The sequence below is a fragment of the Oryza sativa genome, chromosome 3 (genome assembly GCF_034140825.1).
Source record: "Oryza sativa Japonica Group chromosome 3, ASM3414082v1".
NCBI lineage: Eukaryota > Viridiplantae > Streptophyta > Magnoliopsida > Poales > Poaceae > Oryza > Oryza sativa.
The window spans coordinates 21,145,758-21,217,846 of record NC_089037.1 but is presented as its reverse complement, the minus strand read 5'-3'; the positions used below and the strand labels follow the sequence as shown (position 1 = coordinate 21,217,846).

General features: G+C 46.2%; 2 protein-coding genes across 2 annotated transcripts; one reads left to right on the top strand and one right to left on the bottom strand.

The window, feature by feature from the left end:
- The first annotated feature begins 34,499 nt into the window (after positions 1-34,499).
- On the top strand, positions 34,500-35,683 carry LOC4333264 (antimicrobial ginkbilobin-2-like protein). The gene has a single exon (XM_015774252.3). The coding sequence runs from the start codon at positions 34,753-34,755 to the stop codon at positions 35,500-35,502; it is 750 nt and encodes a 249-aa protein (XP_015629738.1). The 5' UTR covers positions 34,500-34,752; the 3' UTR covers positions 35,503-35,683.
- Positions 35,684-42,328: 6,645 nt separating this feature from the next.
- Positions 42,329-47,203, bottom strand: LOC4333263 (uncharacterized). The gene is made up of 3 exons (XM_015773511.3): positions 46,970-47,203; positions 44,394-44,465; positions 42,329-42,739 (listed from the first exon to the last, which is right to left on the bottom strand). Exons 1-3 carry the CDS (start codon positions 47,144-47,146, stop codon positions 42,557-42,559), a joined length of 432 nt encoding a protein of 143 aa, XP_015628997.1. The 5' UTR covers positions 47,147-47,203; the 3' UTR covers positions 42,329-42,556.
- Positions 47,204-72,089: the final 24,886 nt, after the last annotated feature.

Sequence of the window (72,089 nt, the reverse complement as noted above, 5' to 3'; positions counted from 1 at the left end):
CGCCAGATCGCAAAGAGGCTATCCAAGAAGAGCTCAATAAACTTTTCAAAGTAGGCTTCATCAGAGAAATCCTCCATCCAGAGTGGCTTGCCAACCCAATCATGGTACGCAAATCCAACGATAAGTGGAGGATGTGGGTACACTTCACAAATCTCAACAAGGCATGCCCAAGGACTATTTTCCCCTTCCACGGATTGACCAACCGATAGATTCTATCGCAGGGTGTGAGCTGTTGAGTTTCCTTGACACCTACTCCGGGTACCATTAAATCAGCATGGCCAAGGAAGACGAGGAAAGGGCAACCTTCATCACCACTTCGGTGTATTCTGCTACGTCAAGACGCCTTTTGGCCTGATTAGTGCTAGATCAACTTATCAGCGCCAAATCCAAGGGGCTTTCCAATCCCAACTCAGCAATAACGTGGAGGCCTACATTGACGACATCATCGTCAAGAAAAAAAAAATCGAGATCGTCTGATCGATGACCTAAGGGAAACATTCAACATTCTTCGGAGACATCGGCTCAAGCTATATCCAGAGTAGTGTATGTTCAGAGTACTATTGGGCAAACTGCTCGGATTCCTAGTCTTTGGACGAGGTAGCGAAGCAAACCCCAACAAAATCAAGGCCATCGAGGAAATGAAATCACCGATGAGGCTCGAGGAAGTCCAGAAGCTTGCCAGATGTATGACAATACTTAGTCGATTTGTGGCCAAGATGGGAGAACGAGGACTGCCTTTCTTTAATTTATTGAAGAAACATTGACAGGTTCGAGTGGACATCAGAGGCTGAAGAGGCATTCCTTGTACTCAAGCGATACCTCGCCGATCCACCAGCACTTGTTGCCCCACAACCATAGGTGGAACTCTTCCTCTACATCGCCAAAACGCCGTTCTCCATAGGTACTGTCATTGTTGTCGAGCACGACAAGGTCCAATTCCTAGTCTACTATGTCAGTTAAGTCCTTCATGATGCCAAGACTAGATATCCGAAGATCTAGAAGCTGCTCTTTGCCATGGTCATGACATCCCGAAAGCTGCGTCACTGCTTCCAAACCCACAAGGTCATGGTTGTCTTGTCATACCCCCTTGGTAAAGTTCTTCGCAACAAAGAAGTCATAGGATGCATTGCCAAATGGGTCATCGAGCTTGGCCAATTCAATGTCCACTTCGTCCCACAAACGACTATCAAGTCTCAGGTACCCGCAGATTTCGTCACCGACTGGACCGCCCCAAGGACGGCAAAGTCGATCGTATGGACAACGAGCGATGGACAATGGCCTTTGATGGAGCATTCAACAACCAAGGAGCAAGAGCTGCATTCGTTCTCACGTCACCAACCGGAGATCAATTTCGACACGCTGTCCAATTAGATTTCTGAGCAACCAACAACACTGCAGAGTACGAAGGACTTAGAGCAGCCGCATCACTTGTGGTCAAACGACTAGTTCAGAAAGGCGACTCAGAAATAGTCACCAAACAAGTGCATAAGGATTACAAATGCTCTAATCCTGAATTGTCCAAGTACCTTGTAGAAGTCAGAAAACTGGAGCATAGGTTTGACGGGCCTATAGTACACCATGTCTAAAGCAAAGACAACGCCGACGTCGACAAACTTGCTCGACGAGCTTCTAGTAGAGAGCAAATGGAACCTGGCATGTTCCTAGAAGTATTAATCAGTCCATCTGTTAAGAGTTCGCTGGACGACGACATCAATATCACCACCGACATTGGCTCGGGGGCTAGTTGATCGATCTTGGCGGCCGTCTGTGGAGAAAGAGAAAACCTTTGCCGAAGACAGTTCATGTTCATCTGCGGTCACAAAATACGGATGCACGCGAGCACATGACCACCAGCGAACTGATTGGTCCGACACTCTCTTGCTTGAGGCTTTTGTTGATCCAATGAGCGGTGCCAACCAGGTCATCGCATGTACTCCACAGCCAGCCTAGATAACCTGTTATGGATCTCTTAGGAGCTAGACGAACCACATGCAACTCTTGGCATAGCTGATCAAGCGATGTGCAACAACCTTCAGTATAAGCTTCCATCTGGACTTCTCTTTCCTTGAGAAGCTTCGAGTTCTAGCCTTTCTTGATATTGTCGGTTGCTCGCTCCGGCTCTTTCTTTTCGAACTTAGTTCTCCAGTACTCGGCCCAGCGTTTCATCTCCTCGAGAGAATGTTTAAGATCTAGAATAGACAGCGACACCATTAGCATCCTTTGTTCTGAGTACAGGAGCAATACACTATAATTTCGGGTTTTCGCACCTTGATATTTCTCACGAAGGAGCGTGAGTTGATCATCTTGAGAGGCCAACGTGCCATCAGAAGTGACGACGACCAGAGCACGGTCGCCATCACTCGGGGTTGACGAGGCCTAGGGCGTACTAGGATGTGCAATTAAGCCTGACGAGCGTCCGCCTTGCTGGACGTTCTCATTCTCGACTTCAAAGCATCTACAGAATACAAAAGACAAGATGGAAACCTTAAAAGGATAACAGAAGGGAAGTGTTCTCGGGCAACAGACGAAATACTTGTCCTTAAGGTTGCAATGAAACTAAAATTAGCATATTACTCTTCAAAAAAGGGGATCACAGACTCCTCGACATCCTCCAATTCTGATATCATGTCCTCGCGACGCTTGTTGGCTCCTCCCTTGGTCATCATTTGTTCAATGTTGACCTCCGGGCGTGTGAGTTTGAGGCACATAAGAACGTGGCATGCGTCGGTCTGGATCCTAGACCTCATTCCCTTGTCTACTTGGTCTGCATGGGAGCTCGCGGCGGTCTCCAGCTTGGTTATCAGCGACCCAAGGGACACCAGGACCGTGGTTTCGTCAGGAAACTCGGGATGAGGAACGCTCATCCCCAGGCCCTTTTGCGGCCACATCGAGGCGCCCGTAGTTCTAGTGCAGAGCTTGCCAGAGTGAAGCCAGGTTGTCCTTGGACTTGGTGATTCCTCCGCGCTGGCAATCTCCTCCTGCAGCTTGGCGTTGTCCGCACGCTCTTCCGTTAGATGGGCTTCCAGGGCCACAATGCGGTGTCAACCGAATAGGCGACTTTTGCAAGTTGTCCAAGCTCAGCCACGGCATCTCAGGCACTTGCTTCCAACAATCGATAAGCTTGTAGCAGCTTGTTGGAGGCAGAGGTCGAGCCTGAGATGACAAGGGCGCCGGCCGACGGAGGAAGAAATGTAGGGACAACAGTAGCAGCAGCAGTAGCATGAGGCGACTTGGAGCTCACCTCCTCACAAGCCTTGGCACATTGTCCCGAGGCCGCAGGTGAAGGGCTGCATTCAAAACATCTTGGGTTACAAAAGCTACACGACGTCAAGTGGAAACAAAAAAAGGTCAAGTTGGTACTCATCCGACTTTTTGTTTCATCGGTAGCATTCCCTTCTTGATGGAGGCGGACTTTGTGCTGGAAGTTATTTGCAAACAAGAAAGGTTAAGATCGAGAAGGCTACCATGATTGTCAGACAAACCTGAAATAGAAGCCTCACCTCAGAGCTGCTCGTCCTAACTAGTGTCTCCACCCCAGTAGTCTTCTCGAGAGAGGGCAAACGTTTTCTTTTGGATCCACTGCCCTGGGCACGAGGGTGGCGGCTGCTTGCTCCAACACAGCCAGCTCCTTCAAAGAAGCGAACGCCTAGTGGTTGACAAGCTGGCCGATCACATCCGTTAGAGGCCATGCTAGTATGGGTCAAGATTACTACTTCTATAGCCAAATATATGATAGATATGGAGAATAGTCCGAGATGCTTACGTTCACGATGATGTCCTTCTTGGCCTATGGGAGGTTGCTTATCGGCATCGGGATGTCAGCAGTGGCCGATGGTGGATCGACCACTACCTGCCCTACCCACTTCACCACGGCTGCATCAGAAACAGCTATAACAAAGATAACAGTGAAAGATTAGATGTTAGAGACAGTTCATAGTACTAGGGTTATCAGAAAACTTTGGGTTCTACCAAAGTGCGATATCCACGTCATGTCCTTTGCCCCCATGTACTCGTATGCAGGGTGAGCACGGGCTTGGAGAGACTGGATTAGACGACGAACAAAGTCTTCTCTACAACTTCGTACCCAGTCAGACCGCGTTCTTAGAGATCATGAATTTTGTCATTGAATCCCTTCAGAGCAGGGGTCAGAGAATGTTTGGAGGTCCATGACCCCAGAATATGAGGGATTTTCTTCGGGAATAGCAAGACAAGGAGTGGTATCAGTGACATGAAGATAAAACCAGCTATCCCTCTAGTATTTTCTAGAGGATGGACAGTTAAAGGGGATGTATCTACCCTTCATCTTGTCCCTCAGATGGAGACTACAACATCCAGAGATTCTAAAGGCCTCCATCCATCCAAGCTTATAAAATATCTAAATAGAGCTATGAAAAGCTGTACCCCAAGGTAAGCCTCGCATAAATGAGTGAAGATACTAAGGAATCAAGGGAGTTAGGATTCAGATGGAGAAGGTGCATATCATAGAAATCAAGAAGAAGTGAAAGAAACTCGGAAGGACTCCGGAAGATCCATGGAGAGTCGCTGAGGAGATGAGGGAAGTTTGTGGCTTAGGGTTTTTTTTTTGCTTGTTGGAGCAGTGGGAAGGTGCGCGAAGGGGAAGCAAAATGTTTGTTTAGGAAAACGTAACCCAAATGGATCTCATAAGTGGAATTTATAACCCACGTCCGACGGTTCGAATTTGGAGGAAGACGGAGAAATCACCGTCGGAGTTTTTGTGGATTTGTTTATAGCAGTTTAAAGTTTCTGACTTCAATCCAAATTCAAATTTGAGTTGAAGTCTCGGACAAAGAGAATAGAAGGACCATGTCATGTACTCTAAACTTACTCAGCTGTTCGAGAATGGTTAGGTGAGTTCGACAATGATTTTCTTCAGGATCTTTGCTCTGGAACATTAACCTACTCATTTGCATTAGAGTCGGGTGTTACTGTCAGTGTCAGGGCGTTACTGTCAGTGTCAAGGATAAGACATACCTCCTATACATGGGTTTGTGTAATACGGCAATACCATATACTCGATAGTATATGAGAATGTATCCTTTAATTAAGGAAATACGATTGATAAAGAATGAAATTATCTTCCTGGAATATAAGGTGTCCGAGTCTTAGTTGGGGAAGATAAGGTCTTCTTAGGCCCATATCCTGTTTTATCTCTTCGAATTATATTTGGAGAATAGAATAATCTACGCTATAAATACAAGGCCCCCTTGTCCAGGGAGGGGAATTGAGTTACAAGCCATAGCCAAAGCCACATCAAGAAGCAATCCGGAGGAAGCCAGAGCCATATTCGCTGAGTAGATTTCGTCAGGTCGTTCTCGACAGCTTCTGGTCAGTGGATCAGTCTAGTTGTCCTATTTCCCATTGTAATCTTTGTGGTATTCCCATCCATATATCCATATAAACTTGAGTAGGCTTATTACTCATCCTAAGGGCTCGAACTAGTATCAATCCTTATCCCATGTTTGTATATCCGATCTCGCGTACATCCTGGTTCCAACGATCCCCATACTTTATGAATACCATATAGGGTATAACCTGTTGAACCCTTATCAAGCAAATGCTATGAAATAATCACGACGAAAAAAAAATCACAAAATCAACTTCAAAATTTAAAGAACAAACTATGATAAAAAAACATAAAATCAACTTCAAAAATGAAAATTTTAAATTTATATTATGGCTATAAAATAAACTATGATGAAAAAACCACAAAACCAATCCCAAAATTAAATTTAAAAAGTATCAAATTTTGGCTTAAAAGCGTAAGTGTAAGCGAGATAATAGGATGTAAATCATGTCCAAAAAGTTTGGACTATTTCAAGGCCTCTTTATAGTGCAAAAGCAAATTAAGAAAATTTAAATACAAACTCTTGGTTCATATTTAGGCCCCATTTAGTAGAGCTCCTAATTCAAACTCACAACTCTAAACTTCAACTCCAGTGAGAGCTGGCTCCTTTAGGAGCTGAGGTAGGTAAAAAAGTGTTTGGCTAGATTACTCAGCTCCACGTTACCACATCCCTCATCGCCATTTCGTCCAACACCTTGTAGGCGTTACCCTGGCGTTGCCGCCGCCGGGCAGCCCGCGAGCCGCTGGCACCGGTCAGCCCGCGAGCCACCGCCGCCGGTTGGCCCACGCATCTCCGCCACCGCCCCTGGCCACCGACTGTCGACGCCGCCGCCTCCCCGGCTGCCTCGCGCACGCCGCCACCTAGGCCGCCACCTGTCGACGCTGCCGCCTGCGAGCCGCGGCCGCCGCCCGCGAGCCGACGCCAACACGCCGTGGCCCGCGCTCGCCACCCCCGCATGCTGCCAACGTAGACGCCGCCGCCGCCGCCACAACCAGTTGTGGCCATCGGAGAAGGATGGGGAAGATGATGGAGAGGAGAGAGAACGGGAGGAGAGAGGTAGGAAGGGGTAGTTCAATGGCATTTTTGTGTAAATATAGTAAAAAAATTAAAGGGTAATGGGTCTTTTGGTGTGGAGTTATGGAGCAGCAAAAAACTAGCTCCACCCCCATAGTACAAATTTCTGTAGCAACTCTACTAACTTCGCTCCAAAAAAAAAGGAGAATCGGTACTATTTGGCACAGCTCCAGCTCGAAGTAAGTTGGAGTTGGGAATTGGAGCTGTGCCAAACGGAGCCTTAATGGGCTTGGGTGATGTAAATGGATAGTACTGTGCATGCCCGTCCTTTCCACATCATGATTTGGTAGGTGTAATGGACATCCAGTAATTTTTACCTTTGTATATTTGGGTATGGATAATTCAACTAAATGGATAATTAGGGGGTGTGGCTAATGGGCGATCGATCGCTTGGAGAGATCGATCCCCATGCCCCCCCTGTACACACCTCTCCTCCCTTCCTCCTCCCCTTCTTCTCTTCCTACTACACTACAAATTTAAAAAAAAATAAAAAACAAAGTTGGAAAAATTTATGTATAGAAATACTATATATAAAAAATATTTGAATTCAAATTTAAATTTGAAGAGGGTAATTAAACTTTTGACTTATAAACTTTGGGTCTATAAACTTTAGGTGTATAAACTTTAGATGTATAGAAATACTATATACAAAAAATATTTGAATTCAAATTCAAATTTGAATGGGATATATAATTTTTGATTTATAAACTTTGGGTCTGTAAACTTTAGATGTGTAAACTTGAGGTGTACAAACTTTAGGTGTATAAATTTACTAAAATAGGAAAGTAAAGCGGTGCCTAAAAAGGAAACCACGTGGAGGAGAGGGGGGAGACCCGATCGCCCCTGGCGATCAATCCCCATTAGAGCAACTCCAGCAGAGACCCTAAACTCAGCCCCTAATCAGTTTTTGAGGGTTTAGAGATAAAAACTAGATTCAGCAGGGACCCTACTAGAGCCCCCAAAGTGAGGAGGACCCTAGATTCTCCTCCCAAGCCCCCAGTCCTGGGGGTTCCGAGTACGGCCCCCATCGACTTTTTTTCCTGGCGTGAAAAAAAATCCGCTTCGCGCGATCTCGCCTCGCCCGCGCGGCACTACGACCAGATCTCCTCCGACGGCCGCCATCGACTCCCCCACCCACCTCCGCCAAGATCGCCCCAAAAAAGGTGAGGATTTTTTCCTACCTTTGTTGTCGTCGTCGTCCACAGGGCCTTCGACCTCCGCTTGCACGCCTGGCCTCCGCCTGCATGCCAGCCGTTCAAACGCTCGGCCATCGTCCGCCTGGCCACACGCTGCTTGCCTGCACACTGTGTTAGAGTCCGGATATTCTTTGTACATGTGATAATGCTCCATATAGCTGTCGGACAGAGTTTGTTGTGTTAGTTAGAAGCGATAGAACTTATCCATGTAATCTAGGTTCTCACAACAAACTCTGAACCGAAGCTATATACCTCATTGTAATCCTGGCACCCATTTTGTGGCAATCATCAACACGTAATCTCCTCACCGTAGGAGTTCCTCGCTTCCACATGGTATCAGAGCCTGTTGCTAGATTAGATTAGTTCGTCTTTGTGTTTCTGCAAATGGCGAGCTCTTCCTCAGCAGCGGCGATCTCCAATCCTCTGTTCGGGATTCAAATCTCGGATAAACTCACCAAGAAAAATCACCCCCTCTGGTCTGCGCAAATCCTTACCACCCTATGGGGTGCGCAGCTGGAAGGGCATGTCACCGGCACAGTTGAAGCTCCGGCGGCCGAGTGCGAGAAGGAAGATGGCGACAAGAAAGTCAAGACCACCATCTCCAACCCGGAATACATCAAGTGATTCAGTCAGGATCAACAAGTCCTGGGGTTCCTCTTCTCCTCCCTATCACGGGAGATCCTGCAGCAGGTGGCTGGCGCGCAGACGACAGCCCAAGCATGGAACATGATCAACGACATATTCTCCTGCAAATCCAAGGCGGGCGCCATCAACGTCCTCCTCGCCTTGACGACTACTCAGAAGGGACCCATGTCCATAAGTGAGTACATTGCCAAGATGCGATCCCTTGGCGATGAGATGGCGGCGGCAGGGAAGCTCCTTGACGATGAAGAGCTGATAGCGTACATCATCAACGGCCTCGACTCCGACTTCGACGCAGCGGTTGAAGGATTGATGGCAACGACAAGAATTGCTCCTCTCTTAATCTCTCATGTGTATTCCCAACTTTTGAGCTATGAAAACAGGATCAGTATTCGCCAAACCTACCTCCCTACTTCGGCAAACACTGCAAATCGTGGCGGTCGTGGTGGTCGCGGTGGAAATCGCGGGCGGTGCTCCTCGCGGCGGTCGCAGTGGCGGCCGTGGTGGCGCAGGCGGGGCCAACACTGGGCGAGGGCGCGGTAACGACACCCACCCGGTGTGTCAAGCCTGCCATAAACGAGGTCACATTGCAAGTGACTGCTGGCACCGCTATGATGAGAACTACGTCCCCGACGAGAAGCTAGGCGACGCGGCCACATATGCCTATGGTGTTGACACCAATTGGTATGTGGACACCGGGGCAACAGATCACATCACAGGGCAGCTAGATAAGCTGACTACAAGGGAGAAGTACAAGGGAACAGATCAGATCCACACTGCTAGTGGCGAAGGTATGAATATTAAACATATTGGTCATACCATTGTTCCTACCCCTAGTCGTCCCTTACATCTTAAAAATATACTTCATGTTCCACAAGCATCAAAGAATTTAGTCTCTGTTCATAGACTCATTGCAGATAATTATGCCTTTCTTGAGATTCATGGAAAATATTTTTTGATTAAGGACAAGGCCACGAGGAGGACAATTCTTGAAGGACCATGTCGGCGGGGGTCTCTACCCTCTTCCTGTCGGCACCCCCTTGAGACAAGCCTTTGCTGTTGCGCCATCGTTTGAACGGTGGCATGGTCATCTTGGTCATCCCTCCAAGCCGGTTGTTCTTCGAGTCCTTAGTCAAAATAAGTTGCCATGTCTTAGTAATTCAGTTAATGAGTCTGTGTGTGATACTTGTCAACAAGCAAAATGTCATCAATTACCTTTTCCTAGATCATCTAGTGTGTCGAATAATCCCTTGGAACTTATTCATTCTAATGTTTGGGGACCTTCTTCTACTTCTGTAGGGGTAAAGAAATATTATGTTAGCTTTATTGATTATTACAGTAAATTTGTTTGGATTTATTTCCTCAAACATAAATCTGAGGTTTTCTAGAAATTTCATGAGTTTCAAAAACTTGTTGAAAGACAATTAGATCGAAAAATCCTTGCCATGCAAACCGATTGGGGAGGTGAATATGTCAAGTTGAATACCTTTTTTAATGGGATAGGCATATCCCACCATGTGTCTTGTCCTCATACACACCAACAAAATGGAGCTGTTGAGCACAAGCATCGCCACATAGTTGAGGTCGGTCTAACTCTTCTAGCCCATGCTTCTATGCCACTCAAGTTCTGGGATGAGGCATTTTTAGCAGCTTGCTACCTCATAAATCGCCTCCCAAGTAGAGTTATAAATTTTGATACTCCTCTTGAGCGTTTGTTTAAATAGGCTCCTGATTATAAATCTCTCAGAACCTTTGGTTATGCGTGTTGGCCAAATCTCCGTCCCTATAACTCTCATAAGCTCCAATTTTGATCCAAACAGTGTGTCTTTCTTGGTTTTAGCAATCTTCACAAAGGATTCAAATGCTTAGATGTGTCTACCGGCAAGGTGTATGTTTCTCGTGATGTTACATTTGATGAACAAGTTTTTCCCTTTGCAACCCTTCATCCAAATGCCGGTGCCCGTCTTAGAGCAGAAATATCTTTGCTTCCTTCAAATCTTATGAACACTAGCACATTGGATCAAGGGGGAGAGGAACAAAATGATCAAATGTTTAATATTCACATACCAAATGCTACTAATGATGCCTGTACAGACGCAGGGATAAATGACAGGTGCAGTGCTGAGGACAGTGGTCAAATCAGCAACGAAAATGGTGAATCAGAGAGCTGTGCTGGTACACACAGCCGGGTGCACGGAGCACCGGAAATTTGGCGGGAGAATCCTCCTCGGCAGCAGTGCATGACGAGACGACGGCGGTCTCGGGATCTGGAACTCAGGGGGAGCAGGCAGGCTCCCCTGCACGGCTGCCGCGCTCGCCGGCGAGGGACCAATCGGGAGCCGGCGCGTCATCTCCTGTCGCCAGCTCTCCCCGACAGCACAGCAGTACCAGCACTTCCTCGGCGCCAGGTGTGCAGCAGTCACATCCGTCAGGATCATCTACACAAATGGAGCCAGCACAGCACGGTGTGTCTACTGAGGTAATGAGACCAAAAACTAGGCTACAAAGTGGCATTAGAAAGGAAAAAGTTTACACTGATGAACCTGTTAGATACAGCTGTGTTTCACATATTCTGGAGAGCCACAAACTTTGGATGAGGCCTTAGGAGATAAAAATTGGAAGGCAAATTTTGCTACAGGACATTGCTATTGTGTGGTTTTATCCCTAGGACACTGCCCAAACTCACTTTTGGGGGAAAACACTCCATAAACGTAGTAATTTGCTAGTGGGCACCACGCTGATTAAAATAATAATTTCCGGTTGAAGAGGAGAGAGAAATCGCGTGAAAGTTCTATAATGTCCTTGGGCCCACATGCCATATCTTCCATCTCTCTTCCACCGGGAGCGCCATCGTCCGTAGAGTGGAGCATCGGGAGCGTTGGGAGTTGTGCGGCGGCGGCAGTGGTGGAGTGTAGCGCCGGAGCACTGGGAGTTGTGCGGCGGCGTCAATGGCGGAAGTGGCGGTGGCAGCGGTGGCTGCGACTGTCCCGGTTGTGGGGGCGGCGACGCCGACGACGACCACGACGACACGCGGCGATGGCGGCTGCGGCAAATGCGGCGTGTGGTGTCTACGCCTTCGCCGCGTGGGGTGGCAGTGGCGGAGGATGAGGACGACAACCAGGAGGCTGTGGCGAAGGGTGAGGACGACGACGAGGAGGCGACGGCGGACGGCCCCGAGATCAAGATCCTGGCGCGCGGCGGTGGCAGTGGTGGCGGTGGCGATGGCAGTGGTGGCAGTGGCGCTTAGTTGCAGCGGCAATTGCGACGGCTTTGATGGCGGCGGTGGCGCTGCGTCGGCATGGCGACGGTGAATGTGGCAGCGGCGGCGGCGACGACGACGACGGCACGAAAACGGACAGCGGTGACGGCCGGCCGGAGGAGATCGAGAGAGATCGGAGAGGGTGGTAGGTCGCGATGGGGATCAGGCGGAGATGGAAGAGCTGGCATGTGGGCCCAAGGGCATTTTTGGCATTTCACGCGATTTCAATCTCCTCCTCAACTGGAAATTATTATTTTAGTCGGCGCAATGTCCACCGGCAAAATATCATGTTTATGGAGTGTTTTCCCTCAAAAGTGAGTTTGAGCAGTGTCCTAGGGCTAAAATCACACAATAGAAGTGTCATGTAGCAAAATTTTTCAAATTGGACAGAGGCAATGAATAGTGAATATAATGCACTCATGAAAAATAAAACTTGGCATCTAGTACCTCCTAGCAGAGGATTAAATGTGATAGACTATAAATGGGTTTACAAAATTAAGAGGAAAACTGATGGTAGTCTAGACAGATATAAAGTCAGGCTTGTAGCAAAGGGGTTTAAACAAAGGTATGGCATAGATTATTAGTCCTGTAGTCAAGGTTGCTACTATCAGAACTGTACTGTCTATAGCAGCTTCTAGAGGGTGGATGCTTCGTCAGCTAGATGTATAGAATGCTTTTCTTCATGGAATCCTAGAGGAAGAAGTATACATGAGGCAACCACCAGGATATGAACAAGGTAACTAGGTGTGCAAACTTGATAAGGCTTTGTATGGTTTAAAACAGGCTCCTAGAGCATGGTACTCTAGGCTAAGCACAAAGTTACATGAGCTAGGGTTCAAGTCATCTAAATCAGATACATCCTTGTTCTTTTATAGTAAGGGAGATATTACAATGTTTATGTTAGTGTATGTAGATGACATTATAATAGCTAGCTCCTCAAATAATGCTACTGATGTTCTGCTTAAGAGTCTTAATCAAGAGTTTGCACTAAAGGATCTAGGTGAGTTGCATTACTTTCTAGGGATTGAAGTGAAGAAGGTAAATGATGGTATAGTTTTAACGCAAGAGAAGTATGCTAAGGATGTGTTAAAACGAGTTAATATGAGTGACTGTAAAGCAGTTAATACTCCACTGTCTATCTCAGAAAAGTTGAGTGCTTATGAAGGAACACCTCTTGGACCAGTTGATAGTACATGGTACAGAAGTCTTGTTGGTGCCCTGCATTATTTGACTTTGACTAGACCTGATTTATCCTTCTCAGTAAACAAAGTTTGTCAGTATCTGCATGCTCCAACAACAGAACACTGGGCTGCTGCCAAGAGGATTCTGAGATATCTAAAACATACAGTTAAGCTTGGTTTGAAGATTGGTAAATCTAATTCCTTGCTTGTTAGTGCTTTTTCTGATGCAGATTGGGCAGGATGTCTGGATGACAGGCGTTCAACTGGAGGTTTTGCCGTGTTTATAGGACCCAATCTTGTATCATGGAGTGCACGTAAACAAGCTACTGTGTCTAGATCCAGTACAGAAGCAGAATATAAAGCACTGGAAAATGCTACTGCTGAGATTATGTGGATACAAACTTTGCTTCATGAACTGGGGATTCAGGTGCCTAAAACTGCTAAGGTATGGTGTGACAATATTGGTGCAACTTATATGATAGCTAACCCTGTGTTTTATGCTCGTACAAAGCATATTGAGGTAGACTATCACTTTGTTCGAGAACGAGTTGCGCAGAAGCTGTTGCAGGTTGAATATATATCTACTAATGATCAAGTTGTAGATGGATTTACCAAAACTCTGACTGTCAAACAGGTAGAGATGTTCAGAAATAATCTAAACCTTACAGGATAAGATTGAGGGGGAGTGTTAGAGTCCGGATATTCTTTGTACATGTGATAATGCTCCATATAGCTGCCGGATAGAGTTTGTTGTGTTAGTTAGAAGAGATAGAACTTATACCTGTAATCTAGGTTCTCACAACAAACTCTGAACCGAAGCTATATACCTCATTGTAATCCTGGCGCCCGTTTTGTGGCAATTATCAACACGTAATCTCCTCACCGTAGGAGTTCCTCGCTTCCACACACTGGTCCCCATCCGCACGCCGCTCGCCCCTACACTGGTCGCCCGTCCACGCGCCAGCCAGCCTTCACACCGCCCAGTCACTCACCGATCGATTTTTCTGGAGAACTCAGAAGTAGTTTTGTGGTAGGAATACTAGTTCATCTTTTCTGAAAGCACTTCTTGATCGGAGTACTTGTGGTACTGTGGTTGTCCTGGTGGATCTTTACTTTTTTTTAATACGTTTTGAGAATTGTGCTAGACTTTGTAGACCGTAGAGGAGAACCTGAATTCTGACCTGTATCACTAGGGATGAAAATGGATCGGATACGATCGGAAACTAGCTTTATCATATTCGTTTTCATATTTTTTTTCTCGAAATCGAAATCGGAAACGGAAACCGGGATACGAAAATGGAATCGAATATTATCGAATACAGATACGGAGCGAATACGAATCGAAACGAATACGGTAACGAATATTAATCGGAACATAAAAGCCCATCAAACTGACCTTCACAAATCAACAAAGAAATATAACTTATTGTTTTTTCTAATAGAGAATGTTACATTTCCAAAGATCAACGATTAATAATACCATAACTAGAAACATCCACAAACTTGCAAATAGTGACAAAGTCACACTGTCACACACATTACCGGTTACAAACTTGTACATGCTGACAGTCACACGCATTAACACATAACAGCCACAAACTTGCACACATTTGCATAGTCACACACATTAACACATAAAAGTCACAGTACATAGTTTAGAATTTAGATGTAACATGGACTGATGGACTGTCCATCATGGACGTAGTTCTTACAGAAAATTTAAGTAGTTCTTACAGAAAGTTTAAATGCAACTTGGACGTAGTAGTTCATTACAGACATAGTTTAGATGCAACCTGCAAATTAAATTGACAAACATTTCATTCAAACACTCATTGTCTCATTGGCACTTTGTCGTCGTCATCATCATCAACATAGTCCATCTCAATATTACCATCACCATCTTGGCCGACGGCGCCGACGAAGAGGTGGCTGTTGGCTGACGGCCTGACGCGACGACGCTGACGAACAGGCGGCGGCTGTTGGCCGAGGCGACGACACCGACGAAGAGGCGGCGGCTGTGGTGATGGGACGACGCCGACGAAGGGACGAGACGACGAGGCGGCGGCGGCGAAGGGGCGAGGCGGCGGCGGCGGCTGTGGCGAAGGGGCAAGATGGCGGCGGCGGCAGCGGCGAAGGGGCGCGGCGGCGGTGGGCGGTGGCGGCGGCCGCCGTCATGCGTGGCCGCGTGGGGCGGCTGTTGTGTGAGTGTCGCCTGTTGCTTAGCTAGCTAGGGTTTGTGTTGCCTGTTGCATGTTGGGTTGGGTTGGGCTGATGGGCTCTTTGGGCTGATTATTCTGAATGGTTGATGACAACTCCGGATATCCGGGAAAAAATCCCGGATAGTTTCCGACCGTTTTCCGATTCCGTCGGATATCACCCTTACTGTATTCGTTTTCGTATCCGAGAAAAAATATCCGAATTCGTTTCCGAATCCGAGAGATTCCGAATAGTTCCGACCGAATTTTTCCGAATCCGAAAATTAGTCCGGACGGACGGAAACTATCCGAACCAGTTTCATCCCTATGTATCACTGTACCTATATTAGTAGCACTGCATTGTGTTGGACTGCACTAGTATTGCAATGGATCGATCTGAACCATTGACATATATACTTCATCAAGTTTATCCTAAAATAATTGCTTGTCCTATGCATATATATAATCTTGCACATATATATACTATGTGCTGTGCATATGCTTCTGTAGTTGCATTTATATTCTCTAATTTTGCAATGTTGTGATGGCAGTGATTTTTGTACATGGACTTTTCCGACGATGACGATGATCTCCTTGCTGAATGGTGGGAGCAAGAGGTGTTGTCCGATGATGACAACTACTATATTGCAGCTGCTCTTCTTACGGACATAGAGCATAAGAGAACCAAAAGAAAGTGTTGTGGTTCAGTCCCAGGTCGTGAGATAATTCATAGGGACAGGTTTGACTGTATGCATTGGAGGTGGAAGAATTGCCCAACAGGCTGGAAAGGACAGTACTCAGGGCATGTGGATGGGCCAACCATGATTCTTGAAGCTGTTGCATCTAAAGATTTGTGGATTTGGCATTCCTTCTTTGGATTACCAGGTTCCCTTAATGATATCAATGTCCTACAGAGATCACCGCTCTTTCAAAGGCTTACTCCAGGGACAGCGCCCGAGTTGGAGTTTATGGTGAATGGTAAGAAATACACCATAGGGTACTATCTTGCTGATGGCATATATCCTTCTTGGGCTACTTTTGTGAAGACCATTTCTAATCCACAAGGTAACAAAAAGAATCCATTACGCAAAAGTTCAAGGAGTGAGGAAGGATGTTGAAAGAGCATTTGGTGTTTTATAAGCCCGCTTTGCAATGGTGAGAGGTCCTGCTAGATTTTGGGATACAGAGACCCTATGGTACATAATGATAGCTTGCGTAATCATGCACAACATGATCATCGACAATGAGCGAGATGAAGATGTAGACTTTGACTATGATCAGGGGGACAGTGAGGTGTTGAGGAAGGAGGATTACCAGCGACGCGATAAACATGTGTTGGAGAAGTTTCTAAAGATACATAAAGAAATTGAAGACCAACAAGCACATGAGCAACTTCGAGATGATCTTGTGAAATATTTGTGGGCACTTCATGGTGCTCGGTAGTTTGTTCATTTGCATTTTCTATCAACTATGGGTTATTTTCAATATTTGCTTGTAAGATTTATCATTTTCATGTTAGAAAAATTTGAACTCAAATTTGAATCGTGATGTTTGAAATTGTAAATTCGAATATGGTTAAATTCTATGTGCTAGAATTATTTATGTTTGAATTATTATGGTGTTAAACTATATATAAACATAAATTATATACTAAAATAAAAGAGGAAAAGAAATAGAGGCTAAGATATGAGGGCTACTGCTAGAGTTGATGACATATTTAGGTCCAAAAGAATTGGGGCAGCCCCCATTTGACATTTAGGAGCTCTAAACTAGAGGTTACTGCTACTGGAGATCCTCTCAGGAGTTTCGTAATTAGGGTGGATGTTTGTTATCCATACATGTATTGTCCAAGTGCAAATTATTGTAATATTCCCTTCGAGAACTAGGTAGCTCGTGGAGTATCTGATACGTATGTCAAATTGCCAACTCTTGAATCGTGCGAACACTATATATTGTTTATAAGCTTGTCAAAATTAAACATTTTCATTGGACAGAAACATGCGGAAACTTCTGCTCTAGTACATTAACTAAAACGAGGAGGACGACAAATTAAGCGCAGTATGCGTTGGTCTCCAGAAGCATTGATAATTAATTGCGCATGTTAGCAACGATTAGAGGCATGTTTCAATTCCATCTGGACGAGCAGCTATCCATCTACCCCATGCAAAATCAACCCCCAAATATGCACTTTATTTGTATAACAACAGTACAATGCCGCAACTTGACACGTCTGAATTATGATTAGCCAAGTCTACGGCTGAACGTAGTAGCGACGACTTTCAGAAGGAATTAGGCAGAAATTAAACAGGTACGGCGTAATAAGTGAGTACGTAGCTAGCACACGTTGCCTCGCAAATCGCAAATGTGTTAAGCAATTACACTTGTTAAGCTACAACCTCCGTCCTAAATATAAAGATTTGTAGGATATTTAAGTTTTATATCATAATGTAAGTATTTCTATACTAATTTTCATAATTCCAATCATTGCAATCATTCTAAAGCTAATTAGATTGAAAATCCAAGCAATTAAAAAATTTAAAAATTAACAACTAAACCGACAAAAATGAATCTTTTAATTTAACTACTTCCTCCATAAAAAAAGATAAATCTAAAATTAAATATGACATTGACGGAGCGTGGGGCTCCTCACCGGGAGACCGTGCAGGCCCCCCTTTGCCGGTTCGGCCGGGGGCGCTAAGTGAGGTTCTTCGCTCTCGATCTGAGGAAAGTCAGCGAGAGAGGAAGTGCACAAGACACGGGCGACGTAGACAGGTTCGGGCCGCTGAGAAGCGTAACACCCTACTCCTGTGTTCTGGTGGATCTGTGCGTGAAGGAATACAGAGAGCCGGAGAGCGAGAGAGAGTTCAGGCTCTAGAACCCATTCGCCAGAGTCCCAACCCCTTTCTCTTTTCTCTCCTCCTTTTTTTTTTACTAGGCCTGGGCCTCCTTTTTATCTGGTCAGGGGTCACCACAAGGGCCTCCAGCTACCTAAGAAAGGAAACATGCTTTTTACAATGAGGGCTAGTCTACAGCCGGAGGTGACCTCTGACAAGCAGAGCACACGCCTCCTGCCCCGCTCGCCCGCTTTTCCGGTGGACGCCCATTTCAACATTCATTTAATGGCCAGCGACTTCCTTGCCATACTTGCGCTGAAGCCTGGAATGGATCTGACCGGGACTGACATACTAACTCCAGGAGTTAGCACACCGGCTCCGGCTAGGGACGAGAGCCAGGAAGCTCTCATCATTCCGACGGGACGGGGCGAGGCGTGTGACAGGCCGCCTATTGCCACCTAACCTGCGATCTGACCGGTCTGTGACCGGTCACACACCGCGACCGGTCACGGACCGGATAAGCGTACGCTGCGCCGCATTAAATGCGGCGTGGCGCGCTCGTCCAACCTGCTATAAATGCGGTTAGGTGAGCCCGCTGTGCTCACCTAACCCACATACGTGGCGCCAAAACCACAGGGGGTCGGGGCGCCCCACCCTCGGGGCCGAAACGGGAGCGGCCCGTCCCCTCGGGGAGACAGAGGGAGGGGTGGCCACGTCACCCTCGGGCCCGACCCCCCCGAGGGGGTCAGGCCACGTGGGTGACCGCGGCTACCCAAGCCTCTAGTCACGATACCAACGGCCCCATGTCACCGACAGGAGCCCCCGGCGTTATGCCAGAGCGATCGCCCCCCTCGAGGGAAGCGCTCGGGCGTGACGCCACTCCTTAGGCCCGGTGACAGGTGGGGCCGGTCCCTATAGGCGGGCAGAAACCCAGCGGTCGCAAATCGCGCGCATCGGCAAGGGAAAACCGACCGACAATAATGAGCGGCCTCTTTAAGACTGCTACATTACTCGAGCAGCGCGCGAATCGGGACGAGCCGGTTCGTTTCGCCTGGAGACATGATGATGGCGCTTTTCACGGTTGGCGGGCGTAGTTAATGCGCGCACGATCTGCCCCATCTCAACCGCTACGGCCGCACATCTGCCGCGTGCGCCGCAAACGGGCGAGTGGGGTTAGTGGAGGCGTGGGCGCGAGAAACGAGGGGGCGAGGTAGCGGGCGCGGGAAGCGAGGAGCCGGGCATAGCATTGGCAAGGGTGTAAAGACGCCGAGAAAGGGATTCGTTTCTTTCCTCTCGCCACTCTTCCCCTTGCCTTCGCCACTTGTGCTCTAACTCTTCGTTTCCTGTGCCCTACCCTTGCCGCACTCGCTCGCTCTCAAGCTCCTCCTCCACCGGCGTCATGGCACGGGGCTCCGCACCGCTCGATGGTAGCGTGCTGCCGCCTTCCCGCATCGTGAGCGAGAGGCAGGCCGGGCTGCCGCGCCGATTCATGCCGGAATCTGCCACCGGCCGGGAGGTGGTCGCGCTGGGCGAGGGACGCCCGGCGCCACACTACCCGGGGCGGTCCGTCTTCTTCCTCTCTTTCGCAATGGCGGGGCTGGTCCGGCCATTCTCTATTTTTTTCATGGATATTCTGGAGTTGTATGATCTCCAGATGGCGCACCTCACCCCCAACGCGATAATGACGTTGGCCATCTTCGCGCACCTGTGCGAGATGTTTATCGGGGTGCGCCCATCTCTCCGGCTGTTCCGGTGGTTCTTCACCGTACAGCCGGTGTCGCCGCCGACGGTAGTCGGTGGCTGCTACTTCCAGCCGCGGGGGCAGGTGCTGAACCGCTACATTCCCTGCGTCCTCCGCAAAAAGTGGGACGACTGGAAGAGCGATTGGTTCTACACCCCCCTCGCCGACGAAGCGCGCCTCCGACTTCCGAGCCAGCCCCCGGCGCAGGCCTCCAGCTGGCGGGCGGCGGTAGATCTGGGAGACGGCTACGACGCCGTTCTTGACCGCCTGGCGGGTCTGCGATCCCAGGGGCTCACGGGGGCCATGGTGTTCGGCGACTACCTTCGTCGCCGGATCGCGCCGCTCCAGCGGCGCGCCCGGGGCGCCTGGGAGTACACCGGGCCCGAGGACTACATGAGGACCCACCAGGGGCGCAAATGGGACTGGGACCCTGAGGACTTCAGGATGGTGGTCCAACGGGTGCTGAATCTCAGCTCCGTGGAGGCATCCCTCATCCCCCAAGGGGTCCTCCCCCTCTGCTGCGATCCAGAGCGCGCCAAGATCCTGGTCATCATGCAGGTAGTCGGGGCGTCGGGGGAGCGGGCCCCCCGAGGCCACGATGGCGCGGGCAGGAGCCGCAGGGCGGAACAATCTACCCCGGGAGGGGGTCGTGCTTCTAGGCCCCGCGACGGGGGCCCGGGGGGCAGCCGCCCTACCGACGCCCGGGGGAAGAGGAAGCAGGAGGGTACCCCTCCCCCATCTCCTCCCCGAGGGGGCGGGGCGGTGCGTGCCAGCAGCAGGCGCCCGGAGGGTGCCGTGCCGACGCCGCAGCCCGAGGGGGAGCGAAAGAAGAAACGGCTCCGCAAGATGGGGGGATCGTGCCATGCCGGGGGAACCTCATCTCGCCCCCGAGGTGGTCGTTTAGCCGACCTCCCCGCAGGTTCGTCCCCGCGCCCACCGCGGCCGTATTCATTCTCCCATCTCCCAAGGCGAGTTTTCACTCACCCGTTTCTTTTTGTGTTCTGGCTTTTCTTCTGCCTTAGCGAGATCCCGTCGCGCCCCCCGCCATTCCAAGTCCGGCCGGTCTGAGGCCGAGGAGACGGCGACCGCGGAGGCCCGGAGGCGGGAAGCTGACCGGCGAGAAGCCGCGGACCGCCTCCGGGAAGCCGAGGAGGCTGCCCAGGAGGCCGTCCGGGTTCGCCAGGCTGAGGAGGCCGCTCGGGAGGAGGTCAGACTCCGCTGGGCCGGGGAGTCCGTCCAGGAGGCAGAGGCGGCGCGCGCACGCCAGGCGGCCTGCCAAACCCCCGACCCGACTCCGCCCGAGGCGATGACGACTTCCGAGGCCACCCACGACGAGGCCGCGGGCACGCCGCTCGGGCCCGACCCCTCGGGCGACGCTTGGGACGAGCCAGCTTCGGGGGACGCCCCCGAGTCCGGCACGTCGATCGGCGGGCCGAGCCGCGCGGCACCCACACCGAGGGGGCTCTCCCCTCTGCCTTCCGCTGCCCCACTGAGCGCGGAGCCCCTCCTGCAGGCCTTGGCCGCCGCGAACAGCACGGTGCTGGACGGGTTAAGTGCCCAGATGGAGGCCCTACAGGCGGAGCGGGCGGAGCTCAACGCGGCGTGGGCGTGCGTTGAGGAGGGGCGGCGCTCGGTGGAGGCCATGGTGGAGGCGGGCCACAAGGCACACCGCCGGCACGCCTCACAGCTCGAGGCCCGTCGTAAGGACCTGGCGGAGATCGCCAGGGAGGTGGAGGAGGAGCGGGAGACTGCCCTCATCGCCACCGCCGTGCTCGACGAGGCGCGGGACGACCTCCGCCTCCAATACGGGAGCCGGGCGGTGGAGCTAGAGGAGAAGCTTGACGCCACCTGGGGAGTCCTTGACGCCGCCGCTGCCCGGGAACGGCGGGCGGCGGAGAACGAGGCGGCGTCCCGGCAGCGCGAAGAGGCCCTTGAGGCTCGCGCCACGGCGCTGGAGGAGCGCGCCCGCGCCCTGGACGCGAAGGAGAGAGACCTGGCGGACCGCGAGGCCACCGTCGCCACCCGGGAGGCAACACTGGCGGCGCACGAGGCCGCCTGCGCCGAAGAGGAGTCCGCACTCCGCCTCCGCGAGGACGCGCTCACCGAGCGGGGGCGAGCTCTCGAGGAGGCCGAGGCCGCGGCGCAGCGGCTGGCGGACAGCCTGTTCCTCCGCGAGGCAGCGCGGGAGGAGCAGGCGCGCCGCAATCTGGAAGGCGCCCGCGCCGAGAGGGCCGCACTGGATCAGCGGGCCGCTGAGCTCGAGGCGCGGGCGAAGGAGCTGGACGCGAGAGCGCACAGCGGCGGGGCGGCCACGGGCCACGGCGACCTAGCCGCCCGCCTCGCAGCCGCCGAACACACCATCGCCGAGCTGCAGGGCGCGCTGGACTCGTCCGCCGGGGAGGTCGAGGCCCTCCGCTTGGCGAGCGAGGTAGGGCCCGGCATGCTTCGGGACGCCGTCTCCCGTCTAGACCGCGCCGGGCGGCAGGCGGGCCTCTGGGGCGGGCAATACGCGAAGTACGCCGCCAACCAGGGGGGCCTCGCCCAGCGCCTCTCAAAGATGGCCGGGGCCCTCGAGCGGCTCCCCGAGGAGCTCGAGGAGACGATCAAGTCATCCTCGAGGGACCTCGCCCGGGGGGCGGTGGAGCTCGTACTGGCAAGCTACCAGGACAGGGACCCTGACTTCTCTCCGTGGGCAGCGCTGGAAGAGTTCCCTCCCGGAACCGAGGACGGCGCGCGCGCGCAGGTCCGGGACGCCGCCGACCACATCGTCCACAGCTTCGAGGGTACGGCCCCTCGGCTCGCGTTCGTGCTCGACTCCGACGAGGAGGGCGGTGACGACGGTGCGGACGACAGTGACGACGAGGCCGACGACCCGGGCGCGTCGGAGTGAGCCCCCAGGCCCCCGCCAATCTTAATAACTTTTCCTTCTTCTTCCGAGGCCTTCGGGCCCCCTTCTTGTATAGACTGATTTAATCTGCAATCAAGTAAAGAGGAAATTTCTGCGTCAGTTCTGTTTGTTGTGTGTATGAGACGAGAATGGTCTGTGCCGCGGTCCTTCTGTGTCTTGGCTTGAACAAGGGCTCGTGCCCAGGTCCCAGCCTCAAACGGCGCGGGTCGAGGCTAGTGCCTGGGGAGATCCTCGTGTCGAGACTGGCTAGGCCGGGAGCGCGGTGACCGAGGGTTATGGATGACCCGATTGTGGGCCTTTGCCGATTCCCCCCCGGAGTTCACCACGCCCCGGGGCACGGCTCGGTTCTAGGCCCCGTTTGGCGATTTTAGCCGGCCCGGGCCACCGAGGGCAGGGTCGAGCACGAGCGTGCTAATTCAAGCCAAGATTCTTCAAAAGGAAACGATGGCACAGACACAGTCCTCAGGAAATCGAAAATGCTTTTATTGAAATGCGGAAGAGAAAAAGGGTAAGTATATGCATGTGGTAGCCCCCGGCTAACCCTGCACGCCCGGGGGGGGGGGTGCGGGGTTGGCCCGAGCCCGAGACATGACACCCGACCCCCGCTAGGGGTAGAAGCGACGAAGGTGTTCGATGTTCCACGGGTTAGGCAGCTCTGTGCCGTCGCCCGTGGCCAGCCGAACGGAGCCCGGCCGGGGGACGCCGATCACTCGATACGGACCCTCCCACATTGGTGAGAGCTTGCTCAGTCCAGAACGCGTTTGGACGCGGCGTAGGACGAGGTCGTCGACGCAGAGTGATCGGGCCCGGACGTGGCGCTGATGGTAGCGCCGCAGGCTCTGCTGGTAGCGCGCGGCTCGGAGGGCCGCGCGCCGCCTTCGCTCTTCCAAGTAGTCGAGGTCGTCTCGGCGAAGCTGATCTTGATCAGCCTCGCAATACATGGTGACCCGAGGGGACCTCAGGGTGAGCTCAGATGGGAGGACCGCCTCCGCGCCGTAGACGAGGAAGAAAGGCGTTTCCCCGGTTGCTCGGCTTGGCATGGTTCGGTTCGCCCTGAGCACCGCTGGCAGCTCCTCGATCCACGAGTCGCCGTGCTTCTTGAGGATGTTGAAGGTCTTGGTTTTGAGGCCCTTGAGGATTTCCGCGTTGGTGCGCTCCACTTGGCCATTGCTTCTGGGGTGGGCGGGGGAGGCGAAGCAGAGCTTGATGCCCATGTCTTCGCAGTAGTCACCGAAGAGCTCACTAGTGAACTGGGTGCCGTTATCCGTAATGATACGGTTAGGCACCCCAAACCGAGCAGTGATGCCCCTGATGAATTTAAGCGCGGAGTGCTTATTGATCTTGATGACCGGATAAGCCTCGGGCCACTTAGTGAACTTGTCGACAGCGACATACAGATACTCGAACCCGCCCGGGGCCCGCCTGAACGGACCCAGGATATCGAGCCCCCAGACAGCAAACGGCCACGAAAGAGGTATGGTCTGCAGGGCCTGGGCCGGCTGATGGGTTTGCCTGGCGTGAAACTGGCACGCCCTGCACCGCCGGACCAGGTCGACCGCATCGTTGAGAGCCGTCGGCCAATAGAAACCCTGGCGAAAGGCCTTGCCAACCAAGGTGCGTGAGGCGGAGTGGGCTCCGCACTCGCCTTCATGGACATCGGCGAGAAGCTCGACGCCTTGTTCCCGAGGAATGCACTTCAGGAGGACTCCGTTAGCCGCGCGCCGATAGAGGGTCCTTTCCACCAGCACGTAGCGCTTGGAGATGCGCCGGACGCGTTCATTCCCTTCGCGGTCCTCGGGTAGAGTCTTATCTGCGAGGTACGCCTGGATCTCAGTGATCCAAGCAATCAATCTAGGGGAGCTGGGAGCGCTCCCCTCGGGTCCCGAGGCCTGGACTCCGACGGGCCTCGGGGGCCGTTCAGGCGCGTCCGTCTCCCATAGGGGGTCGGGTCGCGCCGACGGCTGGGCAAGCCTTTCTTCAAAGGCGCCCGGTGGGGTCTGGGCTCGCGAGGAAGCGAGCCTTGAGAGTTCGTCGGCGACCGCGTTATCCCTTCTGGGCACGTGCCGAAGCTCTATCCCGTCGAAATGGCGCTCCATACGCCGCACCTGGCGCACGTAAGCGTCCATCTGCGGGTCAGAGCACTGGTACTCCTTACAGACCTGGTTAACGACCAACTGGGAGTCGCCTAACACCCGGAGGCGGCGGATCCCCAGTCCAGCTGCCACTCTGAGTCCCGCAAGGAGTCCCTCGTACTCCGCCATATTGTTGGTCGCCCGAAAGTCGAGGCGGACCAGGTATCTGAGGACGTCTCCGCTCGGCGAGGTCAACGTGACCCCCGCACCGGCGCCCTGAAGAGACAGGGAGCCGTCGAACTGCATCACCCAGTAGGCGGTGTGAGGCAGCTGCGAGGGGCCCGAGCTGGCCTCGGGGGCGGAGACGGGCTCGGGAGCTGGGGTCCACTCCGCCACAAAGTCGGCGAGGGCCTGGCTCTTGATCGCGTGGCGTGGTTCAAAGCGCAAATCGAATTCAGAGAGTTCGATTGCCCATCTCACCACCCGTCCAGTACCCTCTCGGTTATGCAAGATTTGGCCGAGGGGGTAAGACGTAACCACCGTGACCCGATGCGCTTGGAAATAATGGCGCAACTTCCTCGAAGTCATCAGAATAGCGTAAAGCATCTTCTGGGCCTGAGGGTATCGGGTCTTGGCGTCCCGGAGGGCCTCGCTAACGAAGTAGACGGGCCGCTGCACCTTTCGGCGGGGCCGATCCTCTTCGCCAGGGGCCGCATCTCCAGGGCGCTCTTCGTCCGAGAGGCCACGCGGGGCGCACTCGGCTTCTGTGCCGACGACCTCGGGGTTAGAGGGCGACAGGCGCGGCCTTCCCGCAATGGCCCCGGGGCCATCCTGGGGGTCGGGGGCACCTGGCACCGTCGGACAAGCAGGCGGAGGGCCAGCTCCGGCCGTCGGGGGCCTCGGGCCGCCGTTCGGCTCGGGGGCCTCTCCTCCCTGCTCTCTCCCGGGTCGAGTCGACACAGGGTGGGGATGCGCGGAGTGAGGGTTGTCCTCGTCGCGCTCCACGACCAACGCCGCGCTGACCACCTGCGGGGTTGCCGCCAGGTAGAGTAGCAACGGCTCATCTGGCTCCGGGGCGACCAGGACTGGGGGAGAACTGAGGTACGCCTTCAACTGAGTGAAGGCCCGCTCAGCCTCCTCCGTCTAGGTAAACGGCCCGGAGCGTTTGAGGAGCTTAAATAGGGGTAGCGCCTTCTCTCCCAGCCTCGATATGAACCGACTTAGGGCGGCCATGCAGCCGGTGACGCACTGCACATCCCTAAGCTTGCTGGGGGGGCGCATCCGCTCTATAGCTCGTATCTTCTCGAGGTTGGCCTCGATGCCTCGGGCAGAGACCAAGAACCCGACAAGCTTGCCCGCAGGCACGCCGAACACGCACTTATCGGGGTTCAGCTTTATGCGGGCGGAGCGGAGACTTTCGAAAGTTTCCGCTAGATCCGAGAGTAAGGTCTCTTGGTTGCGCGTCTTCACAACCAAGTCATCAACATAGGCCTCAACATTGCGTCTTATCTGGCTACCCAAAGAAATTCGAGTAGTACGTTGAAAAGTAGGATCTGCATTCTTTAACCCGAAAGGCATTGTCGTATAACAATAAGTTCCTATGGGGGTAATGAATGCAGTTTTTTCCTCATCCTCCCTAGCCATGCGAATCTGATGATAACCAGAGTATGCATCTAGAAAACACAAAAGGTCGCACCCCGCGGTGGAGTCGACAATCTGATCTATGCGTGGCAGGGGGTAAGGGTCCTTAGGACATGCCTTGTTAAGGTCGGTGTAGTCGATGCACATCCGAAGCTTGCCGTTCGCCTTGGGAACGACGACCGGGTTCGCCAGCCACTTCGGATGGATGACCTCACGGATGAATCCGGCCTCCAGAAGTCGCGCCACCTCCTCGCGGATGAAGGCTTGACGTTCCGGGGCCTGCCGCCGCACTTTCTGCCGGACCGGCCTTGCGCCCGGCCGCACGGTGAGACGGTGCTCAATCACCTCCCTGGGGACCACGGGCATGTCCGCCGGTCTCCAGGCGAAGACGTCGGCGTTTGCCCGCAGGAAGGAGACGAGCGCGTCTTCCTATTTGTCGTCCAGAAGACCACCGATTCGTGTGGTCTTGGACGGGCCGTCGCCCAGGGTAACCTCCTTGACCGGGACCTCGTCGCACGTGACCATCTGCTGCCTTGGGGCGGCCGGGATGGAGGTGCTGAGTCTCTCGTCGCCACCCGCGGGCTTGGACGCCGCGGCAAGGTGGTCCGCGCGCTGCTCCATACAAGCAAGCGCGACTTTGAGGTCGCCATGGACGGTGATGGGGCCACCGGGGCCCGGCATCTTCATCTGGAGATAGGCGTAGTGGACCGCCGCCATGAACTTCACCAACGCGGGCCTCCCCAGGACCGCGTTGTAGGGCAGACTGAGGTCCGCCACATCGAAGTCCACCCGCTCCGTGCGGAAGTTGGCGGAACCACCGAAGGTGACCGGGAGGTCGATATGACCCAGCGGCCAGGTGTGCCCCGGCGTCACACCGATGATCGGCTGGGACGGCCGGAGCACCATCCCCGGGACCTTGATGGCGTCAAAGGCTGCGAGGGAAAGGATGTTGAGGGCTGCACCCCCGTCTATGAGGACACGCCCCAACTTCACATTGCAAACGGTGGGGGAAACCACCATCGCGATCTGTCCTCCCCAGGCAACGCACGGCGGGTGGTCGGTTTGGTCGAAGGTGAGGGGCAACCTCCGACCACCGCGCCCGCCGCGTCGCCTCATGGGTAGGGGCCGCGGCCAGAAGCTCTCGCTTCATGGCCTTGAGGCTCCGGCGAGAAGCGTGAGCGCACGCTCCCCCATCGACGGTGGCGACGGTGGCCTCAGGCTCCTGGAACCCCAGGTCATCGTCGCCATCATCGATGTCCTCGGCGGTGGCCTTCTGCTTGGCCTCACCTCGCCGGTTGCCGGCGGGAGCCGCCGGGGTCTTGCCCTCACGGCGCTCCTGCCTCTTCTCCTCCTCCCACTTCCTCGTCCGCTCAGCCAAACTTTTGACCGCGCGGCAGTCCGCGAGGTCGTGGAGGGAGGTGTTGTGCACGGTACACCACTTGCTGGTCGGGCGCTCCCTGCTGGGAGCGCCGGCCTCCTTCTTTTTGTCGCTCGCAGGCCTCCCCTTTCGGGGGGCCCGCGAAGCGCCCTCGACGGCGAGGACATGACCCTCGTCGTCGGAACGGGCCGACCCCTTCTTCCTCCTCCTGTCCCGCCGCCCTGACCGAGCGGCGGACCCGGGGGCGGCCGGAGCTGCCACACCAGAACCGGAGGAGTTCCAGGACCAGGCCTCCTCCTTGCGAGCCACACGGTCCGCGAGCTCAAAAAGCTGCGCTGTGGTCTGGGGCTCCTTGGAGGCGATCTTCTCGAGCATGCGGTTGTGCCGCACGCCCCTCCTGAACGCGTAGATCACCGCGTGTGCGGGGATGCACGGTATGGTGTTGCGGACTTGACAGAACCGCTGAATGTACGAGCGAAGAGACTCGTCGTCCCTTCGCAGCTCTCATCATTCCGACGGGACGGGGCGAGGCGTGTGACAGGCCGCCTGTTGCCACCTAACCCGCGATCTGACCGGTCTGTGACCGGTCACACACCGTGACCGGTCACGGACCGGATAAGCGTGCGCTGCGCCGCATTAAATGCGGCGTGGCGCGCTCGTCCAACCTGCTATAAATGCGGTTAGGTGAGCCCGCTGTGCTCATCTAACCCACATACGTGGCGCCAAAACCACAGGGGGTCGGGGCGCTCCAGCCCTCGGGGCCGAAACGGGAGCGGCCTGACCCCTCGGGGAGACAGAGGGAGGGGTGGCCACGTCACCCTCGGGCCCGACCCCCCCGAGGGGGTCGGGCCACGTGGGTGACCGCGGCTACCCAAGCCTCTAGTCACGATACCCCCGGCCCCATGTCACCGACAGACATATCTGAGTATAATAAATCTAGATAAAACGTTGCATCTAATCTTAATTTTTCTTTTATGGAGGAAGTATCTTATAACGGGCGAGTGGTAGAAGCCTGCATTTGGATAGATGATTGGGTTGATCTCTCTGCACAGTGTATGCGTCCCCAGTTGCAGCCTCTGTTTTAAAAAAAAAAGTTGCAGCCTCTTAGAATAATTGCTGCAGCGACCGGCAGCAGTAGGTGGGGGCGTCACCCTTGCTGATTAGGATCGGGAGTTATCCGGGGAAGTTTCCGAAACAAACATAAAATATATATGTCGAGGTCGATTCTTTTCTCTTTTCCCTTTCTTAATATTTAGGGACTGGTAGCAACCTACTACTTAGGCATATTCTAATCTCCTATGCTAATCACCTAAAAAGAATAATGCCCTATAATAAAGCGACAGTAGTGCACGCACACGCAACTCAATAATAACAGAGAAATATTTTTACTAGCTACCAAATCATTTAGGAAACAAAACTTGGCATTACTAACAAGAAAAGGACACTGCGATCTTTTTGTGAAAAATAAAAAACTGCAATCATGTTTACAAGAGCGTGGCCAACAGAGTGCCTATACTGCCCATGATCCTAATTCCTAGATTATTGAGGTTTTAAGTAAAAATGGGTATTGAATAGTAGCCCTAAACAAACTCTTAAAAAAAAATCTCATCTCATCTCTTAAAAAGTTTGAAGTCGTTGCATACGGGAGCACGGGAGGAGACGACCGATTCGTTTAATTTTTTATGTGGCCCACCTTTCAAAGTTTAATTGTGTTAGAAGGGAGGATATTTTTATCCTTTAAACGGATTTGCTAAATCTCTGGCGCCATAAAATTCCATTGATTACAGTCGGTTTGCATACCTATGCGCTATACCACACAACTGCACAGAGGCCTCCCAACTGTGTTACCGTGAGATTGAAGATTATTTTCTCACATACATCATGATGAGTGATGACTATATATTAATTACATTATATGTAATTTTAGGACTTACATATGTAATTTTCGAACTTACATATGTAATTTTGAGACTTATATTGTAAATACACTAAAATTACATATGTATTTTTGGGATTTACATATGTAAATTTAGGACTTACATTATAAATACACTAAAATTACATATGTAATTTGTAAATTTACAATGTAAATATATACCGACTATTTTTTTTTTTGAAAAATATGGCGTCATAAATGTAGCTACTCCCCCTTTAAATACCATTAGAGATTAAAAAAAGAGGATTGAATTTTGGTAGTATGTTGATGATGCTTTAATTCTATTTCATAAGATACTCTGAGGTGCAAGTTTAATTTTTTCCTATTCTCAGCCGTCCAAGTGGTACGAGCTGGACGGTCATCATACAAATGATAAATTAAGATGATACACAGAAAGTCAAAATGATCGGTCTTGATTTTGAGGACAAGAGGATTACTAATACAAACAAATTTAATATATATTCTCTGTTCTTGATCGAGATGTAGCAACGATCATATATGTTTAGTTCGATCGATAGACGATAATAATTTTATGCTTTTCTTTTTCATACCCTAACGTATATTTAAATTTTATTGATCTAGGTTTTACTGCCAAGGAGGAATCATAAATTGGTTAAGTGAGAGATTATGTACAAACAAAAATATCAATTGCGAGCATTCACGACCAACTTTCTCCGTTCATATTATGAGTCATTTAAATTTTGTTATTAGCAAATTTCTAAAATTTTGACCGGGTTTATAGAAAAATATATCAACATAACATTAAATTAGTTTAACTAAATTCACCATGAAATATATCTTAATATTGTATTGACTTTTTATTGTAGATATTGGTATAATTTTTATAAAAGTAATTAAAATGAGACAAATTTAACTTAGGACAAAACTAAAATCGGAACGGGTAAAGGATAGAACTCGAAAGAAAGTGACTTCTTGGTAAATGATTTTTTTAAGCTTTGAACCAAGATGGCGTGTGACAAGAGATTCTGAAAATGAATGTTAAAAGCATAAACAATGTCCTAGTTCGTTTTCAAACCAAATGACTCCCGCTTCTCGTCGGGTCTAATGATGGCGAAGGAGCAGGTTTTTATTCGGGCATCCACGATGTAATGAAGTAGTGGTTAATAAGTATTGAATGCATCCCTACTACCAGCTATTATACATTGTGGAGGTGGTAAAGAACTACTACCAGGGTATAAGCTTACTACCAGGTATACTTTATGGTGGGTCCCATCTATTTTTTTAATTGTGGCAATTGGCATGACTCATGTTTAAATAACTTTTTAGATGGGTCCCACCGTACTATCCACTCTACACACTATTACCACCTGACATGGGCCCACCTTACTACCTAGTTTTGCAATAAACATTGATGATGCCTTAGTTAATTCATGGCAAAATGTGGCATACAAACCAGATTATAAGGGCATCCTCAATGTATGTGGGACTTACAAAATTAGGTTATAGTTGTTTCTATCTCTCACAATGTGTGAGTAAGATATGGCGCACATGTAAAGCAATGGTTGGATAGAAAAGAGAGAGGGCGAGAGAGGTAATAGTTTAATGTCTTTTATGGCATAGTTGCTATCTCCTCTATTATCCACCTCCACAATGATAAAGTAAAGGGTCTTACAACCCATTTTTCATCCATATTGTGGATGCCCTAAAGGCCATGTTTCGTTAGACAAAATTCCCTCAAATACCAATATCCATCTTTAACGAAACATAAATTTTCTCAAATACCAATATCCATCTTTATACTTTTTTATGCGTATAATAAGAGGCATACACATTAGACAATTAATATGGCAAGAGAAATTTATTATATTACACGAACGAGACTACCGATCGGGCGCTCGATCCAGGCGTGGAAAAATCGGGCGCTGACGTCAGCATATACGCATACGTGCAAAACCACTTTAAACTATTTTTTCTCTTAAATTATTTATCCAAATCATGATCTGGTTCACCATTAAATTCGTTGCAATTAAATCTTCAAAACAAGACCACACATGGATATATTCCGATGAAAATTTTTTTAGCTTATTATTGAATTATTTTAAAATGTTGCACGATGTTCCACCAAGTATATCGGAATTGTTTCATTAAGTAGATTGAAAATGTTTCAATCGTTTAAATCGGTCATTGTTTCACCTTATATAAAAATAATGTTTCAGCAAGTAGCGAAAGAATGTTTCAGTTCACTGCAACATTTGATCCATACATAATGAAACATTATAAATACACTAGGTGAAACATTTTTGGTGGAACAAAAAATAAAATGAATTCCCTTAATAGAGGGTTTCTAAAATATATGGGTGATTTGTTTCAATGGAGTATGTGATGGAGACACATGACAGGTGGGGGCAGCGGCACGTGGGTGAGGCCCCAGGGGGCGCGCACATCGTGGAGGGAGGGAGTGCTCGATTTTCCTCCCTCCCCCCCGAGCGACCGACGGGGAGGATTCTCAATATTACACAGTACCTTATTGTGTCCAAGCCGTCAAAATGTTATGGCTTGCTTCTGTCTGTTCATTCTCTGTAATTCACTAAACAAAAGAAATATATTATATTATTGGCTAAGAGATGTCCTGTTAATTGTTGTAAACCTTGGCAAGGTGGGAATAATTAACTATTTGCTACTCTTACAAGTGGTTCTAAAGGATTTGCCAGTGGACCCACATGTCATAGACAGCGAGTGGCAAATCGTTAATTGCCATATCTTAAAAGTGGCAAATAGTTAAATGTTCCGGCAAGTTGGCATAAGTCGACCTATTCTATTTTGAGCTTTGTTTGAATTAACATGGTGAAAGAGAAAGAAGAAAAGATCAGCGACCTAGGTGGCTGAGATCTAACTAGGTCCGTCGTTACTTTCAATTAGGACAAACATTTTCAATATATTATATTTCTTACTATTTTTTGAGTTGTAATCCTCGACTAAAGTTAAGTTTGCAAAGCACCGGTGATTTGCATGCATATAATTTCAAACCACTACACAAGTTAGTCATATATTTGTAATGGTATTCCAAGGGCTCGAAAAGGTATAATGTTTCAGTAATTTAAAGTTGTACATTGCTAGGACTAAAATTTTAATGATATCTAATATACAATTTTATTTTAGTTAAGCATTAATTTTGTTACCAATGGTTTTACTTTATTTTTATCTAAGTTTAATTACTTGTGCACATATTACTGTCAGTTATTATAAATTTATTTTATTTTTATCTTAGAACAATTCATTGTTGAACCTTTTATCTAAATGAGTTGTATCAAGAAAGTAAATATGTGATATGCATCACACAAGTTAACTCTCCTCGCAGATACCATATACTGCAAACCATATTTTTGAGTGTCTCTGTTTCGTGTCAGGCGGTTGGGAACCCAACTCCCCTGCACGGAAAACAGAGCAGTCTATTAGCACGTGATTAATTAAGTATTTGTTAATTTTTTTTCAAAAATAGATTATTTTGATTTTTTAAACAACTTTCGTATAGAAACTTTTTTAAAAAAACGCACCATTTAGCAATTCGAAAAGCGTGCACGTAGAAGATGAGGAAGAGGAGTTGGGAACCTGCCCAAACGAAATCGTATCCTAAGGTGTGAACCTCTTACTAGGTATATCTCATACTGCTAAATTTTATTCATAACACAACTACCAAAGTCCGAGTTGAGTACGACAAGACAAGTAGAAGTTTTCGTTAGGATCAATACAGAGACATAGTCTATCTATCCCATAAAAAACTAACCTAAGACTGAATGTGACACTTCTAGTATAACAAATCTAGATATACTAGGATTTGTCACATCCATTCGTTATTTTTGTGATGGAGGGGGCTAAGCTCTTTTCACAAAAGCTAATCCATCAGGAGCCCTTGCCACAACCCATCGAGATCACAATCTCAATGTATTAGTTTGCTAGGCTTCCACCATATACTCTTGTACATGTCAACATCTAGTCAACACATAAATATGAGGAAGGCTATTTCGTATGTTTCCATGAGCCCAGACCTATATAAATCTCATATCTTTTATGTGATGTGTTCTTCGTACGTACGTATCTTCATACCAGGTTGCCCTACACACCCACAACTATTGTAATTGTGTTTCAACCATTCGACAAGTTCGAATAGAGAATGAGGGTTGTGGTGAGAGCCTTTAGATTTTTATCCAAAGAATGTGAAGCATAAGCCATTTGAAATGTAGATATTCCATTCACAATTGGCCTTGTTTAACATAATGAAATTTATTTTGGACTTTGCTTCAAGGAAATTACAACTAATCAATACAAAGGAGAAATGACGAGTGACTACGAATTATGAAAACCACTACTTACTTTCATTATTTTATAGTTGGGGAGAATCATCATAACATTGTTTGTTCTCAACGACTTACAAGTTATATGTAGTCCTATTTTCCTTAACTCAAAAGTAAAATCTCAGAATCAATGACTGATTACTGTGTTGATAGAATTTCATATACATTAATTACCACTGACGACTGACATCAAACTAAAACGAAAGATAATATGAGAGAATCATCCGTCTAAACTCTAAATCATGTCATCGTAATTGGCCGGCGGAGGCATAATGAAGAAGCTAAACAAATCTGACTGAAGTATGTACTTTGTGTTGACCAATTTGGCTCTACTTAAATAAAACATAATTAGCGATCAAAATGCACTGGTATAATATTAGCAGTCGTTTTTCTACGACGGGAGGCAGACCGATCGAGTGTGTTAGGAGTTAGGAATAATCCACAGATTAAGACGACGCAGATCCTAAAACACACAACATTTATAATCAAAATCAAAAAACATTCCTCGCGTTCGCGTAAAGCACAGCAAACCGTGTTGCCCCGCTGCGCGCGCGTGTGATTGGCTGGCTTGGTCAGGGTCAACGTTGGTTGCTACTACTACTTGCTACCAACATCAACAAGAAGAAAACCTGCATGATTTGCGGCTCCTCCTCCGTCCATCCAGGCTGCCGGCCTGCCGCTGCCGAGTAGTAGTAGTAAGCGCCGCGAGTACGACCTCGTCCAGTCTCTCCCTCCCTCCCTCCCACCCTGCGCGCCTTCCTCCTTCCATCTTCCAACTACGGTCCAACCCCAACTACTCTACCACCTCCAACTTTTCAGACCGCATAGCATATCCCCCACCCTTTCTACTTCTTCCCTTCCTCCGCTCTCGCCACCCTCATGCTCTTTATAACCCGCACCACCTCATCCGCCGCATCGATCCTCCCTCCCTCAATCGCTCAAACTGCATTCTACAACCTAGCTAGCATTCGGAAATCGTTTCCGTGCTCACCACGTACTCACCAGCGCAGCGCGCCATGATGATTCTTGAGGCGGCAGCATTCCTTCTTCTAACCGCCGCCGCCGCCGCCGGCGGCGCGAGCACCGTGGTGGAGCCTGTCGCGTCGTGCTCCGCCACGGACAGCTTCGCCGCCGACAGCTCCTTCGCCGGTAACCTGGGGCGCCTCGTCTCGCTCCTGGAGGCCAAGGCCCCGGCCATCGGGTTCGACATCGCCACGGTCGGGGTCGGCGGCGATGGGGAGGATCAGCGCGTGCACGGCCTGGCGCTCTGCCGCGGCGACGTCGCAAGGGCAACGTGCGCCGAGTGCATCCGGGCGGCGGGTGCGCTGGCGCGGCGCGTGTGCCCGTCCAAGAAGGACGCCGTCGTCTGGCTCGACGCCTGCATGCTCCGCTACTCCGGCGAGCCATTCTTCGGCGAGGTCGACGCCGAGCACCGCGCCGTCGTCCCGCCGGCCCGCGTCCTGCGGGGCGCGGACAGGTCGGCCGACCTCGACAGGGAGGTGTCCCGGCTGATGAAGCGGCTGACGAGGACGGCCTACCTGTCGCCGCTGCTGTTCGCCGCCGGGGAGGCCGTGGCGGTCGGCGGTGCGCAGAGGCTGCACGGGATGGCACAGTGCACCAAGGACCTCTCCGGCGGCGACTGCAAGATGTGCCTGGAATCCGCCATTGATCAACTGCTGGCGAGGGGTTGCGCCAAGGAGGGAGGCAAAGTGTTGGGTGGAAGCTGCAGCTTGAGATACGACTTCTACTCCTTGTCTGATTCCTAGGCTAATTTGGATTTTGCAATTTTAAACTTGTAATTAAGGTGACCACATTGTGCATAGAGATTCCCATGTAATCACATACTACTACTACTACTAGTACTCCTACAAGAAAGAGCTCTGCTCATAAATAGAGCAGAATATTGTCTTTCAATTTTGACAATTTTCAATTTTCTTTGGACACTAACATCGTGAAATGTGAGCATCATCGATCGTCATGAATATGTGATTTGAATCAAATTTGAATCCTTTGGCCCGGCAGTAATTTGCAAAGAGTTCAAACAGCGACGCGCTACAACGAGGCAACTTGGTAACTTGGCATGGTACAAATTTGATTCGAGATTCATGACTCATAGGATTGAGATTTTACGGGAGTTTGGCAACGCGCAGGACCAAGTACGGATGAACCAAGTGCGATGGGCGACACATTCAACAAGATGAATTCAATGTCCTGCAATAAGCACGGCTGACCTTTTGGATAACTAAATACTTTTGCTGTTTTCAAGTCAAAACTCTTGACAAGATCCTAAGGACAACATGACTTCCCGCGTGTTTTCTTGTCATGTTGGAACGAATTCTATCTCCAGTCACAGAATATGTGATGTTTTGGACAACGGCGTGATCACTATGACACTAGCTCAATAAATTGTACTACATCGGGTATAAACCGCATCGTGTTTCGTTTTGCACTAGGTTTAGCATATACTTTCACTTTACACCAGGTTATCTTGAAATAAGTTTCACTTAAGTTCTTAACACCAGGATACATCATCAAACCTATAAAACTATCATGAAATTTCACAGAATCTGAAATAAACATTGTGAAACATGGTATACATTCAAGAAGTTTCATATATTTTTCTTCAGTTATAGCTTAGTGAACATAGATGTTCTAACCCAACAAATCACATACACATGCATTATATTCCCTACGTGTTCTAGAGTACGATAACATCGACTTTTAAATATACATTTAACCATTTATCTTGTTAAAAAAAATATGTTATTGCCATTTATTTTGTTCTGATTTTTTTAATCATTAAATAATTTAAGCATGACTTATGCTTTTAATATTTGCAAAAAAATATGAGACAAATGGTAGTTCAAAAATTAACGACATTATCCGTCAAAAACCAGAGGGATTATACTAAATACAAAGATATTTAGACAGCATTTTGGTGTACATGTTTACGCCATGACCGTGTGAGTCTAGTGTTTCGTGGGTTTTATGCATCCCATTATACTTTTAAAATGTAATACCATTTTATTTTTATTCTCCATAATTTCCTGACCGAGAGAAAGAGAGAAGAAAAAAAATGTGTTGTTTAGATGTCTGCACAATATACCACTATACTACATAAATGATCTTTTCATGCCGACAAAAACTAATTTTCACAGGCGAGTGAGCACTCGCCTGGAGCGCCAGGTGTCTGCAAAAATCGGCATTTTGCATGCGGGCAACACAATTGCATGCATAAAATCATTTTCGCGGACAGATGACCTAAGAAAGCCGCTTGCAAAGACCCGATTTTTGCATGCGGGCAAATAAGGATGCTTGATTGCAATGATTTAAAAAATAAAAAAAGAAAAAAAAATCCAAAACCCAAACCCTTGGTCGCCGCCGTTGTGTGCCGCGCTACAGCCCTTGCCCCCGCTGCCTGCGGTTGTGGTTGCCGCTCGCGATGTCGTGCCGCCCTTCCGCCTCCTCCGTGCAGCACGCGAGGACGGATCCGCCCTCTTCCAAGCACTCACATCGCCGTCGTGGTCGTGGTCGCCACTCCTGGTGTTGCGCCACCCTTCCGCCTCCTCTCCACATGTGCAAGGGCGGATCCACCACTCTCGAGCACTCCGGCAGCGAATCCACCATTCCTAAGCTTGTCGACGGTGGGTTGTCCGCTCTCGATTTAGCCCGCACGTACCCGCAAGTTCGTGGTTGCCGTTCCTGGTGCCACACCACCCTTCCACCTCCTCTCCGCCACGTGTGAGGGTGGATCCGCCGCTCCTGAGCCCACACGCAGCCGCTGTGGTCCTGGTCTCCGCTTCCAGTGCGGCGCTGCCCTTCCGCCTCCTCTCCACCGGACGCGAGGACGTATCCGCCGCTCCCGAGGTTGCTGGCAATGGATCCACCGTTCCTAAGCCCGCCGGTGGTGGATCCGCCACTCTCGAGCCCGCACGTAGCTACGGTGATCTTGGTCGCTGCTCCCGGTGCAGGGCCGCCCTTTCGCCTCCTCTCCACCACGCGCGAGGGTGGATCCATCGCTCTCGAGCCCGCTGGTGGTGGATCTGCCCTTCCGAAGCCTACCAATGGCCGGTGGATCTGCTACTCCCGAGTTCGCCGACGGCAAATCCACCCTTCCCGAGGACTGTCGTCGCCAGATTCGCCGCGCCTGTTGACCGCCACTAGAAGAGCCGATCGTCGCATCCACCTCAGCCGCTGTGTAGGAGAGGAGAAGGGGGGAGCGAAGGGGAAGATATGAGGAGAGGGAGTGGGAGAGGAGTGATGGGAGGTGGAGCAGATGGGGAGGCAGCGGACGATGGAGAGGAGGAGAAGAGAAAAAAAGGAGGCACATTGAGTGAGAAGGGGGATGAGGAGAAAAAAGGTGCGGGAGAAAAAAGAGTAGTGCGTGGCCAGTGCGAGGACACGTGGAGATAGCCCACTTGCTCTCCACGTTGCCTGCTTGCGAAAATCTATTTTTGTAGGCCCCCTTAAGAGGCCCACATGCGATAATTGGTGTATTATTGCATTGGACCTCTTAAGAGGTCGCCTTCAAAAATAGATTTTCGTATGCAACCCTTGAACTGCGTTTGGGAAGCGATTTTTGCATGTTGGGTAGTTATGATCCGCCTGCAACTTGAAAGTGTCTCGCCTGTAAAATTTGATTTTGTAGTGTACAACACATTCCGTGGTAGGTAGTTTGTTGGTCAAAAGAAGATTTTGTTAAGTAAACTCAAGTACGCGCTAATCAACCACAGTATTATACTTATTTCTAAGTGTTCAATTAAGTCAAGCTATGATACTAAATACAGGTAGCCCTGAATAGTTAAGAAACTAGTTGCACTACAACTTGTGTGGCGTTGATAAAATATACTACTCGCTAGAAACAGGAGTCTATTGAGCTGTTTCAGGCTTGCAACAAACTCACAGAATTTCATACAATTTAAATCACACATCAATGATTCTATGATAATGATCGCTAGTATACATGAACCCCCATAGGTGCCAGTTAGAAACCGGCAATAGGTGTCAGGTTCTTACCCTATGACCAACACCTATAGTATTAAGTGAAATAACAAAAAAGAGCCTAAGAAGCCGTCATTGCCGGATCCGGCAGCTGACGGCGAGGCGCATGGCGAGGCCAGGGAAGAGCTCGGTGAGGGGAGGAGTGCGACGGCCTTCACCTCCACCTCCTACCCAGCCAACGGCCTCCACCTTGCCCTCCGAGCCGGCCTTCTCCACCGCCACCGTCGTCGCCAGATCTGGAGGAGGAGAAGGGAGGAGGTGAACAGAGAGGAGGGCCACCAGGAGAGAGGGGGGAGCCTCCTTTTCCACCTCCATCTTCTTCCTAGTCACCGGCCACCACCTCGTGCTCTGCGCCAGCCTTTGCTGCTACCTCCGCCACCAAATCGGGAGGAGGAGGAGGAGAAGGGAGGGCCACCGGAAAAAAGTACGAATTACCCCCCTGAACTATCGCGGTCGACCGAATTACCCCCCCCAAACCCGAGAACCAGAGATCGTTCAATACCGGACAAATTAGCCCCTCGACTCAATCTAGAGCGATCTTATCCTACGTAGCGTATGCTTGACAATCCAGTCAGCATTTTCTTTTTTTAATGGTAGGGCCCACCTGTCATATATACTCTCTCACCTCCTCTTTCCCCTTCCACTCCGTCGGTCTCTCTCTCTCTCTCCCCCTCTCTCTCGGGCCGCCGGTCTCTCTCTCCCCCCTCTCTCTAGGCCATCTGGCATAGGTCGAGCGGCGGCGGGAGGTCGACGTGCATGGCGGCGTGCAGGGGCGGGTGGTGGGCGGTGGTGGCAAGTCAAAATGGCCGTGTCTCTCTTTGTCCTCGGCTTCTCCCTCTGTGTGTCATCTCCTGGCTCCGAATTGTGGGCGGCGACGACGAGCGTGGCGGTGGCGGCGGCGTTCATGGTGACGTTCTCGTTGGGGTTCGGGTCGTCTAGCGCAGGTCGAGCAGCGGTGGACGGTCGGCGCCCACGGCATTGCGCGGGGGCGGGTGATGGGCGGCAGCGTGGGAGGCGCACCGCGGGCCACGGATGCCAGCGAGGAGGCTGTGGGGCTGTGGCGTCACGGACTCACGGAGAGGGCGCGGGAGGCGGCGGGCTGCGGCGAGGAGGGCGCACCCTCGCCGGTGCATCCTCCAACCTCATTCGCCCCCTCCTGGCGGCAGCTGGATGCCGTCCACCTCATCCGCCTGTCCTCTTCTTTGGAGGCCGCCGGTCAGGATCTGCCGCCTCCTCCTTGCTCGGCTCTCCTGACGGCGCCATAGAGAGAGAGAGAACGAGGGGGAGAGAGAGACGCCTACCATCTCCAATGTCCTTAGCGCCGCCCGCTACTCGTCTCGCCCTCCCCACCGGGCTCGCCGCTAGCCTGAGGAGAGAGAGAGAGAGGGATGATGATGATGACGTAGCTGGCCTCCTCCAACACCCTCCTCAGCGCCGCACACCGTGCCATTCCCGTGCTCTGCCGCCGCCCCCCACACGCCGACCGCCCGTCCGCACGTCGCTGCCGCCGCCCACTGCCCGTCCACGCGCGCCCGAGAGAGAGAAGGGGGAAGGGGAAGAGGGGAGAGGGGTAATGACAGGTGGGCCCTATTTTTTCTTTTATTTCTTTTTGCTAATTGGATTTCCACGTCGACGCCATGTGTATGGCACGTAGGAGAAAAACCGCTCAGGATTGAGTCAGTGGGGTAATTTGTCCGGTATCAATAGTTCGAGGTTTAATATGTGTGGTTTTGTGGTTCAGGGGGTAATTCGTACTGTCGCAATAGTTCAGAGGGATAATTCATACTTTTCCTATGGTAAATGGCAGGATAATTTGTCTTTAGTACTCCCTGCTATCTCATAATATAAAGCATAGTTAAATTTATCATGGTCTTCAAGTAAAACTAATTTTTAGCTTTAATTCTCATATGCTATATGAAAGTAAATTCAAACGTTAATCTAAGGGCATGTTTGGCACAGCTCCAACTCCAGTTCTCCAACTCTCTTGGACTGATGCTCAGCCAAACAGTTTCAGTTACAGCTAAAATGGGAGCTGCACTAGGTGAAGATCTCTCACAAAATAAGCTAGAGAGTTGGAGCTGGATTTAGGCTACTCCACAACTCTACTCCAGACCCAACTCCTGGAGCTAAATTTAGGAGTTGGAACTATACCAAACTTGCCCTAATAATACTATATTACATCGGTACAGCTAGAAATACATGCAAATCCATTCAAAATTTCAGCTCTGCGTTAAATAGGTTGCACTTTTAATTATTTATGAGAAAAGGAACATGTCATTGGTACAAAAATATTTACTAGGTAAGTATTGCCTTTGTTTTATATTATATGTCACTTTATTTTTTCTAGTAAAACTCTTTTAAATTTAACCTAATCTATAGGAAAATATAATAATATTTTTAACACAAAATAAACATATTATTAAAAATATATTCAATGTTATATTTAATAAAACTAATTTAGCGATGTAGATGTATCATATTAGACAGAGGGAGTACTACATACACAAATTAATTCTTTATAAATTTAATATATCACCAAGCTGGTATATATCACCGGGTTAAATGTGATACTGTTTGTTCACCTATATCAAATTTTATTCACATGAGCATGATGTACTTTGATGTACCTGCAAATGACATTTGCAGATGAAATTTTCCACTGATATATCCCTAAACCGAGATTCAGAGGATGCCTTTGTTTTTTGGCAAGAGGTGAACGACATATACAAATTAATTATGGCTGTGTTTAGTTAAACACAAAATTTAGATTTTAGTTAAAATTAGAGATGATGTGATTGAAAAGTTATGTGTGTATAACAGATTGATGTGATAGAAAATGACTGAAGTTTGGATCTTTGGATCTAAACACAGCCTATGTATTTTGATGGTCTGACTTGGATAGACAAATGGGTTGATCGAGCAACCTAATCAGCTTATTTTTTAGTGCCAGAACAATTAATAAACTGGATGACCATAATTGACCGATCGATACCAATTTTAAAATGAGAAGTTCATTACGTGTGCCATACGTATACGGTAAGTATACTATGTGTGTGCGCTGCAGTATATGCGTGCTACGTGCAGTTCTGCTGTTCACTCGGTGGCGTGACGTGGGCTGCGGCGAGGGCAAAATTGAGAACACAACCTGTACCATTCAAGTATTCAACCTACCAAGACACAACCCTATATAGCAGCTTCACGGGTTAGGAACATATTGATGCTCATTAGCGACATGATGAAACACATCCGCACTGGAGCTATGCGTACACGCGTGCAAGTTTTCAAAAAGCGATTGGCATGGAAAAGAAAACATTGGAGGAAAGAAAGAACAATGTTTAATCCTATAAAAAAGAGTGATTTGTCCCTAAAAGACCTCGTGCATAATTGAGAACTCATGGAAGTTTAAATGGAATAACTTGCTGATACAAAATTCTCACAATAAACGTACTATTGGAACCATTTGAGAACTAATCAATACTTCAAGTTTGCACCCTTTTTAACAGGAATTAGAGATTATACAGCTATCATTCTTCACATTAATTTGGTGGGGTGATCAAAAAATAAGATTGTCTCTTGGCATACAGTTAAGGCTACTGAAGAATATGCAATGATGTTTATAAATATGATGCATACAATATGTCTGCCCTTACTATGATCCTTGGAATATACCAGGTTCAACTTCCTGGAGATGTTAGATATGGAGCAGTAATATTTTTGCATTTTTGCAGCTTTTTTTACAAATAACTGCAAACTTTTGAGCGTCCTGTAGCGAATTTTTCAAAACATTATAAAGATCAAGGGAAAGGTCACCCTTACACATCACGATAAGGGGTCTGCTCCATCAAGTAGACTGCAGGTGAAATCATTGTTTACCAGAACTATTTTCTCTGCCTCCTTGATAACAGCGTCTAGTTGAAGAGGTGCAAAACTCCGACCAGGGCCATAGAAATGAGGAAAATAGTTTGAATCATCAGCTGCCTCATAAACTAAGCCATCTGAAAGCTACAACAAACAAGAAGAGAAAATGCTATGAATGTGAAGTGGCACAACGAACAGATGAATTCTACTGAAATACAAACAGGCATGGGCTTGCTACTTGCCTAGTTACCAGGGCAAAATACATGTATAGTTTTTGTTCATGAATAGAGATAAAAAAAAACCTGGTGCGTTCTGAAGTATCCATCTATTATATTATTAAAACAACTTTGAAAGAAGACACCACGTTCGCTGTGGGGGCTAGAAATTTCCACATTAATCGGAGAAAAAGAAAAGAAGAGTCCAACTAGAAATACAATTTTAAAATAGCTGAAATTCGAAATTAAAAATAAGCAATATTGAAACAAGAGGCCCTATAAGAACCCAATACGAGATTAATCAAAATTAAAAATAAAAAAATAAAATCCAAAATTAGCAAAAAAAAAAAGGAAAAGAAGAGTTCGAGTAGAAATACAATTTAAAAATAACTAAAATTCGGAATTAAAATTAAGCAATATTAAAAGAAGAGACCATATAAAATCCCAATACGAGATTATAAAAATTCAGAATAAAAAAAATAAAAAAAATCAAAATTAGAGTGGTGGCGGTTGATGTGACATCTAAAAAACTATTAATAAAACACCAAATGTAATCCTAATGACGATTAATAGGAGGGATAACGCGTAGGCCGTGAAGTAACAGGTCAAGGCGGTCGGCGGGACTTCTTAGAGAGTAAAAAAGCATAATGATATAATAATATTCAATTTTTAAAATCTCAATGGCAATAAAAAGAAGAGGCGGCGGGCGGGTTGTACAAGAGTACAATGGCAGAGCCGTCGACGGTTGGTGGGACTTCTAGAAAGTAAAAAATGAATTCCAATGATAGTTATGTTCAAATTTTACAATCCCAATGACAACAAAGAGTAAGCGGCAGACGAGTCGTAGAGTAGTATAGTGGCAGTGTTTGACAGGACTTCTAAAAGTTATAAAAAATGAAACCCAACGAGACAATAAACTTTAAAAACTACGAGGTCCAATTTTTAAAGGTTCAGGACTTCTAAAAGGTAAAAGAATAATCATGTTTGATTTTAAAATCGCAATAGCAATAAAGAAGGGAGACAGTGGGTGAGCCGTAGAGGAGTACAGTGGCAAAGTCACTTATGGTTTGGTGGGACTTCTAGAAAGTAAAAACTGAACCCAATCGATAATTACATTCGACTTTTAAAATCCCAATGACAATAAACAGAAGAAGCAGTGGATGAGCTGTAGAGGAGTATAATGGCAGCGTTTGATGGGACTTCTAAAAATTATAAAAACGAAACCCAACGAGACAATAAACTCTAAAAACTATACGATCCAATTTGTAAAGGTTCTAAGGAGAATGAATAGAAAAAGTGGTAGATCGAGTTAGCAAATAAAAAAAAGAAATGACAAAAGAAAGTTGTAGCAATTGGTATGACTTTTAAAAACTATAAAATTAAAAACACAGGGATAATAAAGTTTGGTCTTTCAAAGTCTTAAGTCTTAAGACAACAAGATAGTTATCTAATAAGTTTTAAGTAAAATCATATTAAAAAAATATATAATTTTATATGGGTGCTAGCCGCGCAACTAGTTTAATTTAAAATGATCTATTATGTGACTACATCCAATGGAGTTTAAATACACTGACACACGTTACCTTGGAAGTGTCAACTTGTAGTAGGTATAGATCATTCCTTCCTAGGAAAAAGTTCTTAAGCGTTTTCCTCACCTAAAACAGGTTGAGAATGAGTTCTAAAGAATACATATACAGTGCCAAAAAGGAATGGTTGGAGGTCATATATAAACAACGCCCAGATCAAATTACAAGACAAATATATTATTCAGTGTATCACGAAAAGTATATAAATTGAAGTACTTATATGCAATAGTAGTAACATACTTTTGCACAAAATTGTTTTGTAGAACTTGAGTGTACCAAACAATAGGTGTCACAGTTTAGAAATGTATATGGGATTGTTGAGTAAGCAAAACCATTTCCATATATCATATATGAAAACACAGCCAAAGAACGCAATATGAATAGCAGGCCCTTTCTTAATAGGCCACAATTTCTGAAATTTAACATCCTGATATAATGAGATGCCATGTTTTCTTTTCGCTAGCATTTACCTACAACCTGTTTGCATAAACTACAAATGGGCACCAATTTGCATGTCTGTCAAAGCAATCAAGGGAAATAGTATGTCCTTCTAAAGCCAAACAGAACGACTTCCGCACATTATCTATTATATTATTAAAGGAATAGAAAAAGAAGCATCCACGTTCGCTCTCATGGCCTAGAAATTCTCACTTTAATCGGAGAAAAAGAAAAAGTAGAGTCCATATAGAAATAGAATGTAGAAATAGCTGAAATTCGGAATTAAAAAATAAGGAATATTAGAACATGAGACTAAAGTCCATATAGAAATACAATTTAGAAATAGTTGAAATTCGGAATTAAAAAATAAGGAATATTAGAAGAGGAGACTAGAGTCCATGTAGAAATACAATTAGGAAATAACTGAAATTCGGAATTAAAAATAAGGAATATTAGAAGTAGAGTATAGAGTCCATACAGAAATAAAATTAGGAAATAACTGAAATTCGGAATTAAAAATAAGGAATATTAGAAGTAGAGTATAGAGTCCATACAGAAATAAAATTAGGAAATAACTGAAATTTGGAATTAAAAATAAGGAATATTAGAAGTAGAGTATAGAGTCCATATAGAAATACAATTAGGAAATAATAGAAATATGGAATTAAAAATAAGGAATATTAGAAGTAGAGTATAGAGTCCATATATAAATACAATTAAGAAAAAAATAGAAATTCAGAATTAAAAAAATAAGGAATATTAGAAGTAGAGTATAGAGTCCATATAGGAATTTAAAACTAACTAAAATTTGGAATAAACATAATAAAATTAAAAGTAGAGTTTAGAGTCCGTATAAAAATACAATTTACAAATAACTAAAATTAGAAATTAAGAAAACATGGGAAGAAGAGTTTAAAGTCAATATAGGAATACAATTTAGAAGTAACTAAAATTCAAAATTAAAAATTAAAGAATATTGAAAGATGAGTTTAGAGTCCACATAGAAATACAATTAGAAATAATAAAAATTCAGAAATAAAAATAAATAATATTGGAAGAAGAGCATAGAGTCTATATAAAAATACAATTTACAGAAAATTCGGAATTAAAAAATATTAAAAGACGAGTCTAGAGTCCATAGAGGAATTTATATAATTTACAAATAACTAAAATTTGATATTAAAAATAACTAATAACTAACACGTATATAAAATATAATATGAATATTATACATTAGTAGTTTTGTAAAGTTATTGCAAAATTTAAATTATGTTGTAATTTTAATATATTTGAATAATATAATGGGAAAACATATATGCTATTATATGAGAGAAAATATAATGATGCTACCCGCGCAATCTGCACGGGCCACCATGCTAGTTATAGATAATATAGATTATTCTTCACTGCTTTGTTACGGTCACTGCTCAGAAACATCCTAAGGGCAACAGCAATGTATCTTACCTAACTAAGTAATAAGTAGCAGGGCTAAGTAGTAGGCCTTTGTAAAGTGGGTCGCATGAGAAAAAAATATTGCTTTTTAGTTGCTTTTTGTCCAACTCAGCATGTAGTAGTAGCACATCTTGTGTTGGAAGGAGAGAGTGAGAGAGATTTTAATGTTTTTTTATTCTTATGAGTGGGTCATAAGCTTAGTACCGAGCATTAGTTACTACCCACTTCCACAATGCTTATTACTAAGTCATAGGAATAGTATATTGCCTACTACCTGCTTTTTTCTAACATTGTGGATGCCCTAAATGAATCAAAAGATTCCAAAGGAAATGGCATCTAGGATGGCCAATTGGACACACGCAAGAAGCAGGAGATCTCCACACGAAGCTCTGTAGGCAAACAAAAGATGAAATCACACATGCTGCGAGAGGCACCTCTAATAGCATTACTGATTTGCGTCCAACCTCCAAGCCTGGGTTGTAATATTTGGATGGCTTTATCCCTAATTTTAAACAGCAATTTTCAGCAAAGTAGTCTAGCACCCTAGATCCACTGAAAAATCAGAGAACCAATGACTAGGCCCAAATCTCCACTTGAAATGTGCATATGATAAATAGAGAGATCCATGGGGATCCCGCGAGTCGGAAGAAATCAGACGTCCCTGCTTTCTAATTGGGAATTACCTGACTGAGGTCGCTGAGGTGGATACAGCCGGTGGAGCGGTCGAGGTCACCGCCAAGGGTGCCGCCGGTGCGCTGAAGCTGCGCCCACTCATCCGCCGTGCTGATACGGTATACGAACGCCTGCGGCGCTGGTTTATCCATTTCGGCCGCCCGCTGACAGTGCTGAGGGTTGACCATCAGATACGTCTCCTCTACGTTTCTGCTCCAGAGGACAGAAGATTTCACTTGTTCCTTTTTTTTTAGGAAGCACTATTGGTTCTGGCCAGCAATAAAGAATTTTATAGAAGAACGGCAGTCCAAGTTACACGCTACAAATTACAAAACCAAATGTATGTAGGCCATGTTTAGATTCACTTTAAAATTTTTCACCATGTCACATCGAATATTTAGATACATGTATAGAGTATTAAATATAGAAAAAAATAGATAAATAATTACACAGATTGCGTGTAAATTATGAGACGAATTTTTTAAACCTAATTAGTCCATGATTTGATAATGTGATGCTACAGTAAATATTTGCTAATAACAGATTAATTAGGCTTAATAAATTCGTTTCTCAGTTTACAGGCGAAATCTGTAATTTATTTTATTATTAGTCTACGTTTAATACTTCAAATGTGTGTCCGTATATCCGATATGACACGCCAAAACTTTTCACCCTTGGATCTAAACATAGCCATAACCTATCTAAATCTATCTTCGGGTGTGTTTAGTTCACGCCAAAATTAAAAGTTTGGTTGAAATTGGAACGATGTGACGGAAAAGTTGGAAATTTGTGTGTGTAGAAAAGTTTTGATGTGATGAAAAAATTGAAAGTTTGAAGAAAAAGTTGGAAACTAAACAAGGGCTTCCTTGACTCGTTGTATATTCTGTAAATATGCAAGAGAATTCCATTCTATTTACACCGGCCCATGAAGAAGCCGGCCTAGATTTAGTAAGATCAAATAAAATGTTGTTACAAAGTTCAATAGGAAAGTTACTGAAAAGAAAATCTAAAAGTCACACTGCTTAGAACCATTAGGAGGAGTGAGTGGCGGAAGCTGGATTAAAAATAAGATTTAACGAAAATGTTTGTTTCATAAGGCCAACTAAGCACAACAAATACCATATCTATACTATAATCGCATAAAAATATAGTATAATTACAGACAAAACCATTTTAAAATAAAGTAATATTTTTTGCGCCATACATAATTCATCATACACCAAAAATTTTATAAAACATGGTCGATAGATATCTTTAATATATATATATATATGTATGTATGTATGTATGTATGTGCGTGACCACACCATGTCCTTATCCCTGTTCCTCTATGTCCATAGACCATAGCAGCAGGACGAAATCGATTAGGCGCTAGCCGCTAGGCAGCTAGCCACCACAAATGACGATGTCCTGCACGTGTCTGCACGTGTTGCTTGCGCTTGGCCCTGGCGGCTGGCCTGTCGGGCGCTAGGCTGCTAGCTGCTGCAGTGTTGCACTGCTGCGGACTGTTGGCCGCACGGCAGCATGGCCGCACGGGGATGGCCGGCCGGCCGGACTAGACGGTGGTGGGGCTAGCACGGCCGGACTGCGACAGTGACAGCATCGCATTGTCAGCTTAGCACCAAGCAGGAGGAGAGAAGGCGAGGAGCGAGCTATTGGCTGCGAGGAGCCAGCCGTCGCTCAACGCCGGCAGGCCGTGGCTAGGTGTCGCGTGCACCGTGCGGTGCGGAGAGTTGTCGTAGGCTCTCTTGACCTCCCATTATATAGATGAAGTGAATAATTTATATCATCAAATAAATATAATGAAACATTCGACGTCTCGAGAGAAGAATATTGGAGGCATTGCTGGGTCTTTAGCCTGCCAGTCAACTTCAGCCTGAGATGTGCCCGTCAAACTACTCGAAGGCAGCGACCAGATGTGTTACACATTTAGGAGACTTGACAAAAAAAGGCTAAAGATCTATATCATCTCAAACATTCTTAACTCATACTCATGTGAATTTAGTTCTCAGGATGTGCACTAGATTCACACTTTCATCTTAAGTATGGACATACATAGCAAACACATTTCAGATGAAAGCGATTAAAATTTACAACTACTTTAGAGATACATAGGCCGATCGGCCAAATAGATGTATGAGGGAACATCGGAAGCTTGTCTACCCAATCCCCAAGCACACCGACTAGACGTTTACCCCATTAAGTTTAAGTCCTAGAAGAAGCAATCGATTACCCGCATCACTCAAAAGACTAAGTTTACAACCTGCAAGCAAAAGGTTAATCCAATAGCAAGAGTCAGTACATTATTAGAATAATGTACTGGCAAGCACCAAGACAAAACTAACACCCTACTTGCAAGGCATATAATCAAGGAAGGCATAATATGGATTTTTTTAGCATAAAGCAAGTTTTATTTGCATAAAACACATTCAAATCAGATTTGCTTTCAAATAAATTTCAGCAAGCTAGTACTTAGCATATGGGCATCAAAGTAGACATTAATCATGTATAAATATACACCTCATTGCCATCCACGGCAGCAAGGAGATCATTCTCAAATCTCATCATAATTTGAAGATAAAATTCAGCATTTAGAAGAATAAACACAAGTCTATACTCAATACATATCCACACACCGCTCATAACCGCGAGCACGGCTAATTGATTAGTTTTAACTCTGAAGAGTTTGTACACTTTACCCACATGATGCGAAATAATAATCATGCAAGAGCATGGCACGCGATACATAAGTACCCGATTTATTACCCGCATCAACGTTTTTCCAAAATTCATGATTTAGCCTTACACCAGCACGATATGTGTTACTCCATCCTAAGCCATACACGTTATATAACCTAGAACCGTTAAGTGGCGGGCCCACGCCTTAAACTTAACACTGTGGTGGCGGACACAACGGGAACCCACCACGTGGCACAATACCATTGTATTGGACACGCTTAGTCACCTAAACTACCACATCGGGGTAAATAGGAAGCTCCTTTGAATTATTCGAACTCATATACACCGGCCTACCAGAATGTAAGGCTAAACCATAAATAATTTACTAATCTTGGGCTATCCCATACTAGCACATGTGGTTATACTGTATACGAAATGAACTGACATTGAGTGAAGTCCTTAGGTCGGTTTAGGCGCACTCTCCCCCTATCGGTACACAACTAATCACCATATGTGCACCACTTAAGGCCCAAACCTAGAATCTATGTTTTCCATCATTTTATTTATCAAAATCACAAGTATTAAAATTCTGTCCAGATTATTTCAAAATCAATTTTCATATTTGTAATGAGCCCATAATGACAAGGAAGATCATTCTAAGCATGGCTAAGCATTATAGTAACCTAGTGACATCAAAACTCATATATAAAGTGTTATAATTATATTATTCCTAAGGTTAGGAATGGGGATATGGATATACGTGGGGTTAAGGTGATAATGCAAGTAGTAGAAGTTTGTCTAACAAGTTTAACAAAATTATAATTTATTAGTGTACAATCGACATGCAAGATTTGCAAACATTTTCAATAACCTCTAAAACATAGGTTCAAAGTGATCAAAGAGAGAGGGAGGTGGGACTTGCCTTGTAACTTGGAAAAAGTTAGCACCAAAATCACTTCTTCACCGTTTAAGCAATCATCTATACAAAGTACACGTTATGTAATTAAACACCGAATTATGCGAAAAATCCAAAATGCTCTAAAATGCATGATTTGTGCACAGTGGATAGGTACTGGTCTAAGATGAATTTAGGTGAAAGAATTCCTATTTTATCTCTTTTTATTTGGGAGTTATGAAATTTAGAAGTTTACTCGGTATAATATAGGATTTACTTAGGTACTATTCTGAATTTGTTGTAAGGTGATTCTTATTAAGTTTATATTTGCTGAGGTGAAGATCTGTATTTTTAAGACTAACACATTTAGTTTCATAACTTTTGGAGTTAATATGAATTCTTTATGTATTTTACAAGTTATAACGTATTGTAGGCGTATAGTGTTCTATATGCACATGCCTTTGATATTTGAAGTCCAAAACTTATTCTACTTTAATTGTGATGAATGAAGCAAATAATTTTGTTAACTAATCTATCCCTAGTTCACAAGTTTAGGACTTTTATTATTTTAGTTCATATTTTTATAAACAAGAGGAATTAATATATGATTAAAGTGTACTAAGTTTTGGTGGAAGGGATGGATCTATGCCTTCATTGGTTCAACAAGTTTTATTTGGGTTTCATTATAGCTAGAGTGTGTTTCTATATGCATTTATATATATGTATTGCTTAATCAATACTATGTGATTAGAACCTATCCTATAAATTTAAAGTTTAGAGTTGAAACCTGTACAGAAGGTGCCATATTTTACTCTACTATGTTAAATTATATTACTTGCTGGTTCTATAGAAATTTGGTTCACTCCATTTGGACTAAAGATGAATTTTCTACAAATTTTACAAATTAAAGGTTGCTCTATATTGGTTATTACTTACATAAATATTTAGAGGCTTTTATCATACAGTAAGTATATACTTTTATTTTACAACTTGGAAGTATATGTTTTGGTTATTCTACAGAACTTGGGTTTACTCAAAAAGGATCTAAGATGAATTTTATATGAATTTCTAAAGTTCAGCTTATATAAAACTAGTTATTTTAAAGGTAATAGTTTTAGAGGCATTTGATGCAAAGCAAGTATACCTTTTTATTTTATTCTACAGGAGAGCATAAGTTTGTGATTCTGTGGAATTTGAGTTTATCCCAAAATAGGTTGAAGTCAATTTTCCATATATTTTTATAAGTTTGTGCATGCTTTATGTGTGATTTAACTTAGATGAATTTTAGAGGTGAAATTTGTACTGTGAGTGAAAGTTTTTATTTCATAACTTTAAATTTCATAATCTAGTGAGTTCACAGAAATTTGAATCATCTCAAAATAATCTATATTTGATTTTATATGGATTTTACAAGTTCTAGGTATTTCTCTTGTATATTCTCCGATTTTATCTCCAGGGGTCCACTGTCAGTCTCTTACTGTTTTGCAGAAAGGTCCCTAGTTTTTCCATAAATGAACTCGCAGTACTAGGCCCCACATGTAAGTCTCTAGTGCTTTACGCTTTAAACCCTAAGCTTTTAGTTTACTACAAGACAGGGTCCTTGTCTTCAACCTCCAGCCGCCGATGTACAGGGAGGAGTGGTCGTGAGCTTGGCGAGCTTGCCGGCGGCGATAGGTGGCTCGGATGACGTTGGGGTAAAAATAGAAAATTTAGATGAGTTCTTTGCAAAGCCAATGGTGGTCTTGTTACAAGCCATAGTGGACAGAATAGATGGTGGCGATGGTGGAAACAGCGGCATGTCTCGGGTTGCTTGTGCATGTCGAGTTCTAGAGCAATGTGATGTGAGATAGTGCATGCATGTGGTCTTAAGGTACTCAAGGGTGCTCACCGAAGCTTGAAAATGGCTTACAGAGGCCCGACGGGATCTTGACGATGGACGGACATGACGGCAGCGGCAAGAACCTCCGAGGTAACGGCGTCGGTTCAATCTACTTGAAGAGTGGCCATGCTGTTGACGTTTTTTTATCAACATATGATCACCTAACGATTTGCGGTGTAAATAATAGAGTCCTCAAAATCGATAGATCGGCTAATGAAACCGATTTCGAGATTAATTCACTTCCGCGGAATCACACGACTAATTTACAAGCAAATTAGAAAAATGATAAATATCATAATTACGTGACGACAAACGATTAGTTTCTGGGCAAACTAGCAAAGATAACTGTGGTGAAACCATGTGTCTTTTAGGGACTTAAGCACATCTGTTAAAGCAGTGTGCGTGTGGTGTATGCCCAATAATTTGGAAGTTTCTTTATTCACAACAGCAAGCTCTTCTTTATAGCTGTTATGCTATGTGAATTTTCAAAGATATTGTCAACTTTAGGTTGCACGCATCATATTCTGCAAAGCAGTCGGTATATCATCTGGATCATATTATTCGGGGATTCACACCGCATATGCTATATATTGGTATCAAGTCACTTGGTTGACTATAATTATCAAAAACCACTCAGTTGGTTGGATTATTTATTCCTTAACTATATGCTTGGTTTGTTCAATTAACCACATAGTCGGGAGCTACACCTATTTGGTGCATCTAGTCGATGCACCTGACTTTATTTTTCAGCCCTCCACAGTCTTCAGATTTGGTAAAAGTACTCGGGAGACCATGACGAAGATGATTGAAGCACTCGGCTTTGGAGTAATCTGATTTGAGAGAAGATTATCTTTTCGACTGCGAAGGTTTCAGGGGCTACTATGGAGATTATGGGTACCCCATACCCACACGGCGTGGTTATCCGACTGGTTATAGGGGATAACTTATATCTATGAAATATGTAACGGATCATAACTTGGATATTACGTTTCCCTGTATATTATGGAACGGCCTAAAGTCCTGGTTTGATAAGATTGTAAAGTAGATTTAGGAAACCGATACCGTATTGGTTAAGGTTTCTATCTTGTAATCCTGCCCCCATCCTATATAAGGTGGGCAGGAGGCCCTCTAGGCGGCATGAGACAACTAGATCGTCAGATCTATAATACACCCGGCGGACTTAAATCCCCAAACAGGAGTAGGGTATTACCTCTCATTGAGAGGGCCTGAACCTGTCTAAATCCTTGTCTCCGCATCCATCCACTTTTAGGTCTCGTGCGCTATCCCCTTTTCATATTGCCGAAAATTTCTTTCGACAATAACCTCCTCGCTTTCGTGGAGAAGCACGACCGTTTTTCAGCACAAAATGGCAAAGGTTAACCAAATCCTAGGATTGCTAGAATCCAGCTATGAAAACAAAATAGAAAATAACGGAAAAGTAAAGAATGAGAAAAATAGTAGATTGATAGATTGTTGGGGGTTCTCCCGTTCTACTGTTACCGATATACTCCCTCCGTTTCGAAATGTTTGGCGCCGTTGACTTTTTAGCACATGTTTGACCGTTCGTCTTATTCAAAAAATTTAAGTAATTATTAATTCTTTTCCTATCATTTGATTCATTGTTAAATATATTTTTATGTAGGCATATAATTTTACATATTTCACAAAAGTTTTTAAATAAGATGAACAGTCAAACATATGCTAAAAAGTCAACGGTGTCAAACATTTCGAAACGGAGGGAGTATATACCGGCAAAATGATAATGGTCCCACACAAAATAAACAAGGAAATAAACTAATAAAAATCCATTCTTATCTTTACCGCTGAACGCGCTAACTCACCGGTTCCCATGATCCCATCTCCTGCCAACCGACGCCAAAACTCCATATCGCACGCGGGACGCAGCGGCACCCAAATTTGTCTCGGTCAGCAACACGAACTCCTCAAGGATCTGCAAATTTGCATGCATCTGACTCCTGCTCTGCTTCTGCTTTCAGACTGGCATCAAGCAACTTTAACTCCCTCACATGATCAAATGATAAAGCCACCCTCCAATTTACATGGAACCATCTATTGCATCACAAATTCCTACACATGTAAACTGAATTGATTTCAAGCAAATCATAAGATAATTTCACCATCTATTCCAAAATAATTTGGCCTGCACAAATGAACTAACTATAAGCCAAATTATGATACAAACACATGCATGCATGTCCAAGAGGTTGATTAGGTCCCATAGATGGTGCATGTGCAAAGAATCGATGAGGGGCTCACCAGCGAAGGAGAATTTGGTCATGGCGACAGTGGCCGAAGTTGAAGACGATGGAGGCCGATCTCCGTCCATGGTGCTCCATTCTTCTCGGTTCTTGAGGGGTTTTTAAGAGGATCTCATGGAGGAGTTGATGGCGCGATGGCTCTGCTTGATTTGGTCCAGAACGACGGGAACAGCGACGAGGTCACAACGGCGTCGCGCAGAGCACGCCCCAAGGCCGGCGATGACACAGTGGCGTTCCCGTTGATTCGCTGTACGAAAGAGGATGAAATCAAAAGGAGAATCTTGGGCATGGTGAGGAGAGTATGGAACGTGGAAGAGATAGGGTTGGCGAAGACTCGTCGGCGACGACGAGCATCGTCTTTGTCACGGCTGGTGGTGAGATCGAAGGCGAGGAGAGCAGCAAGAGCTCTCTCCCTCGGTTCTCTCGGCACAGGACTGGAGGATGAGGCGAGGCGATGCGACTGTGGGAGAGATGGAGAGTGAGCTCGGTGTTAGAGTTCGGATATATTGCATGTACATGTGATAATGCTCCCGTATGGCTGAGGATAGAGTTTGTTGTGTTAGTTAGACAAGATAGGATCAATCTCTGTAATTTAGCTGTACACAACAAACTCTCACCGAAGCTATTTATCTCTTGTATCCTGTCGCCCGGTTTGTGGCATTATTATCAACACGTAACCTCCTCTCTGTAGGAGTTCCTCGCTTCCACATGGTATCAGAGCACCCCGCTAGATTAGATTAGCTCGTTTCTGCATCTCTGCAATGGCGAGTTCTTCCTCAGCGGTGGTGATCTCCAACCCATTGTTCGGGATCCAAATCTTGGAGAAATTCACCAAGCAAAATCACTCCCTCTGGTCTGCACAAATCCTTACCACCCTACGGGGTGCGCAGCTAGAAGGGTACATCACCGGCACAGCTGAAGCTCCGGCGGCCGAGTGTGAGAAAGAAGATGGCGACAAGAAAGTCAAGACCACCATCTCCAATCCAGAATACATCAAGTGGTTCACCCAGGACCAACAGGTGCTGGGGTTCCTCTTCTCCTCCCTGTCACGGGAGGTCCTGCAGCAGGTGGCTGGCGCAAAGACGGCGGCCCAAGCATGGAGCATGATCAACGACATGTTCACCTGCAAGTCCAAAGCTGGTGCCATCAACGTTCTCCTTGCACTAACGACAACTCAGAAGGGACCCATTTCCATCTCCGAGTACATCGCCAAGATGCGATCTCTTGGCGACGAGATGGCGGGTGCAGGGAAGCCTCTTGACGATGAAGAGCTGATAGCGTACATCATCAACGGCCTCAACTCCGACTTCGACGCAACAGTTGAAGGATTGATGGCAACAGCAAGAATCGCACCCCTTTCAATTTCTCATGTGTATTCTCAACTCTTGAGTTATGAAAACAGGATTCGGATTCGTCAAGCCTACCTCACCACGTCGGCGAACGCTGCAAATCGCGGTGGTCGTGGTGGCCGTGGTGGAAATCGTGGCGGGCGCAGCAGCGCACCTCACGGCGGCCGTGGTGGTGGCCGTGGGAACACAGGCGGTGCCAATCCTGGGCGAGGGCGTGGCAATGACACTCGCCCGGTGTGCCAAGTCTGTCACAAAAGAGGTCATGTTGCAAGTGACTGCTGGCATCGCTACGATGAGAACTACGGCCCCGACGAGAAGCTGGGTGGTGCGGCCACATATGCCTATGGTGTCGACACAAACTGGTATGTTGACACTAGGGCAACAGATCACATCACAGGGCAGCTGGACAAGCTGACCACAAGGGAGAAGTACAAAGGAACAGATCTGATCCACACGGTCAGTGGCGAAGGTATGAATGTTAAACACATTGTTCATACCATTGTTCCTACCCCTAGTTGTCCTTTACATCTCAAAAACATACTTCATGTTCCACAAGCATCGAAAAATCTAGTCTTTGTTCATAGACTTGTTGCAGATAATTATGCTTTTCTTGATATTCATGGAAAATATTTTTTGATTAAGGACAAGGCCATGAGAAGGACAATTCTTGAAGGACCATGCTAGCTGGGTCTCTACCCTCTTCCTGTCGGCACACCCTTGAGACAAGCCTTCGCTGCTGCGCCATCGTTTGAACGGTGGCATGGTCGTCTTGGTCACTCCTCCAAACCAATCGTTCTTAGAATCCTTAGTCAAAATAAATTACCATGTCTTAGCAATTCAGTCAATGAGTCTGTGTGTGATGCCTGTCAACAGGCAAAATGTCATCAGTTGCCTTTTCCTAGATCATCTAGTGTTTCAAATAATCCTTTGGAACTTATTCACTCCGATGTATGGGGACCTGCTTCTACTTCTGTAGGGGCAAAGAAATATTATGTCAGTTTTATTGATGATTACAACAAATTTGTTTGGATCTATTTCCTTAAGCACAAATATGAGGTTTTCCAGAAATTTCATAAGTTTCAAAAACTTTTTGAAAGACAATTTGATAGGAAAATTCTTGCTATGCAAACCGATTGGGGAGGTGAATATGTCAAGTTAAACACCTTCTTTAATGAGATAGGCATATCACATCATGTGTCTTGTCCTCATACACATCAACAAAATGGAGCTGTTGAGCGTAAACATCGTCACATAGTAGAGGTTGGTTTAGCTCTCCTAGCCCATGCTTCTATGCCACTTAAATTATGGGATGAAGCATTTCTAGCAGCTTGCTATCTCATAAATCGTCTTCCTAGTAAAGTTATAAATTTCGATACTCCTCTTGAGCGATTGTTTAAGCAAGCTCCTGACTATAAATCCCTCAGAACCTTTGGTTGTGCTTGTTGGCCAAATCTCCGTCCCTATAACTCTCATAAACTCTAATTTCGATCCAAGCAATGTGTGTTTCCTGGTTTTAGCAATCTCCACAAGGGGTTCAAGTGCCTAGATGTGTCTTCCGGCAGGGTGTATGTTTCTCATGATGTCACGTTCGATGAACAAGTTTTTCCCTTTGCAACACTTCATCCAAATGCCGGTGCCCGTCTTAGAGCTGAAATCTCCTTGCTTCCTTCTAATCTTATGAATAACACATTGGATCAAGGGGGAGAGGAACAGTATGATCAAATGTTTAATATTCATGTACCAAATGCTACTGATGATGCTTGTATAGCTGTAGAATCTTATGATAGGAACAGCGCAGAAAACTGCAATGGAAATGAAAGATCAGGCGAGTGTGGCTGCTACGCACAGCCGGGTGCACGGAGCGCCGGCGGTTTCGGCGGGAGAATCCCCCTCGGCAGTAGCGCATGATGGGACAGCAGGCTCGGGATCTGGAATCCAGGGGGACTAGCAGCAGCGCTCTCCTGCGCGTCCGACGCGTTCGCCGATGGGAGGCCAGTCAGAAGCTGGCACGTCGCCTGCCGTCAACTCTCCCCGCTAGCCCAGCAGCATCATCACGTGCCCAGAGCAGGACGTGCAGCAGTCCCATCCACCTGGATCATCTGTGCAAATGGAGGCCGCACAACAGGGTGTGTCTACTGAGGTAATGAGACCGAAAACCAGGTTACAAAGTGGCATTAGAAAGGATAAAATTTATACTGATGGTACTGTTAGATATAGTTGCTTTACATCTTCTGGGGAACCACAAACTTTGGATGAGGCTCTAGGGGATAAACATTGGAAAGAGGCAATGGATAGTGAATATCATGCTGTTATGAAAAATAAAACTTGGCATCTAGTACCTCCCAAGAGAGGTTTAAATGTGATAGATTGTAAGTGGGTATATAAAATTAAGAGGAAAGCTGATGGCAGTCTAGACAGATATAAGGCTAGACTTGTAGCAAAAGGGTTCAAACAAAGATATGGTATAGACTATGAAGATACCTTTAGTCCTATAGTCAAGGCTGCTACTATCAGGACCATACTGTCTATAGCTGTCTCTAGAGGATGGACACTGCGTCAGCTAGATGTGCAGAATGCTTTCTTTCATGGAATTTTAGAAGAGGAATTTTACATGAGGCAACTACCTGGTTATGAACAAGGTAATTATGTGTGCAAACTTGATAAGGCCTTGTATGGTTTGAAACAGGCTCCCAGAGCATGGCACTCTAGGCTAAGTACAAAATTGTGTGAGCTAGGGTTCAAGTCATCTAAATCAGATACATCTTTGTTCTTTTATAGCAAGAGAGATGTTACAATGTTTATGTTGGTGTATATAGATGATATTATAATAGCTAGCTCATCTAACAGTGCCACTGACACCTTGTTGAAGAATCTTAATCAAGAGTTTGCACTGAAGGATCTAGGTGAGTTACATTACTTCCTAGGAATTGAGGTTAAGAAAGAAAATGATGGTATAGTTTTGGCACAAGAAAAATATGCTAAGGATGTGTTAAAACGGGTTAACATGAGTGATTGCAAAGCTGTTAATACTCCTTTATCTATCTCATAAAAGTTAAGTGCTCATGAAGGGACACCTCTTGGACCAGTGGATAGTACAAGGTATAGAAACCTTGTTGGTGCTTTGCAATATCTGACTCTGACTAGACCGGATCTATCTTTTTCAGTGAACAAAGTATGTCAGTATTTGCATGCTCCAACAACAGAACATTGGGCTGTTGCCAAGAGGATTCTGAGATATCTAAAGCATACAGTTAAGCTTGGTTTAAAGATTAGTAAATCTAACTCCTTGCTTGTTAGTGCGTTTTCTGATGCAGATTGGGCAGGATGTTTGGATGACAGGCTATCAACTGGAGGCTTTGCTGTGTTTATAGGACCCAATCTTGTGTCATGGAGTGCACGTAAGCAAGCTACTGTGTCTAGTTCAAGTACAGAAGCAGAATATAAGGCATTGGCTAATGCAACTGCTAAGATTATGTGGATATAGACCTTACTTCATGAGTTGGGAGTTCAAGCGCCTAAAACAGCTAAGGTATGGTGTGACAACATTGGTGCAACATATATGACAGCTAATCCTATGTTTCGTGCTCGTACAAAGCATATTGAAGTGGACTATCATTTTGTTCGAGAACGAGTTGCACGGAAGTTGTTACAGGTAGAATACATATCCACAAATGATCAAGTTGCAGATGGATTCACCAAGACTCTAACTGTTAAACAGTTAGAGATGTTTAGGAAAAATCTAAACCTTACAGGATAAGATTGAGGGGGAGTGTTAGAGTTCGGATATATTGCATGTACATGTGATAATGCTCCCGTATGGCTGAGGATAGAGTTTGTTGTGTTAGTTAGACAAGATAGGATCAATTTCTGAAATTTAGCTGTACACAACAAACTCTCACTGAAGCTATTTATCTCTTGTATCCTGTTGCCTGGTTTGTGGCATTATTATCAACACGTAACCTCCTCTCTGTAGGAGTTCCTCGCTTCCACACTCGGCGTTGCCACAGCGATGTACACGCGTCGAGCGCGCCTGAGAGTTGTCGGCGCCGATATCTCCCTCTCACGTTCTCTCTTGTCTGCTGGTCGGTTGGAGGAGTTGCACAGAGAGGAAGCGAGCCACAGCCACTGATGAGTGGGCCCAAAACGATGAGACCAAGGTTAGGGAGAAAGGGAAGGGTAGAAACATAGGTAGACTTGATTTTTGGACGATTTTCCAGGATATATTTCTCTTCCCTTCTTTGTTAATTCATTCATTAATTTGTGTCGCAGATCAATTCATGTGGATTTTAGTGGAGGTAGATAAAGATACCTCAGATTCCATTTATTAGATTCCATTTTCTTTGGTTGCACTAAAAATATATGGATAGATTACTCACAGAAATTAGCAGACGATGGGCTCGTTGGAAACTAGTTAGAATTTTTAGAAGAGCTAAACAAAGGAAATAAATTCTGGAAAAATTATATTTACTCATGATAATTGAACTAGTATTTGAATAAATTATTTTCTCTATACACTTCCATGCAGTTAAATGCACTTTTAAATAAAGTATGGTTTTTGCCGATTAGGAATAGTCTATTATTCGACTGGTTTGATTGATTTATTTGAGGTATCAAATTTAGTTATTAAATTGTATCAAAATTACTGTGTGTTGTATATGTTAAGTGAGCGTACATGAATTTTCCCATGATTTTATCTTGCACAAATTATTTTAGATAATTAGCAAGACTTATCTCTTATATGTGTTTCCCTTTCCTAAATGTATGTAAATGTTTATAAAAGTTATATTTGGACTCTTCTTAACCTGAGATGATGTTGATATGTTAGAATTACAGTTTACCTTACACATGTCATAAGCTTCTTACCTATTTATGTATAAGTTTACTTTAGTATAAATTAAGAGAATGCTTATAGAGACGATTAAGATAGAATTTACCCTATATGAGTTAATTTATTTATTCACTTTCATGTTCATGACTTGTCTTTAGATGGATGACCAAATTAGTTTTGTGGGGCTTGACATCGGCCTTGTTGATATATTTTAAGGTGTACTATGGTTCCTATGTATTATTTTCCAATAGTTAGCACTAGGCTCTGATGGTTTAGTTGTTTATCTAGATTTGAGTTATTATTCATGAGACCTATTATGAAATACAAATCGAAAATCCAAATGCACATGAAGGACTCAAGTCAAAACATGTTTTATGCAAGTTTGCATGCTTTCACTTGTGTTGCATTTTTGTCATAGGTTATAAATAAAAAATGTTTTAATTTGCCCTCAAATTTTTATTCATGCAAGAATTAGATCAACTTCAACTAGGTTTAAAATGGAAAATTTTGGTCCACAAAAATGGAAAAGTTAGCTTCCAACTATTTTGACATGAAATTTTTAAGGTCTAGAATTTGAGTATGTTACAAGAGTGCAAGTAGCGAGACGAGCGCGGCATGCAGAGTCGCGGTCACGGTGGAGACGAAGCGTTGATGGCGCCGTTACCGAGGAGTCGCACACATGTGTGCCTATAGATAGACTCCCTAATTTCCTGAAAATCCTAAATTGGACAGTCGGGCTTCTCACTTATGGGCCAATTATGAATAAAATGTGGTGGTAAGCGGCCCAAGGAGAATATGAGGGGTTGGGGCGACGCATGCCATAGCTGGGCCGATCGCCCCATGCCGCTCAATGGGTACGTCCGCCCCTGAGTCACCTACCAAGTAAGCACGGACTAGGGCGTCCCGGCTCAGCACCCATGCGTGATTACGATAAGGGAACAATGTCTATTGTGGCGTGAGCATCGCATCAAGCAAACCAATCCTCCAAGTCCACCATTCTTTTGTGAGGGCATCAACTACTTCACTCTTTATTCAACTGCCTCGAACACCATGCATTTCTCTCTTCCCAAATCATCTAGTATAACATAGGAAAGGCCGTGTCGAAGACCTTCCCTTGCTTGTCTAGGCCCACGCGTACATCCAAGCACCTGAACACGCAAAGATGTAGCCTAGAGGGGGGGGGTGTGAAATGGTCAAATAGGCCTAGAGGGGTGATGAATAGGCTAATTTAAAACTTTATGCGGAAGCTAAAACTGAGTTAGGGTCAGAAAGTTTGATCCACAGTCAGACTATCCGAAAATATCAGATAGTCTGATGTTGGATCAGACTGTCTGATCCACTAAAGAAACACAAGTAGATCTAGTGCACAAACAGGAGTATAGCGCAAACACTGACTAGATCTATAGCGGCACAATTAAGCAAAGCTAAAGACGGGATGAAGAGATATCACCAACAATGAAGTTCACCGAGTTGTTCCCGGAGTTCAAATCCTTAACGGGATTCTACTATCCGTTGAGGAGCTCACTAAGAGCCGGGTCTTTGCTAACCCTTTCCTCAAGAGGTTGCACTAAGTACTCCTCCTTCCACTAAGGGGTATCTCTTTCCTTGTGGAGGCGAGATCCGGCCTTCACAAACATCTCCCGGCCAACCACACGTAGATTGGTGGCTCGGGAGTAACACCTAGCCGTCTAGGAGTCCTCAACCTCCAAGAGTGACAAACACCACACAACTCTTGGTCAAACCCTAGTGCTCAAGATCGAGTAAAACACACACTAGGCCCTCAAACACCAAATCCACAATCACCAAGATCCACCACACAAAGAATGAGGAGGGATTTGAGAGAGGGAGAAAGAGCTCAAAGATCCAAAGCACCTTAGCACCAAGCTCAACCCAAAGTGAATGTGAATGAATGAGTTGGGTAACCCTAGAAAAGGGTTAGGTGGGGGGCATTTATAGATCCCCCAAAATGTGGCCATTGGGAGAGAATATTTTCATCCCACCTCGGAAAGTCCGAGGTGACATCGGATAGTCCGATGTTTTTGACCCCCAAGCATGCCAGAGACAGAGAACGAAATTCTGGAGAATTTCGGACAATCCGATAGATCGGATAGTTCGATGTCATATCGGATATTCCGTTATTTTTGAATCATGAATTTCATCCTCTCACAGGGACTCAAGTTCCATTGAATTTCGGAGTCTCTGGGTCATCCGATACTCCGATCACATTGGATTGTCTGATTTGAAAAATCACTCAAGAGGAATAAAAAGCAATTCAAGACAGAGAGTGAAGTTCTGAGAAAGTTCAGACAGTCCGATGTATCGGACAATCCGACCTTATATCGGATAGTCCGATATTTTTTAGCCAACACTCAGACCAAAGATAGAGGGCAAAGTTCTAAGAAATTTCGGATAGTCTGAGCATCGGATAGTCTGATCAGGATCGGATAGTCTGACAGGAATAAAATAGGAACAGTCCAAATAAAGGATTTTGAGAACTAGTGTTCTACCAATTATATGCATGTGGTATCCCTCTTAATAGTACGGCATCCTAATACAAAACACAAGATATACATGGAATAGAAGACAATTACCAGAAAATATGCCGCAAAGCTTGTAAATTCAAGTTCCACTCCTTTTTATCCTTGCATCCATCTCAACAAAGAGCATTAGTGAACCTCTAATTGTGTTGTCATAAACACCAAAATAAATGAGGGGTCCTAGATGCACTTTCAATCTCCCCCTTTTTGGTGATTGATGACAACACAATTAGAAATAATAAAAGATTAGGATTTAGGTGGAGCTCCCCCTAAAGATAAGCTAGAAAAGAATATGAGAGCTCCCCCTTAATCTATGCAAAAGATTAGAAATCACAATATAACCTCATGCATATGCATATGACAAGATACATCACTCATTTAAGCATGGATAAGAGATAATTTCATATAACATGCACATAACATCATCCAAGTCTGCGAGGTTCAACAAGACATAAACATGCATAATAAAGACTTTAAACATGACACAAAAGCCCAATGTTCAACTAGCCACCACGAAAACGAGATAGATTTTTTTTAAAAGTTTTGATAGGTAGGTTGGTTCTCCCCCTTTGGCATCAAGGCACTAAAAGGGAAAAGAGAGTGGATCACTCATCCTCATCAAAATCCTTGTCCTCCTCACTTGACTCCTCATCATTGTCATCTTCCTCCTCTTCTTCTTCTTCTTCTTCCATAGGAGCCTTGCCACGATCTGCACGAGAGGAGCTTGCCTCAGCTGCAAAGGGGTCCTCAAATACATCCTCCCCACTGTCCTCAACCTCAAACCCATCGGGAGAACACAGCTGTCGGTGACATGGGGCCGGGGGTATCGTGACTAGAGGCTTGGGTAGCCGCGGTCACCCACGTGGCCTGACCCCCTCGGGGGGGTCGGGCCCGAGGGTGACGTGGCCACCCCTCCCTCTGTCTCCCCGAGGGGTCGGGCCACTCCCGTTTCGGCCCCGAGGGCTGGGGCGCCCCGACCCCCTGTGGTTTTGGCGCCACGTGTGTGGGTTAGGTGAGCACAACGGGCTCACCTAACCGCATTTATAGCAGGTTGGACGAGCGCGCCACGCCGCATTTAATGCGGCGCAGTGCACGCTTATCCGGTCCGTGACCGGTCACGGTGTGTGACCGGTCACAGACCGGTCAGATCGCGGGTTAGGTGGCAACAGGCGGCCTGTCACACACCTCGCCCCGTCCCGTCGGAATGATGAGAGCTTCCTGGCTCTCTTCCCTAGCCGGAGCCGGCGTGCTAACTCCTGGAGTTGGTATGTCAGTCCCGGTCAGATCCATTCCAGGCTTCAGCGCAAGTATGGCAAGGAAGTCGCTGGCCATTAAATGAAGGTTGAAATGGGCGTCCACCGGAAAAGCGGGCGAGCGGGGCAGGAGGCGTGTGCTCTGCTTGTCAGAGGTCACTTCCGGATGTAGACTAGCCCTCATTGTAAAAAGCATGTTTCTTTTCTTAGGCAGCAGGAGGCCCGTGTGGTGACCCCGGACCAGATAAAAAGGAGGCCCAGGCCTAGAGGGAAAAAAAAGGAGGAGAGAAAAGAGAAAGGGGTTGGGACTCTGGCGAATGGGTTCTAGAGCCTGAACTCTCTCTCGCTCTCCGGCTCTCTGTATTCCTTCACGCACAGATCCACCAGAACACAGGAGTAGGGTGTTACGCTTCTCAGCGGCCCGAACCTGTCTACGTCGCCCGTGTCTTGTGCATTTCCTCTCTCGCTGACGTTCCTCAGATCGAGGGCGAAGAACCTCACTTAGCGCCCCCGGCCGAACCGGCAAAGGGGGGCCTGCGCGGTCTCCCGGTGAGGAGCCCCACGCTCCGTCAACAGCAAATGGGCGTTGTGAAGGAGGTTCTTGATCCGCCGAGTGTCCTTCTTCCTTGCTCTGCGTTCCTTGGCTTGATGAACTGAGATGGTTTTGCACATGTTAAAGATGGACTTGAAGAACCGCAAAGAAGAGTTGGAGTCCGACGAGGTGACAGTAGCGGAGGGACCAGCACGAGAAGAAGCACGAGTGGTTCGACCAGCCGGCACGGAAACAGCCTTGATGGGACGAACTTGGTAACCGGTGTGAGCCACTTCCTTGTGAAACTTCTTCTTGGACACAATCTCAATCATCTTCATAATGTAAGGCCCATAGCCATGTCCTCGCTTAGGTATCATGGAGATAAGCCAGATTTTTTCAAAGATGAAGTCAAAAGCATCAAAGAGCTGTGGGTGTGCCTTCATCTTGTGGAGCAAATTTCTTGTATAGGCAAGGACATTGCTAGCATCACCTTCCTTAGGATTAAGAGTTTTGCGCAAGAGCTTGTTGAGATAGGCATAGAAAGGAAGGAGACCTTTGATGGTGCCTAACTCATAGTCCACATCTTGGTACAAGAAGTGAAGAGAATTTGTGTCCATGGGCTTCTCATCATGAATCTTGACACGATTGGTGCGAGAGCGAGCCGGAAACCCCAAAATGGCAGCAAACTTGGCATATGTCACTGAGTATATGATGCCATCTGTCATCCAATGGATAATCTTTTCTTTGTTTGGCTCAAAGTAAACGGTAGCATAGAATTGTGCGATGATCTCTTTGCACCATGGGTATTGCAAGCCCATTAGTTCCTTCAAGTTTTGCCGAGCACAAGCTTCAATGACTTCATTAATAATTGGATCATGCAACTCCTCCATATACTTCCAATCAACCCACTGCATGAGAATCGCCCCCTTCTTAGGTGCAATCACTGTCTCATAGTAGTCCTGCTGAAAAAGGTTCCAAAACCGAGGATCAGTGGACAACTGTTGATATTTGTAGGGATCTTTCTTACGCTCTTTCTCCACTTCAGTCCACTTGCGGTTCCACCTTGTGACTCTCCGATGATAATTAGGATCTCTAGAGGGAGCAGTGACAAAGAAAGGCCCTTCTTCATGAGCGGCTTGCTGAGCGGCAATGTCCTCTTCTAACTGAATCTCTTCCTCAAAGGATGGAGCATGAGAACCACTATCTTGCCCCAGATCAGAAGAAGCCGTGGGGTTGCCTCGCCTCACTTTGCTAGTTGGAGCACTTGAGCCTTCTCCACTGACTCGGCTGCGGCGAGGGGGGAAGAGGAGCACCTCGCTCCACATTTGCCACTTGAGCTGCTATATCTTCAGAGGCTTGAGCTTGCGTGTCAATAGCATCTTTGCGGGATTCGGACATTCGACGTATAGCATGGCGAGCTTTGGAAGTGGGAGAACGACCTCGAGAACTCATTGGAACACGGCGAGAGTAAACTTGATTCTTGAACTGACCCTTGATCATGAGGATACACTGATTTAGAACAGAGGATAATGATTAAGAATAACTTGGAAGGAGAATATTTAGGCATGAATCAAAAGAACTTTGATCTAGGCCAAAAGGAGGTCGGATAGTCTGATTTGCCGTTGGACTATCTGATGGCATATCAGACATTCCGACAGCCATTTGCCCTAGACCAACAAATCTCGATTCACACAAAAATATCCGATGGAATCAAATGATCTTCTAGGAACTAGGTCTAGGCACTAAAACAAGATGGTTCACCGAAGGGAATATAGAAATAATGCACCATGACGGAGATCGAAGAAAAACAAGGAAATACCTCAAGAACCACCAAGAAAATCACTAGGGAACCAGTGATTTGGAAGGAGTTGAGGGAGGGAAACCACCCCAAAGCGAAGGAATAGCAGTCGGAGACTTCGAAACGAAGATTTTTGGTGGCCAAGAACTAGAGTTTTGAGTGGAGAGAGAAAACGACTGCTCCAAATGGGTGAAGGGGTAAAAAAAATTACCCCTGGGGAGGTTAAGTCCCCTTGCCCTCGGCCCCACGTCGGATAGTCTGATTTGAAATCAGACTATCCGATGTGGTCGGATTGTCTGACATCATGTCAGACAGTCCGACATCCTTTGGCAGAGACAATAAAGGATGGCACAAAGAGAATGAACTTGATGGCTAGACTATTACTTGGGCAAAAGCAGCACAAGAGAAATAACTTAGCACCCTCGAGAGAGGGAATGTACGAATCTATAGCAAATTGTGCAAGGACCAAGATTCATTAGAGAATGAGACCCCCGTACACATAGATTCAAGCTATCCACATAGATTATGACTAGTGTCCATTCATGAATTGAATGTGCACTTTGTCATGATGTGGCATGCAAACTTATTCTAGTAAATGAAAATAAATGTATGCAAAAGATCAAGCCACATTCCGAGAATCCAAGATATTTAGTTCATTTCTCAACTCACAAAACCTAGCTTCATCTAGAGGCTTGGTGAAGATATCCGCCAATTGTTTGTCGGTTCTCACATGTTGGATGTCTATGTCGCCTCTTGTGGAATGGTCTCTCAAGAAATGGTGGCGAATATCTATATGTTTGGTTCGGGAATGTTGGACGTGGTTATTGGCTATCTTAATGGCGCTCTCATTGTCACATATGAGTGGGATTTTGGACACATTTAGGCCATAGTCTCTCAAGGTTTGCTTCATCCAAAGAAGTTGAGCACAACAACTCCTAGCCGAAACGTATTCCGCTTCGGCGGTGGATAGGGTGACGGAGTTTTGCTTCTTGGAAGACCAAGAAACAAGGGACCTACCCAAAAATTGGCAAGTACCTGATGTGCTTTTCCTATCCACTTTGCACCCGACATAATCCGCATCGGCATAGCCAATGAGATCAAACCTCGCTCCCTTAGGATACCAAAGACCTAGATTAGGAGTGTGCACTAAATATCTAAGAATTCTCTTCATGGCCACAAGGTGACACTCCTTCAGAGCGGCTTGAAATCTTGCACACATGCACACTAATCATAATATCGGGCCTAGATGCACAAAGGTAAAGGAGTGATCCAATAATGGAACGGTATACCTTTTGGTCGACGTCTTTTAATGGCCATTTGATGGCATGGGAGTGTGGATTGGCTTCGCATTCTCCATTCCAAACTTCTTGAGCATGTCCTTCAAATACTTTGTTTGGCAAATGAAACTTCCTACCTTGAGTTGCTTGATTTGAAGGCCAAGGAAGAACTTCAATTCACTCATCATCGACATCTCAAAACGCTTGGTCATCATCCTACTAAACTCTTCACTAAAAGACTTGTTAGTAGAACCAAATATAATGTCATCGACATATATTTGGCACATAAAAATATCATTATCATGTCTTTTAGTAAAAAGAGTTGAATCGGCTTTCCCGATCTCAAAGCCGTTTTTCATAAGAAAATTGCGAAAACACTCATACCAAGCTCTAGGGGCTTGCTTAACCCGCAGAGTGCCTTGTGGAGCTTGTACATGTGGTTGGGATATTTTGTATCCTCGAAGCTTGGTGGTTGCTCCACGTATACCAACTCGTTGATAGGCCTGTTGAGGAAGGCGCTTTTGACATCCATTTGATATAACTTAAAATTGAGGCTAGTAGCAAAAGCAAGCAATATGCGAATTGACTCAAGTCTAGCTACTGGCTCAAAAGTTTCACCGAAATCTAATCCTTCAATTTGGGTGAACCCTTGCGCCACTAACCTCGCCTTGTTCCTTATCATGACCCCGGCCTCGTCTTGCTTGTTGCGGAAGATCCACTTCGTGCCAATCACATTTTGCCAAGGTCGCTCCACCAAAGTCCACACTTCATTCCGGGTGAAATTGTTCAACTCCTCTTGCATCACCATCACCCAATCTGGATCATTTAGAGCTTCTTCCACCCTTAGAGGCTCAAGAGAAGACACAAGCGAGTAATGCTCACAAAAATTTGCAATACGAGAGCGAGTGGATACTCCCTTATTGATGTCTCCTAAGATATTGTCGGTGGGGTGATCTCGTTGGATACTTTGGTAGATTCTTGGGTGAGCTAGATTTATCGGAGAGGGTGGCACTTGCTCGCCTTCTTCACCTTGATCCAAGCTTGAAGTAGAGGGATCGTCGGCTTGGGTCGATGTAGGTGGCTCCACTTGTGTTGAGGAAGAGGCCCCTTGTTGTGGCTCCCTAGGACGTACGTCTCCAAGAGCCAACCTCTTGATTGCTTCGCTAGGGACCTCCTCTTCACCTAACACATGCGAGTCAACTTGATCTACTTGAGAGCCGTTAGTTTCGTCAAATGTCACATCACGCGTGATCTCAACAATACCGGAGGTTTTGTTGAAAACGTGGTATGCACACTCATTTAACCCATACCCAAGCAAGAACCCTTCATCCACTTTAGGAGCAAACTTTGAGGATCTAGCCTTCTTATTAAGAATGTAGCACTTACTACCGAAAACACGAAAGTAAGAGACATTTGGTTTGTTACCGGTAAGAAGCTCATAGGGACTCTTCTTAAGAAGACGGTGAAGACAGAGGCGGTTGATGACGTGACATGCGGTGTTGATGGCTTCGGCCCAAAAGCGGTGCGATGTCTTGTATTCGTCCAACATTGTCCTCGCCATGTCGATGAGAGTCCGATTCTTCCTCTCGGCTACTCCATTTTGTTGAGGTGAGTATGGAGCCGAGAACTCATGCTTGATGCCTTCTTCATCAAGGAAACTCTCGATGCACGTGTTCTTGAACTCCTTGCCATTGTCGCTTCAAATGTTCTTAATCTTGAGGTCGAACTCGTTTTGGGCTCTTCTTGCAAACTTCTTGAAGATGGCTTGTGTCTCACTCTTGTCATGCAAGAACACCCACGTGAAGCGTGAAAAGTCATCAACAATAACAAGACCATATTTGTTACCTCCAATGCTTAGATAAGCAATTGGCCCGAAGAGGTCCATGTGAAGAAGTTCCAACGGTCTTGTAGTAGTCATTACGTTCTTGACCGGGCGATGAGCTCCAATTTGTTTCCTGGCTTGACACACGCTACACACCCTATCTTTCTCAAAAAGTACATTTGTTAGACCAAGGATGTGATCGTGCTTTAGAAGCTTGTGAAGATTCCTCATACCAACATGGGCTAGCCTCCGATGCCAAAGCCACCCCATGTCGGACTTAGCCACTAAGCATGTCTCATGTTTGGCTTTAGTTGAGGAAAAATCCACAAGATAAAGCATCCCCTTAAGAACACCCTTAAAGACTACCGAGGAGTCATCCCTTCTAAATACGGTCACATCAACATCGGTAAAAAGACAATTGTAGCCCATGGAACATAATTGAGAAATGGACAAGAGATTATAGTTTAGAGATTTTACCAAGAGGACGTTAGAAATGGAAAGATCATTGGAGATTGCAATCTTACCCAATCCCATTACTTTTCCCTTTCCATCGTACCCGAAGAGTATGTTCTCTTGCAAAGTGCCATTTGGATCAAGGGAAGAAAACATTGATTCTTCTCTGGTCATGTGATTTGTGCATCCACTATCAATCACCCAACTTCTTCCACCGGAGAGATATTCCTACAAGAGATCAATTTCTAGTTTTAGGTACCCACACTTTCTTGGGTCATCTTATGTTAGTGACAAGTGCCTTAGGAACCCAAAGAACTCTCTTGATGGAAACATTTTTGCCCCTAGGCCCAACATATTTAGCAACCACACGACCACTAGCATTCTTCCTAAGAACATATGATACATCAAAAGGACAATGTGAAGCATGACCATTAGGAAGGATACTTTTGGCCTTAACAAAGATGCTAAGACCTTGGGGCTTCTTGATCAACACACTCTTGTCCACCTTTCCTTTTGGTGGAGGAACATACCCAAGGCCTTCATGGTTGAAGTTGTCCCTTTGATAGCCTAGGTATTTCTTTAGTACCTTACTACCCATATGGCACTTAAGCAAGCCATTGTGAAGGAGTCCCATAAGCTTCTCATTTTGCTTTTGCAAAGCACTTAAGGAAGTAGAGTTAGTAGCACAAGCATCAATATCAATATCCTTACACCTAGCACATGGTTCATTGCTTGGAACAATTTTGGAACAAGGTGCCTCGCTAGGGAGAGAGACACTATTCTTTAAGGTTTCGAACTTCTCTTCAAGAGAGAGATAAGCTTTTGTTGATGTAAAACATGAGGCCTGGGAGATCTGCTTAACTCTAGTGCAGGTCCAAAGCTCGCCTTCGGGTGTGTTAGCGTGCCAGTTGATTTGATCCTGCAATCAACAAGAAATAGAGACAAAGAAACCGCGGTTAAACCTATAAATGATAGACGATCGGCTAAGTGCCGATGACATATCATTTATCTTTGAGCCGATGTCATATGTAAATCGATCGGCGGTTATAAATAGATAATAAAGTACTAAACCTACTCGATCGGCTGTAGATATCAACAATATATAATTTTATATCTATACTTAAATTGAGTGATTGGGATAGATCGGTCGCCATGTCGAGACAGTATAAATCACTTAGATTGAAATATATATTAATAACAGAACTATATATGTTTATAGCATAGCCGATCGGATAGATCTAGTATGTATCGGCTAATACTCCAATACAACACTATGTTAAGATGTTGAAACAAACAGAATATACCAAACATAAGCTTAATATACTTAGATGCAATAATATCCTGACATAAAGGGCAGATTTAACATGTCAATGAAACATATAAAGCAAATATAATTAAATCAGATAAGATCAGCTGAAACTCCGATACTACCCTAATCGGCAACCAGAAGGCAGGCTAGAGATTGATATTCTAAGCATGACTTAATAAATCAAACTCAACTGATACAACATTAAGTATGAAAAGAAGAACAATATCTAGACAATCAAGTC

Excerpts from the sequence above, each read along its gene's own strand:
- LOC4333264 (XM_015774252.3), top strand. The coding sequence starts at position 34,753 with ATGATGATTCTTGAGGCGGCAGCATTCCTTCTTCTAACCGCCGCCGCC.
- LOC4333263 (XM_015773511.3), bottom strand. The coding sequence starts at position 47,146 with ATGGTCAACCCTCAGCACTGTCAGCGGGCGGCCGAAATGGATAAACCA. Across the intron at positions 44,466-46,969 it reads ACCTCAGCGACCTCAGTCAG|GTGAGGAAAACGCTTAAGAA; the intron begins GTAATTCCCAAT and ends AACCTGTTTTAG. Across the intron at positions 42,740-44,393 it reads TACAAGTTGACACTTCCAAG|CTTTCAGATGGCTTAGTTTA; the intron begins GTAACGTGTGTC and ends TGTTTGTTGTAG.